Genomic DNA, 72089 nt, shown 5'->3' with positions numbered 1-72089 from the left:
TCATTTATCAGTATTATAAAATTATTATTCTTTAAACTTAAACGTTACTCTTTTTAAAAAAAATTCTTAACAATCTATTAAATGGTCCGCTTTATTATATAACCACTCATTTATAACTTTAATTCCCAACATTTTTTATTCTATTTTCTTTAATTTTCACCATTTTTTATTTTACTTTCTATAATTCTCATTTTAATGGTTATAGAAATTGTAATTAATATATAGTAATAATGGATAGAAATTAAAAAATTAGTATTAAATATGTTAAAAATTATTATATAAAATAAATTAAAAACAAATAGAATGAAGTAAAAGTGAAATGATTTTCTATTTTATAGAATTTCTTAATTAATAAAATATATTTTTAGTAGAGTTTTATTTTGAGAATATATAATACTCAATTTTATTTATTCATATTTTTTATAATTATAAATTGTTCAACTTTTTAAATTTTCAGTAAGAAAATTATTTTTTAATATTATTTTATAAATGGAAAATGTTAGATTATATAGCATTACATTACAATTAATTTTAAATAAAAAATAACATTTATTTAATATATATTTTATTTATATAAAAACTTTTTAAATTTCTCTCCAATTTTATATACTTTTTTTTAAATAATATATTTTCAATTGATATACATAAACTCAATTCTCCCACACCTATAAAATTCTACATAAATTCACATATTATTTACTCAATTCTTTGATATACATTTCACAAATTCAAAATTTTCTATGATTTTCACCATGATAACTTCAATATGTTTTTTGTTTTCTTTTTCTTTCTATGGTTTTTTAGATAAATTTATTTTATTATTAAATCTCATATTCAATTATTCGATTTTTATGTAAAATATATTGTATATTTTTTGTTGATCAGATGTGACTGAGTTCACAGTTGAAGTGAATCTAATTGAGAAGGTTACAATCAAGTATGTAAATATTGATATGATGTTTCGTTTAAGGAACGAAAGATGAATATTAAAGATCGTCATTATTCTTTCTTTTTTTTTGTTCTGTTAACACTCTTCATCCAACAAAGTTATATTGGAGACCAAAACATGGTTAAAGGAGCTTGAGATGACCTTGAATAAAGAAATTTCTATTATAATTTTATTTATTTTTAATGTTCTACATGTTTCTCTCATTGTGAGTTTAAATATGTAACTTTAGTTTTATATTTTCACTTTTTTAGTACTCTTCGAGATTGTAGAATAGTTTTTCTTCTATTTCTTACTTTATACACATGTTTAAAAGGACAATTTTAATACAAATGATAAAAAATTATTTAAGAAGTTAAAAGATTTAAATGTTTAAGAAACACTTAAATTAATATGGTAAGATATAATATGATTTTAAAAGAAAATATCTAGAAAATGTATGATTTAATTTTTTTTTAGATTTGACATTGAATAAAAAATTTATTAGATTTTCTAAATTATAGAGTAAACACTAAATGATTAATTAAAATTTAGATTGATATTCTCTTATATGTATTATGAATTTAATTTAATGATTAATCATAAATAATCTAAATAAATAATTTAATATAATATTTTTTTATAATATTGTATTATTCACGTAAATATGATATATTTCTTTCAAATTTAAAAACATAATTGAAATTTTTTTATACATAAATTATTAAAGATTATCATACTGTTAAATAATATTTTTTATATTTAATATGATTAAAACATGTTTAATCATATGATTATAATTTTTATATATATAAATTATTTAATTAAAATTTATAATCAAACCCGTGCAACGCACGGGCCATATATCTAGTTGACAATAAAGGTAATGATTATAGATGTGAATTTTGAATATGGATAGTCATCGTTGGAATACTGAAATGCATTCATTGCAATACATTAATTACAAAATAAAAAATGATTTCGTGCTTAATATTTATTATATGGAAGACATGCATACATTGCAATGATGACTCTAATTTAATGCATAATACTATATTTTAAAAATTAATTAGCAATTTATGACGAAATTACAAAAATCGTAATAATTAAAAAATCGCAATTATGATTATTCAACGTTTTAGATTTTCTAAGTTTTGGAAGAGAGAAATACAACAATTCTTCACTTATTGCAGTGATAAAAATAGTAAATAAAGAAGCAATGAATCATAATTAGAAAATTAAAGAAAATTATACCTAAACTATATCTAAACTATATTTCTCATTCTTATAATCACTAAAATATAGCTGCTAAAATTTAAAAAAGAAAATTAAAGAGAAATGATTATTCTGTAGAGATAATATTTTTAGGAATAGCCTTTGTATATCAATATCAAATGGAAAAACATGTAGAGGTAACAACCAATTTAGAGAAAACTATAAGGGAATGATTTTGCAAGGACATAACATAACTGAGAGATACATGTTGTCTAATCCCACTTGATTCACAAAAACCATGAACTGTTGATGCAACTCAATAGACCAAACAACTCACAACTTCTTCATTGTGGAACAATCATCTATCTCATCTACTTCATCTTCCTCAATAGACCAAATAATGAAGAACAATCATGCAGTCCTGTTTCAGCAGAAAAAATTTCAATTAACCACAAACATTAAAAATATTTTTCTTAAATCATAGAAAAAATTTCAATTAACCACAAACATTAAAAATATTTTTCTTAAATCATATTAAGCCATGTAAAATTGCAAAATTATATTACTGCAACTACATATCCAAATAACGATATAGTCGTGCCATACTGCCACTGTATTCTTTTATTGTCAAAAAACTATATACCAACACTTTTTGCATCCTCAACAATCTGTCAAGTGTAAATTAATAAAAGTAGCATCAAATCATGTTGAACCACAATATATATGCAAATCACGGGGAAAGCGAAGTAGCATCAAATTCATCACCTAACAGTAACAACAAATAGAAAAGTAACATAATTTGTTTTCAATTGCTTTGTCTTTTGATATAAGTCTACCCAATTCTCTCATGTCAATATACCCAAATTTCAAAAAAGTCATCACAGAATACCAACTACATTTTAGAATATTATGGGCGTATAAAACTTGGAGTGAGGATAAGACCCATGTTCTATTAGTAGCAATAGTCGATGACGCCTTTCCTCCGAGATATCTTCAATCTTTTTCCTGAACATACAAATTAAAATTAAGTGAGAGAAAAATCGATTTATTCAGATTTAAGAACAAAAAAAACAAAACCTTTTTACAACAACTAATCAAAAGATAACAACAGCTGAAGCATACCTGTTGACGACAACATCAACAATGACCTAAATTGGATTATGATCAGTGAGAAAATTGATAATCTCCATAGCATGCTTGATGATACCAACATGAGCTTCTTCTTATTGTTCCTCCTGTGCATTATGAGTGAGTTTGTCAGCCTCTCAACAATAGGACACTGGGATTTCCTAAACCTCTTCATAGAGTCACTCAACAAAACATCAGTGAGCTAACACACCAAAAACAACAAAGTAATCTAAAGTTCAGCTTTGGTTCATACAATTCAACGAACACTTTGTGGACAGACTAACAAAACAATCAATTTCAAAAACAATTGTTTCTCTCTGTAACAAAAACAAAAGCACGAAAAAGAAAAAACCTGTGTTAAACTCGTTTCAAAGACATAATGAATGTACGACGCCTTCAAGGTCTCTCTTTTATCAGCCGGTAAAAACAGTGAGTTAAGGGTAGTGTTATATGAAAGATAATACTCTATCAAAGCATATAAACAACTTCAGCACCCATAGATATATTTTTGCTTCCAATTGCAGCTGAAAGCTCCAATTGACGGGTTGGGTTCAAGCCAATACTAGAATCAATAGCTGCATGAGGATAAATATACTGCACATCCAATTGAAAGTTAACCCTTCAATTAGAAAATGCTAGGAAATAGATGATGAAAACAACCCTGGGATTTGGAGGGTTAAGGAGTAGCTCCGACACCAGCAGAAACACAATAACCCTTAAAAAAGTATCTTCTTTTCCAGATCTGCATCATGTTCTCAGTCAGAATCACCGCCGCAGATTAAATCCCACCCGCACCTCTCATAAACTTCGACGCCACCAAGAGCTTCTACCAAATCGCGCCACCCTTCATATTTGGATCAAACCGCGACTGATCCCCTACAACAGCAGCCACCGTGATCCTTGTTTCAACCATGTAAGCCACACAGACTGATGTTTGGATGAATAAAAAATGGGTCATACTAACGAGTGCCCCGGGGGCACTCTTTAAGCATTCTATTTAAAGAAAACATTCTTTAAAAAGTTAACTATTTCAATTTTCCATGCATTAATTACTTATATTCCCAAGAAAAACTTACTCTTTTAAGTTCTTAAAAAGTGCCCCTGGGGCACTTGTTAGCATTTCCCATAAAAAATTTAGGGTTTGGAATGTATGCATCCATCTTAATATCCTTCAACAGTAAATCAAACGTTGTAATCTTGGGAAAGGATGCTTTGGGTTGAAAATCGTGAAACGTGTTTGCAGTATCAATGTATCTGTTGTCTGCTCATATTTCAAAGCTAGTTTTAATGTTGATGGATTTTTATCGTGATAATAAATATAATTAAAGTTTAAAGGGATAATTGTGTAGTTGGGTAAATAAATCGTGCATATTTTTGTAGTGATGCCACGTCAGCAAAATTTGAATTACAATCAACCATGTTTCAGTATTTAACACAAAGACTAATGTGCCCTTAATGATTAGATTAGTTTAAGTTAAACTCAGTTTGGGCATACGTGGAAATTCCAGGTACTTTAACTTTTATATATTGTTAATAGATACTATCCATAATTTACAATGTACAGGTTCATAAACAGAGTATTCAAAGAGTAAATAATATCGCTACTGTACCATAATAAAACAATTCCAAGGAATAATATATATATATATATATATATATATATATATATATATATATATATATATATATATATATATATATATATATATATATATATATATATATATATATATATATATATATATATAGCCACATATCTACATAAGAGGGAGTATCGCTACAGTGCTGTTTTAAAGAAAAGAAATGATATCGCTACAGTATGCACTTGGAAACCAAAACAGACACAGCATTAGAACGCTGCAAATTTTCATTTTTGTCTCAAATTAAATCTTCTATTTTCTACACAATAACCTAATCATGTTAATTTACCCATTAATCCAATCATACAAACCCATAATAATAAGGATTCTCCCCCTTACCTTGAGTCAATATCCTTCTATCTTCTAGTTTCTCCCCAAATCCTCTTCTCTTCTCTTCTAGCCTCCTTTTTCTTCTTTTTCCCCCAAATGAGTTATAACTTCTAAAACCCTATTTTTCTTACTATCTATATTTTTAATGGGCTTAACCCACAATCAATTCCACTTCCTAACTAATTAGGCCCAATTGATGAAATAGAGTAGTCAAATAAATAATTATGCTCCAACAAATAATATCATTACCTTTAATAATACTTTCTGATTAATCCAATTAAATCCGACTTTATCTCAAATAAATAAAATCCAATAACAATATTAATTCTAATATTATTTCTCTACATATTTCACTTTATTAATTATTCGATTAACCGAATAAATTCTAACCCCACTTAATAATCCGAATGCGTTTCTCAATAACACCGACGATCCAATTAATTATCAAACTTCGTCCAAATTAAGTAACTAAATCCTTATTTAAATTAATTAGTCAAATAATAAAATTCGGGCTGTTACAACTCTCCCCCACTTAAAATATTTTCGTCCTCGAAAATTCAGTCGACACAACCATCTCAACACCAAAACCGCATCCTCTCTCTCTCTCAATTCATACTGATACAAAACGTTCTACACTTAAGACCACACAAAGCTTCAAAAGATGTCATTTCAATATCTGAAGAAAATACCATGCAAACACATAATCCTTTCGATGCACAACTTAGCAAGTATCTTCCTCGAATAATCCATCTTCATCGGAATAAAACGAGCACATTTCGTCGACTATCCACACTTACCCAACTCACTTCACAATCACTCGATGCCTCGACAACCTCGAAACAAAATCCATAGAGATACTATTTCATTTCCACTCGAAAATAGATAATTGTTGCACCAAGCGAAACGGTTCCTGCCAAATCCAACTCAAATACACAATTCCGATATATCCCTCATCATACTTTACCAATACACATTTCCTCAAATCTCGATACATCATTAACACCATGATTAATACTCAAATCATTACGATGTTCCTCATCCAAAATTCTCTTTGTCCGAATTCGAACCATCAGGAATACAAACTCGATCACAACATCTCATGACACCATTTTCGACAATCCAAAGTACTTTTTCCTTGATTAATCAATATCATCTTGTCAAACAATCACAAGTAGGCTTCAACATACCAACTTAACACACAAAGACCTCGCTTCACAACCAAACTCAATTCTCTAAATCGTTCCAACGATTTCCAATTCTTGAATTCTCAACATAACTTATAAAATTATTTCCTACTCAATGCATCGGCTACAACCTTCACTGTTCCAGGATGGTAATTCAAACCAAAGATTAAAATCCTTCAAAATTCTACTCGTCTTGTTTACCTCATATTCAACTCTTGTGATCACTCAACTCATCAAACCTTGATCCAAACAAAATGCCTCTTATGTTTCAAAATAACCCAACGGCGGATGACATCCATTCATACATCAAATAATTCCTCTCGTGAATTCTCAGATACCTTGAAGCATAAGCCACCACTTGTCGATTCCGCATCAATACACTTTAGCTCAAAATCACAAACCTAAAGAAACCCTCTTCCTTTAACCAAAGCTCACATTCAGAAAACTTCGCATTTAACCCCCTTCTATTTCAACACTGCTAACACAATCCTTAATGTTCAGCATGTTCCTTGTCACTCTTAGAATTAAAACATCCTTAAACATTACCTCATAAAACCTTATTTTTTTCTTACCCGAAAAAACATGCGCGACTTTATGACTATACACTCAGACAATAGAACCTCTTCTCATATAACTCCTCAACTTGACCCTTCAACTCCTTCCTAGCTGTTTTACACACTACCAAATAGTAAGACAAGTCTATCTCGTCCAATACGATCTCGTCTCCTATCAACAATAGATTAAGGGTGATCAAGTCCTCAATTTGTCAATAGACAATTGACAATCATAATGAAACATAAACCTCCATTACTAAACTATAATAGTGTTCCTTCAGAACTTGCACTCGAAATCACTTAAAACCCCAAGATCCAAAATCTCTCTTAAAGTTACAATTACTTGATTCAACTCCAACTAATTCACACTTCTCATCAACTTAGTCTAACGGAAAACAAATTACATCAATTCTCAAAATCTCTACCAAATATGCTCAACGGATAATTCAAACACGCAAAAGAAGTAGAAACAAAGCCACCGCAGTTGTATCAATAACTACACTTCTATGCATAACAAATAAATCAAGATCCAATATTATAGCACAATCCAAAGAATGAAATAATGCGTTGCACCATTATCAATAATAAAGCACGTACCTCAGATTAACTTACCCTTAGAAGTAGTCTCAGCACCAGACAACGCAAACACTTTTCCTTTAGCTTGCTCCTTCTTTGGCTTATCACATTTGGTAAGAATGTGACCTCGCTCACCATAGTTGTAACAGGTCACTCTCGCACCAGCTCTACAATTAGCAACTATGTGACCTGGCCTGCCACACTTGAAACAAGTAGTAACCTCTTTCTCACACTCAGAAACACGATGACCTTCAACACCACATCTGAAACACTTAAGTGGAGTAGGAGTCCCTCCCCCACTTAGCTTCTTGACAAAACCAGATTTTTCCTTCTTGTTATCATATGGTTTCCCACGGAACTGTCCTCCTTCTCGTTTCAACTGTAGAAACCTCACTTCTTTCTTTCCACGCACCTCTTCTGGAAAATAGTTTCCCAAAAATGCATCACGGAAAAGAGTCCAAGTAACTTCAATACCTTCTCTTTCAAATCTCCGCACAATATTACTCCACCAAACGTCAGCTTCTTTTGTCAACATGTGAGTACCAAACTGTACCTTATGTACATCAGTACAACTCACGACTTGAAAGATCTTCTCGATTTCTCTCATCCATGCATGCGCTTTGTCCGGTCCATACCCTCATTTAAAGATCGGCGGGTTGCACCTTTGAAAGTCTCCAAAAGCACGGAACTCATCCTTTCCTCCATAACCGACATTCTCTTGCGACGCTTGTCCAATCGCACCAGTCCACCTCATCACTGCCTCAACATTAATGTTACCATTCCTTCCTGCAGCCATCGTCCTAAACAACCAAACAACCTGACAAAACAATATCGATTGTGTCAGATACACGAATCAAATACAACAGGATAAAAGACATTAATAACCTTGACCAACTGGTCGACCAGGCTCTGATACCACTAATGTAACACCCCTTTTTACACCATAAAATAATAAGCATATAATCAGAGAATAAGCATGCATATAACTCAAAAGGGCGTCACATCGACGTTTTAAAAAAAACTAAAAAAAAGCTTTTAAACCGACAGCATTTATCCATAAAATACAATACACATGGTCATTTCAAATAACACCTGACATATAATCATAATTCATCCAGAATATGAATTAACAGTGGAAAGTAATACTCACGTGTTTCATATAAATGATACATGTCCCATACCATGATCATAATATTTGGCTTAAAGCCTCTCAACAACAAGTAACCAATTAAACAGGTTCACAAGTTATAACAAAATACATAAACAAATAGAACATGAGTTCAACATCTAAGCTACCCAGTGTTACATGACCAGAGCATTGACTCGCTACTTAATTACCAAGCAACTCGGAAGAAGCTCCGACTAGATCACACGCCAGCTACTAATCATCAAACCTGCATGTCGCCAAACGAGGGCAACATTAAAATAGAAGGGTGAGAATACGAACCATTATGAAGAAAGTATAATGAGATACAATGGTTAAATCAACAATTATAGGAATGAATTACACTTGCCTAATCATGAAATTAATGCTAATCATAATTCACATATATTAAGCATACACCAAGTCTAAGAGTATAATATCTCAATACTATATTCTCAATTATACACATAGCCATAATTATCACATATTCCCGCATTTAACCAATTACGTATTCAAACATCACCCATTCTCAATTATCAACTAATACAAATATCACTACAACACCAAGTGTACATAATCAATTACCAAACTCATACACATAGCATTACGACATCAATGCACATAATCAATTGTTCACTCGTACACTTATTGTAACACCCCAAATCTACCCCGCAATTATAAGCAAAGATCAGAGTGCATATAAAATTATTCATCAAACGATGGGATGTCACAATTCGACTTAACCAAACAAACATACTTATATTACACTTAATAAAGATACATAGCATTCGGAACAAAACTTCATTCACCACTTACAACTTAAACTTATAAACACCTTTCAATTCAACTTAACACAAATGTCATCATGGAATACAATAATCAAGTAATAACGACTAATCCCCCGAGTGCTACGTATCAGAGCAATGGACACCAACTCTACTTGCCATAAAGCAACATAAAGACTTCACATAGATAACCTCGGACATCCACGACTAATCTTGAGTACCTGCCCATTTCCCATGGTAGGCGAAATATCAGCAAAGGGGTGAGATATCTTACAATATAAAGGAATGCATGATAAATAATATAGGAGATATAGATCATACATAATTTCACCACTTCACATCACATAACATCTTACAACAAGTTTCACCGCAAAACAACTTATCAATATAATACAACTCTCAAAACGGCAACGAGGTCATTAATCACATATTCAAATATACAAGTATGATATCAAATACGTCACAACAAACATATCATTATCACGTCACAACAAACACCTCGTCATCTCAACAATCCAAACACAATTCAAATGCAATTCAAATGCGACTCGAATGTGACTCAAACTTATGCATATGCATGTGGTACCATTGGAGTAAAACTCCCGTCTCAAACAGTTTGCCATTGGGCCGTCTCAAACATTTGCCACAAGGGCCGTCTCAAACATTTGCCACAAGGGCCGTCTCAAACAATTGCCACAAGGGCCGTCTCAAACAATGCAATGGATGCGACGCAAATGATGCACATCCACAAACACAACTTAAACCACTTAATCAACTTAAACGACATAATCAACTTGAACGACATAATCAACTTAAACAACATAACCATATCAACTAAACAACATCAACTCAATGCCAAGGTTCTATGGCAATAACCGTATCATAGTAATTTACCACATCTCAATCACATCATCACATCATATTGACATACAACATCTATTCAACTTAATTCTTATCAACATAATACAATTTATCAATAGTGACCATAGGGTCTACAACAACAACGATAAGTTCATCATGTTATAGCAACAATAACAATTCAACATATTGCACAACAACAACAAACATCAATAAGTTACAACAACAACAACAACAACAATAATTCATCATGTTACAACAACAACAATTCATTATATTGCATAACAACAACAAACATCAACATGTTACAACAATAACAACGAATCATCATGTTACAACAACAACAATTCATTATATTGCACATCAACAACAAACATCAACAAATTCTTCATATTCCTTAATTCAAGTAATCATCATAACACGTTATATTCAACTTCCTAATAAAGACATATATATATTCTTAATTCATCACATGGCATCATCGTCGACTCATACATATCAAATACGCACAATTAATCACATATAGCATACAACATCTTTATCAATTATGCATATCTTCACATATCTCATTATATAATTATAAGGAAGGCACATATTATCATTTCAATAAAATTGTATCGTCATAAGGAAAACATACATCAAGATATACCGCAACATGGTTACATTGATTCATAGCAAAGAACATACTTCACATGTTAACACAACATAGTTCATCACTTATTCCTAATAAACATAATAGGAGAATGAATCCTATGAATCATTTTATTGCATCATGATATAGTTCATTGTGTTAGCTTTCTAACGCTTCGAACGGCGCCTAAAACGGAGTTACGGAACAAAAGTCACATCATTTCAAAGTTTGGAAAAAGTTCTGCAAAACAGGGTTTGCAGCGCCAACAGGGTTCGCGGCGCGAACTGAGCGAATTCAAAAATTCCTAACTTTCTGCAAGACAGTTCGCGGTGCGAACTGGCGATTTTCAGAAAACCTCAAACACAGAAAACAGCATACGAAACCCATCCAAAAACCCCCAAACTCAACCCAATCAAGCTGAAAACACCAACCATCATGAACAACAATGGAATACATGTTATAAACACAAATACAACACATATTATGGATCTTCTAACATCATAACAATCATCAAACATCAATTAAAACACATTTCAAATCATGAATTTACACATTTGTTCATAAACCCTAACATCTCTACACACAACTTCCATGGAGAATAACATACAATCTAACCCACCATATACATCATCATGCCAACCCTTAGAGAGTAAGAACCCCACCCTTACCTTATTAAAAGCTTCATCTTCATCAATGGAGTTCTTTCTCTTCATGCCATAGCTTTCCCTTTTCCTTCCCTTCTTTCTCTTCTTTCTCTTCTTTCTCTTTTTCACAAAATGAGTTATGAGGTTTAATCTCTAAAACCCTAACTCTTACTATCTTTTCTCACTAATGGGCTTAACCCACAATCCAATCTCTTGTGTCATATTTCTTCCACTTAGGCCCAATTCATAATATCTCTTTAATGACTCAATTAATCCAATTAACACACATAAATAATTAACCGCACAACATAACCGAATATTATTTCCAATAATATTCCACATTTACCATCGATCCCTAACTTTAACAATACTAACTCACAATTGTACTTCTCTAACTAATCCGACTAATTAATCTGACCATAACTTAACTGCTCAAATCAACATATTAATCCATTACGCCTTTAGAATAATACCGATAAATCCCAACTTCAACTAATTCCAACGAATAAATCCTTTATAATTTAATTAAATAATTAATTAAATTCGGGGCGTTACAACTCTCCCCCACTTAGAATATTTTCGTCCTCGAAAATCCATCCGACATAACCGTCCTCAACTTCGCTTCCAACTCTTCAATTCTCAGTTGCGTTTGACAACACTTCGACTACCAAAATAACTCAATCTGACTTAAATCTAGTGTCAATTATTCGACATCTCAACGACATACTCGTTAACAACTTACCGACCATTTCACGAACCTCCCGACTTACCAATACTTAAGGTATCAATAATAATAGCACGCTCAAATGTGGAGATACAATCTTACTTCATTAACTTAGCAACAGAGTCATCACTGCTCAACATTACCTTGACATATGATCCTTAAGGTAGTACCAACCATAACCTTCTCACACTTGGGTGTTCAACACCACACCATTATCGTAACAACATCATTCTCAACACCAGAACACACACGTACTTCGATTCTCATAATTATACATGTCAATCTTTAACCAACACCAACAACTCTCTCTCCGCCTCGTTGTATCACTCTTATAGTGACATCAACATAATTAGCATACTCAACTCAGTCATAGTGCGAAATATCACTTCTTACTTACAGAGTCCAACAACAATATCACGATAACAGAAACCAGAACATGTATAGCACCAACTTAACAAGATCACTCGACGAATACACCCAACATCACCATAAACTAACAAATCCAATATTATCCTTATAAACTCAACAAGTATTCACGAGAAAATATCATATCTCCGACACATCGTTCTTACCTCAACATCCACCAACTCAAACATGCAGATCAAGACATACCATTCTCCTAGGCTTCTGATACTTGATTTTCCATCTGTAACAAACACACATGCATGACAACTGCGCCACATTACACATCCGCTGCGCAACTCTGATAATCCATCTTAAGTCACCGTCCACGTTATATCTTTCCGTCAATCATATGGTTCACAAGTCTTAATCTAGTTCAGACTTCCTTAAACATCCATCACAAAATCGTGGCTCACTCGACATTCTCAATCCTTCACTTTGCGATGCTATCTCGCCTATAAACCAGCTTCTCTGACCTGTTCATTACTTCTCAACTATTCATGGATACTTTTCTGTTAATTCCCACCAACTAGAGAACAATTATCTTCACGACGTAACATTCATCCATTTATGCACTATCAAGCTAGAAAGATACGTCTATGCCATCCAATCACGATTTCGTCTACTATCAACAAGTGATTAAGGGTGATCAAGTCCTCAATTTGTCAATAGATAGCCGACAATCATAATGGAGTATAAACCATCATTACCAACATTAATAATATTATTTTCCAACTTGTACTCATGTCACTCAAAGCAATATGATTCCGTAATTCACTAATCTTCCAAAATCATCCGAAAAAAACTAACACCGGCGTCTTGCAGCTACTTCCTTAAGCACCTCTGACGATACATCAAAACAAAATTCAGGTACACCATTATCCGCACTTCTTATTATTGAAATCATACTCATCCCTTCGCACTTCCAGCTCTTACTCGCCCTTCAGAAAGTTTCAACAACTTCAACGGCTTCTACTACTGCCTCAATCACTTGCATCAATCTTACAGCAATACTTCTTTTAATCACTGATCCAACATCGACATCTTACGCAAGGTTGGTCAACCAACAACTTCGCAGTCCATCAGCAGCACTGGAACATCGCATTTTCTAAATTCCGTCTTCTAGAATTTACTCTTGTTACTTAAGAATTACCTTCAGAAACATCCGTAACTTGAACCTCACTTGCATACCAACAACCTTTACATAGCTCCTCATCCTTCAAGAAGTGAACATCAAAAATTCCTGCTCATCCTCTTCCTCAAGATGCTCCACCTAATTAGCAACAAAATCTTAAATCCAAATCATCTTCGATTCAGGAAACAACAAACTCCAACAACACTTGCACTGTCGCCCTCAGCAGCATACTACATCCTACAACTGAAACATAACCGAGAAGCATAGCTTCTCCCCCACTTAACTTCAAACCAACTCCTGCAGACAACCGATCAGAAGAACAACAAGTACCGACAGTGTTTCACACACTCGTCGTGTACACGGGAATAAACATCATTAGACAACATTGGCCGGACAGACCGACCAGGCTCTGATACCACTATTGTAACACCCCAAATCTACCCCACAATTATAAGCAAAGATCAGAGTGCATATAAAATTATTCATCAAACGATGGGATGTCACAATTCGACTTAACCAAACAAACATACTTATATTGCATTTAATAAAGATACATAGCATTCGGAACAAAACTTCATTCACCACTTACAACTTAAACTTATAAACACCTTTCAATTCAACTTAACACAAATGTCATCATGGAATACAATAATCAAGTAATAACGACTAATCCCCCGAGTGCTACGTATCAGAGCAATGGACACCAACTCTACTTGCCATAAAGCAACATAAAGACTTCACATAGATAACCTCGGACATCCACGACTAATCTTGAGTACCTGCCCATTTCCCATGGTAGGGGAAATATCAGCAAAGGGGTGAGATATCTTACAATATAAAGGAATGCATGATAAATAATACAGGAGATATAGATCATACATAATTTCACCACTTCGCATCACATAACATCTTACAACAAGTTTCACCGCAAAACAACTTATCAATATAATACAACTCTCAAAACGGCAACGAGGTCATTAATCACATATTCAAATATACAAGTATGATATCAAATACGTCACAATAAACATATCATTATCACGTCACAACAAACACCTCGTCATCTCAACAATCCAAACACAATTCAAATGCAATTCAAATGCGACTCGAATGTGACTCAAACTTATGCATATGCATGTGGTGCCATTGGAGTAAAACTCCCGTCTCAAACAGTTTGCCATTGGGCCGTCTCAAACATTTGCCACAAGGGCCATCTCAAACATTTGCCACAAGGGCCGTCTCAAACAATTGCCACAAGGTCCGTCTCAAACAATGCAATGGATGCGACTCAAATGATGCACATCCACAAACATAACTTAAACCACTTAATCAACTTAAACGACATAATCAACTTGAACGACATAATCAACTTAAACACCATAACCACATCAACTAAACAACATCAACTCAATGCCAAGGTTCTATGGGAATAACCGTATCATAGTAATTTACCACATCTCAATCACATCATCACATCATATCGACATACAACATCTATTCAACTTAATTCTTATCAACATAATACAACTTATCAATAGTGACCATAGGGTCTACAACAACAACGACAAGTTCATCATGTTATAACAACAATAACAATTCAACATATTGCACAACAACAACAAACATCAATAAGTTACAACAACAACAACAACAATAATTCATCATGTTACAACAACAACAATTCATTATATTGCATAACAACAACAAACATCAACATGTTACAACAATAACAACGAATCATCATGTTACAACAACAACAATTCATTATATTGCACATCAACAACAAACATCAACAAATTCTTCATATTCCTTAATTCAAGTAATCATCATAACACGTTACATTCAACTTCCTAATAAAGACATATATATTCTTAATTCATCACATGGCATCATCGTCGACTCATACATATCAAATACGCACAATTAATCACATATAGCATACAACATCTTTATCAATTATGCATATCTTCACATATCTCATTATATAATTATAAGGAAGGCACATATTATCATTTCAATAACTTTTTATCGTCATAAGGAAAACATACATCAAGATATACCGCAACATGGTTACATTGATTCATAGCAAAGAACATACTTCACATGTTAACACAACATAGTTCATCACTTATTCCTAATAAACATAATAGGAGAGTGAATCCTATGAATCATTTTATTGCATCATGATATAGTTCATTGTGTTAGCTTTCTAACGCTTCGAACGGCGCCTAAAACGGAGTTACGGAACAAAAGTTACATCATTTCAAAGTTTGGAAAAAGTTCTGCAAAACAGGGTTCGCGGCGCGAACTGAGCGAATTCAAAAATTCCTAACTTTCTGCCAGACAGTTCACGGCGCGAACTGGCGATTTTCAGAAAACCCCAAACACAGAAAACAGCATACGAAACCCATCCAAAAACCCCCAAACTCAACCCAATCAAGCTGAAAACACCAACCATCATGAACAACAATGGAATACATGTTATAAACACAAATACAACACATATTATGGATCTTCTAACATCATAACAATCATCAAACATCAATTAAAACACATTTCAAATCATGAATTTACACATTTGTTCATAAACCCTAACATCTCTACACACAACTTCCATGGAGAATAACATACAATCTAACCCACCATATACATCATCATGCCAACCCTTAGAGAGTAAGAACCCCACCCTTACCTTATTAAAAGCTTCATCTTCATCAATGGAGTTCTTTCTCTTCATGCCATAGCTTTCCCTCTTCCTTCCCTTCTTTCTCTTCTTTCTCTTTTCCACAAAATGAGTTATGAGGTTTAATCTCTAAAACCCTAACTCTTACTATCTTTTCTCACTAATGGGCTTAACCCACAATCCAATCTCTTGTGTCATATTTCTTCCACTTAGGCCCAATTCATAATATCTCTTTAATGACTCAATTAATCCAATTAACACACATAAATAATTAACCGCACAACATAACCGAATATTATTTCCAATAATATTCCACATTTACCATCGATCCCTAACTTTAACAATACTAACTCACAATTGTACTTCTCTAACTAATCCGACTAATTAATCTGACCATAACTTAACTGCTCAAATCAACATATTAATCCATTACGCCTTTAGAATAATACCGATAAATCCCAACTTCAACTAATTCCAACGAATAAATCCTTAATAATTTAATTAAATAATTAATTAAATTCGGGGCGTTACACTTATCACAACAACATAATGCACATAATCAATTATCACAATCATGCACATATCATGACAACATAATGCACATAGTCAACTATCACATAACTCTAATGTGACTCAATGAAACATGTGACACTATGCATGTGGTACCAATGTGAAATTCTAAGTTTCACCGGCCTCCGATTCATAACTCTAGAATCTAAGCCACACTTCCGATCCGGACAAGACCAAAGTCCACTAATTGTAAACATATAGTTTACGACTTCCGATTCACTCTAGAATCCACGCCCGCTTGTGTTTCAAAGCAAATCCACGTGTGTTTCAAGGCACACTATGATATGAATGTATGTACAATGTCACAAATATATGCAATTAAGATCATCTCTACCATCTTAACATTCTGCATATCACAATAATTCAACTCTATGAATTATCCACCAATTGTACACAACATTCACAACACACACATCATTCACATACAAGAGGCCAATTAATCAATTACGATTCACACAATCCAATTAACACTAGTAACCACACTATCTCATGTCAATTCACATTTACCACATATATATGAATGTACACATTATCAAAACAACAACATTCGCATAGCAATATATTATTCTCAACATAAATATTCAAGCCAAAATACAAATTCGGTCCATTTCACAAAATACCGCAATTTACCGTTAAATCGAATAATAGATCCAAGTCCGAACATAATCCAATCAAATCGGCTCAGTGCAATTAATACAACTATTAATCATCAATTAATATCACCTACTACCAACAAAACTATTTTTATTAAAAAGAATGTAACGCTTGCTTTCTAACGCTTCAAACGATACTCAAAACGGATTCACGGTTTGAAAGTTATGAATTTGTAAAGTTTCAACGAGAATGTAAACATGACATCCTAAATTGACAACTCTAGACATATAAGAATATCTCGTATGAATTTAATTGGCTAACGGTCTGACTCGAGTAATAATAAAACAACTCTAAAGAGTCAAATATTTTCAATGTTAATTTTATGATTTATCGGGTTTAACTTTGAACAATTTGAAAGTAACTCTTAAATGACAACTCTAATAGAAGTGAAAATAACTTAAGTAGACCAAATAATTCAATACTTAACTCTAACCCAAAACTCTTAAAACTTTTATATACTAATAATATTTATTATTATAAATTATTATAATGAAATGTGATATGCTAGTAACATATAGTTTTTTAATCTATGATAAGAATTTTGTAACTATATACTATCCATAATTTACAATGTACAAGTTCATAAACAGAGTATTCAAAGAGTAAATAATATCGCTACTGTACCATAATAAAACAATTCCAAGGAATAATAATATATATATATATATATATATATATATATATATATATATATATATATATATATATATATATATATATATATATATATATATATATATATATATATATATATAGCCACATATCTACATAAGAAGGAGTATTGCTACAGTGCTGTTTTAAAGAAAAGAAATGATATCGCTACAGTATGCACTTGAAAACCAATACAGACACAGCATTAGAACGCTGCAAATTTTCATATTTGTCTCAAATTAAATCTTCTATTTTCTACACAATAACCTAATCATGTTAATTTACCCATTAATCCAATCATACAAACCCATAATAATAAGGATTCTCCCCCTTACCTTGAATCAATCTCCTTCTATCTTCTAGTTTCTCCCCAAATCCTCTTCTCTTCTCTTCTAGCCTCCTTTTTCTTCTTTTTCCCCCAAATGAGTTATAACCTCTAAAACCCTATTTTTCTTACTATCTATATTTTTAATGGGCTTAACCCACAATCAATTCCACTTCCTAACTAATTAGGCCCAATTGATGAAATAGAGTAGTCAAATAAATAATTATGCTCCAACAAATAATATCATTACCTTTAATAATATTTTCTGATTAATCCAATTAAATCCGACTTTATCTCAAATAAATAAAATCCAATAATAATATTAATTCTAATATTATTTCTCTACATATTTCACTTTATTAATTATTCGATTAACCGAATAAATTCCAACCTCACTTAATAATCCGAACGCGTTTCTCAATAACACCGACGATCCAATTAATTATCAAACTTCGTCCAAATTAAGTAAATAAATCCTTATTTAAATTAATTAGTCAAATAATAAAATTCGGGTTGTTACACTTAGCTGGTCCGCTTAGCGGACCCCCTCCGCTCAGCGGACTCAAAATTGCATCCAGACTCTGATTTGCTCCGCTGGAGCTCTGTTCAGCGGACTGACAGCAAAAGTGAAATCTTGTTTTCGCCATAAGTTGAGAACCGTAACTCCGAATTGCGTCCGGTTCGTTGCGTTGGAAAGCTTATTCAATGCTCTATCCAATAATGAATGAATGGAAACCAAAATGATAATTTTTATCATCCTTATTTTGAGCTTTATCCTTTGATGAATTGGTGGAATTTGCATTCTTGAAGCTTAGCCTTTGGTCTTTATTACTCAATGCTCCAAAGATGCATGAATACCTATAAAATGAATGGAAAACTATTAATTGGTATAAAAATGAATAAAAAACACATGTATGCACATATTTACACAAAATTTATGATTTTATTACAAAAATCATAAGAATAGAATCGATAAGTGCCACAAATATATACTCAAAATATCAACATTTTGGCACTTATCAACAATAAAGCTTTGTTGAAAGCTCCAATGTGTTTGATACCAAGACCCCCTTCCGCCTTCAATTTACAGATATTGTCCCAGCTAACCCAGCTAATACATTTTTTGTCTTCATTTCCACATCATAGGAATCTACTCTGGATTTGAATAATCTCCTTGATAATTCTGACCGGCGCTCGATAGAAGGACATTGTATAAATAGGGATGCTTGATAAAACAGAGTTCAATAAAGTTACTCTTCCCCCTATAGATAAAAACCGCGCCTTCCAATTTGAAAGTTTACTTTTGAGAGAGCGAACCACCTGATTCCAAGAGTCACATCTTCTTGGATTGGAACCTACTGTGATGCCCAAGAATTTAAATGGAAGCTCATCCCTATAGCAACATAAAAATTGAGATGCTCCCTCCATGAATTCCTCCTTGATATTCACCCCAAAAATCTCACTCTTGAAGAAATTAACCTTCATTCCCGAAATTAATTCAAAGCTCCTCAATATGGATTTAATACTTCTTAAATTATCCCAACTGTTGCTCCCCCAAATAACCGTGTCGTCAGCGAATTACAGAATCTTAACATTCAAGTCTTCACTAACTTTATATCCTTCAAACCTCCCTAATGCCGCCGCTTTATTTACCAAACCTGCCAGGATTTCAGCCACCAAAGTGAAAAGGAAGGGTGACAGTGGATCACCTTGCCTGAGGCCTCTCTCCGCCCAAAAGCCTGGCGTTGGACATCCGTTGACAAGAATAGATATGGAGCTTTTGAAGATGCAAGCGTCCATCCAATCACACCATTTACTATCAAAACCGAACCTCACGAACAAAGTTCTCAGGAAATCCCAGTTCACGCAGTCATACGCCTGTTGGAAATCATCTTTGAAAATAAAACACTCTTTCTTCTCCTTCATTGCGTGATTGATAACTTCATTTAGAGCTAGCACCCCATCTAGGGTTTGTCTGCCAGGGACAAAAGCAGACTAGGAAGACGAGATAATCGAAGCCAAAACCTTTTTAATTCTGTTCTCCAGGATTTTAGAAAGGATCTTGTATAGACAACCCACTAGACATATTGGTCGGTATTCACCAAGGCGCTGAGGATTGAAGTTTTTAGGAATTAGAGATAGGAATGAGGCAGTAATGGCCTTAGGCAGAGTTGCTGTCTTGTGGAATTCCAAAGCAAACTTGATTATGTCTTCCTCGAGAAAATGCCAGCATTCTTGAATAAATCTGAAGTTAAAACCAACGGGTCTGGGGCTTTTCTCCCCATGTGAATCCCAAACCGCCGCCCTTACTTCCTCGCGAGAAAAAGCAGATACTAAATAGTTTTTATCGTCTTGAGAAATACACTTAACCTCCAACCCACATATTTTTGGTCTGATCTTTATAGGTTCCTCAAACCGGTTTTTAAAAGTTCTCAGGATCTCACCACGAATGCCCTCCACCTCTTCAACTCTAGAACCGTTCAGACATTGAAGCGAAACGATGTTATTTCTCCTTCTCCTATCTCTTATAACAGCATGAAAGAATTTTGTATTTTGATCTCCCTCATGTAGCCAATGCTGTCTAGATTTCTGTCTCAATAGATTCTCCTTAAGGCTAAGATGCTTCCAAAACTCCTCAGATGCCATCTTCCTACTCTCGAAGCGCCCTCTATTGTTAATCATATCATCATTGACTGGTATCAGCTATATGCTATTAAGATTCTTCACAGCCTCCTCTACTTTAAGATCCAACCACCCAAATGTTTCTCTGTTCCATGTTATCAAAATGCCCCTGAGCAATTTAAACTTCTCCTTCAGCACAAAAGCTTGTTTCCCTGCCACATTTAAATTTTTCCACTCTTTCTCCACAAAACTCAAGAACTCTTCATGCTCAAACCAACAACTATTCACTCTAAAGGGCTTTGGACCCCAATTTACCTCATAAGATTTTAACCAAATGGGTGAGTGATCCGAAATGTCCTTTTCTCCCACCACCTGCCCCACAACCTTCCAATTAACAATTAAATCATCAGACAAGACAAATCTATCCAACCTGCTTCTACTGCTGCCCTCTTTGTTAAACCAGGTGAATCTACCTCCCATTGAAGGAACATTAGTTACTTCCATGAGGTCAATGAATTCGTTAAAGTCCGTCATGTCAGAATTTCTATACTCCATAATATTCCCAATCCTTTCCTTCTTATCCCTTGTAGTGTTAAAGTCCCCACCTAAGCATCACCACCCCTCCCCAAATTTTCTTTTCAAAACCAGTAATTCAGACCACAACTTTCTCTTCAAGTCTAAGGAACAAGAAGAATAGACATTAACGAAATAGCATACCTGTCCCTTATAGCTTGCACACAGACCCAAATAACCTTCTATTTTGAAACTGAATAAAGGGAGAATAACATCCTTCTTCCACATAGTGAGAATCCCACCTGAAGCCCCATTGGAGTCTTTAGCCGTCCATTGCACTGTTTCGTTGCCCCATAAACTTGCTACAAACATATCATTTACATTCATTGTTTTTGTCTCCTGAATGAATACCATATCAGCTTGTCCTTGATTAATCATTTGTCTTAAACGCCTTCGTTTCATTGAAATTCCACACCCACGGATATTAAAAGACATAATATTCATAATGCCCCAGATTTCTTCGCCTTCCTCTCCTTCATGCCTTCTAAATCTCTTGATTCCATGTCCCTGATTGCTTTCTTAAACAATTCATCGTTACCTCCCCCAGCTATCCCGAGTTCTGATAGATCATACCATACCTTGTTCGTTGTATCCCTATCTGCCTCTCTCCTCTGCTTTCCTTGTGAAGAACTTGTTCCCAATTGAGTATTTCTACAAAGAGTAGAACCTGTTGAAGATTGAAATTGAGCTCCCGATGATTGTAATATACCCCCTGATGGAGAAGGCAATTCCATGCTCTCCCCTTTTCCAGAAACCCTAGCAACATTTCTTTTAGGTTTTTGCCTATTCAGCACCGTGAAATACGAATTTGCAATTATGAAATCACTAGATTTTGCTTCATCTCCTTTGTTTGCTACCGCCACTGAGCCATTGTTGTGGATATGATTTTGTGTCACTCTCCTTCCCTGGGCCACCGCTTCATCAAAAGAACCCGACCAACAGTGGGCCTTACATGCCTTGGACTGATGGGCTTTCTTCACTTTATTTTTACTCTTGGCCAAATAGTCTACATCCATATCTGAAAGCGCTTTTTTGTCCACCCCACACCTAGTAACAATATCCCACTCACCTATTTTGACTTCTCCAATATTTTCTTTAGTTAAACCTGCCAGCACATTGTTCTCATTGTTTACCTTGGGAACATTAAAGTCTATGTCTTGTTCCTTCTTTTCTGAAGTCTGCAATATCTTTCCCGTCGCTCTATTCTGCACCATAGCCTCCATGCTACTCCTTGCAATAAATGTTTCCTTAGCCTCCACACGTTTCCCATGTGCCGCCTCTGTGTGACCAGGTTGAGACTCTTGGACAAAAGACTCACTCCAAAACTCATCGGAGGGGTTCTCCTCCCAATCACTGCACTCCCCATCTAAAGTTTCCTTAGATTCGACAACCTTATCCCTCTTGTCGTTATTGGAGATCACCGAAATTCTCATTGGCCAGTGAACATCTTCAACCACCTTAATCACAAAAATATCATCATTTATAGAGATGTTGTACGTTTCATTCAGGACCAAACAATATGTAGTTCTAACTTGGATTCTAGCAACATCCAGGTTTTTGAGATTAGTTGTTTGTTCATCTACGCAAACAAAATTTCCAATCGGTTTTGACATAAAATTGAATATTTTTGGGTTCCATGCATGGCAAGGTAGTCCATACACTCTCATCCAAGTTAACCTTTCATTATCAACATCCTGAGGACGCCATGGCCTGATTTCTTGAAACCACTTATTGATCCAGTCTGGAACCTCCTTGATTAGAGCTGCTAATTCCCCCTCATCTCTTTCCTCTAGTAGACAAAGATTTGCTCCCATCGGAGTATCCTTGACACCAAAATAATCTTCCATATTAAAGTTGTCCTGCAAGTTGTATGTCACACCTGGGTTCTCCATGATGCCACAAAAGCTTTACGAAACCTTTCCAAATCTTCATCTTCCCTGTTGTATTCTAGGTGATCAAAAGGTATTTTCTTGGCGTGTTCCAAAGCGTCAACCTTAAAGTGCTCCTTACGATGATATGTTTAGTTACTTCTCACTGCCTGTGCGTAAGACAACGTCGGATGACCATATGCACGTTGATTCCTGCCCCCCTTCGTATCCACCATCATTGCATGGCCTTCATGTTCTTTACCTTTGGTCGTTTCACAACCAGAATCCCGTTGAAAGCATGGCGAATTCGCATGAATTTTCTTTGTTCCTATTATAATGTTATCCAACTTGATGGCCATCATTTTAGCGTCCACGACCCTGAAAAATCTCACAAATCCAAATCTTTTTCCTCTCTTATCTCTTTTTGGTGGGATAATGACTTCATCAATCTCCCCGCTTTCCTTGAATATCGCATACATTTCCTTTGCCCCGAAATCATCCAGAATTTCAATGATGAAGAAGGTTCTTGAGTTGATCTCCCCTACCTCCTCGCTCCTCCTACCTCTTCTGTCATTCCACAACTGGTTACCAATCTTCTGCTTCCTCTTATTGATGACTTGTTTCCATTCTGCTGCTTCTGGCCTTCGATTCTTGAACATGGTTGACATAAAACTTGTTGTGTTTTGGGTTTTGAGTTCTAAAAGGTGGATTTTGTTTTTTAGAGAAAAGTCAGACCTTCTCTCTCATTGTTTGTTGATGGATAAAAATCCTCTTCACTTGAAAGTTTCCCATACACTTTTCTGGTTGAATATATGATAAAATATGATCATATATTTTCTGGTTGAATATATGATAAAAACGTTTTTGCTTACATTCAAAACACCTAAATAAAGTTTTCTAATTTCGTCACAGTTTTTGCTTACATTCAAAATCCGAGGAAAATATGTTTACGATCAGAAGCTTTGGCGCTCCTCTCCGTTTCTACTCCCCTATGCATGGCGGACCTCTCAACGGTGGCACAAGATGGTCGGAGGAAAAAAAAGGGCATTTCAGAACCTGGCTCCGAAATGAGATTTGTATCCTATAGGGAGGGATTCGTTTGGAGGTAAGTCTTCTGAGATAACTTTGGTGTATTTTTTTGAGTTCCCAAGTAGGACAAAGGCTATCGACATTTTCCAGCTCTTTGGTTGTCATGGGGACATTGTAGAAGTTTCTATTTCACCAAAAAAAAATAAGGTTGGGAAGAGGGTTGGTTTTTCCAGATTCAGGGAGGTAGGGGATGCTAGCTTTTTAGCAGTCAAATTGGATAACATTTTAATAGATGGTTTCAAGATTCACACGAATCTTCCTAGATTTGTGAGGGACATTTTTCCGATGAAGGGAAAGGTGGAGGATTTTCGAAGGAAGGATGACGTAGAAGTTAGGAAGACATTTTTTCTCTTTTGCACTATAAGAGGAAGGGGAAAGCTCTCCTTAAACGAGTTCCTGCTTTTTCACAATCTACTCTACCTATTCCTTCTTCTATGGTTTTTTCATCGACCCCTACGGCGAACGACAATATCTCTATGTATCATGGAGAACATTCAAAATTTTATGATATTTGCATGAATAATGTTAGACAATGGAATTTTATTGATAATAGTATTAGTGGTAAACTTTGGGAAGTTATAGAAGCTCTTGGAGTGTTAGGGGCGGAAGGGAAAAACAACTATCTGAACAAAATTGATGAACGAGAAAAAGAAGTATGTGAGAATAGGAAGGATTTGAAGGAGTCCAATAATGCGTCTCAATAATTATCGGGTCCTTGAACATTATAGGGGGTGGTGGTATCTTGAAGAGGAGGAGAATTAGCTCTATAATTTAAAAAGGTAATGCCGACATTTTTGTTATCCAAGAAACGAAAATTGCTAGATGAAAGACTTTATCGCTAAAAGTTTGTGGAATATCGATGGTATTGGTTTCTCTTTCTCTGATTCGGTAGGCTTTTTAAGAGGGACTATTATTTTTTGGAAGGAAGAATTTGTTTTCGTCCAGACTACTTTCAAAAGGAAGGGTTTCTTGGGGATAAAGGGGGTATGGAAAAAATATCTACTATATCGCTAATATTTACTCGTCATGCGATTTTAACAAGAAAAAGTTGATGTGGAGAGCTTTATTGGAACTTAAAGAGAAATTTGTGGATGGGAAATGGTTCTTTTGTGGAGACTTTAATACTACCAAAAACAATAGGAAAAGAAGGGGTGGTCTATGTCAGTTTACAGGGGGGAGAACAACGCCTTCGCGGAGTTCATAGAAAAGAGTAAACTTGTTGATGTAACCTAGAAAGGTAAAAGCTTTACTTGGTACAGTGGCGATGGTAAATCAATGAGTAGATTAGATTGCTTCCTCCTTTTGGACACGATCATGGAGAAGTGCGGTGTGGTTGGCCAATTCATTGAACGACTGGATATTTCGGACCATTGTCCTGTTTGGTTGGTTAAAGACAAAGATGATTGGGGGCCTAAACCTTTTACGTTCAACAATGAGTGGTTTTCTTTCAAGTCTTTTATTCCTTTTGTTGAATATGAATGGAAGAAGATTGTAGTGGAAGAAAGGTGTGATTTTGTTCTGAAGGAGAAGTTTAGGCTTCTCAAAGAGAGGCTTAAATGGTGGAACACAGAGGTTTTTGGAAGGATAGAATTGTGGGTAAAGGACGAGGTGAGGTATGTGAGTGAAGGGGACGAGTTTCTTGAGGACGATTCTGTAGGAGAGAGGAACTCTATTGTGTTTAATAGGAAAAAGGCTTCAAGTTGTTTTTAGTTAAACCTAAGGCTTAAGGAGAATATGATTATCCAAAAGTCTAGATTGAAATGTCTTAGCGACGGAGATTCTAACACCAGTTTTTTTCATAAGGTCGTGAAAGAGATGAGAAGATATAATCATATCGGTTATATTAATTCAAGGGGTGTCTTGGGGGATTCGTTTTCAGACATTAAGGAGGAAGTTCAGTCACATTTCTCTCTTAAATTTGGTGACTTGGATCGGATTAGACCCTCTCTAGATGGTATTTCTTTCAATAAGATCAAAGAGACAACCACTTTCTTGAATCTCCTTTCGGAGAAGACGATATTAAAGAAGCTATTTGGGGTTGTGGGGGTTCTAAAAGTCCGGGTCCAGATGGCTATTCGTTTTTTCTTCATTAGGAAATCTTGGTTCTTTCTTAACGAATATTTTATTCGCTTCTTCAATGTTTTTCATTCCGCTGGTGTTATCTCTAAGGCGGTCATCTCATCTTTCTTGAATTTTGTGCCTAAATCGCCTAATCTGCTAGGATTGGACGACTATAGACCGATTTGCTTAATTGGCTGAATTTATAAAGCTATCTCCAAGCTTTTGGCGAGTAGACTCAAAAGTGTCTTAAAATCGATTATTTCTCTGTGCCAAAGTGCTTTTGTTCCGGAAAGACAACTTCTTGATGGAGTCATGGTAGTTAACGAAGTGGTCGATTATGCGAATAAGGAGGGTAGGAGTTATTTTCTTTTCAAGGTGGATTTCGAAAAAGCTTACAATAAAGTGAATTGGAATTTCCTTAGTTCAATGTTGAAGAAAATGGAATTCGGGGCTTTATGGATGAAATGGATAGATTTATTGATTTTTCAAAGTAAGATATCGATTCTTGTGAATGAGAGTCCGACTAAGGAGCTCAAAGTTGAGAGAGGTTTGAGGTAAGGTGATCTGCTTTCGCTGTTTCTTTTCACTTTAGTGGCGGAAGGGCTTACAGGCTTGGTGACTAAGGCTATTTATATTGGAGAATTCGAAGGTTTCCTTTTTAATGGTAAGTGCAAAGTAGACATTCTTCAATTCACGGATGATACTTTGTTGATAGGGGAGGGAATTCGGAAACAAGTTTGGGCTATCAAGACGGTCTTGAAAGCTTTTGAAATGGTCTCGGGTTTTGGTATCAATTATCACAAAAGTAAACTTATTGGCATCAATGTGAGTAGTAATCTTTTGGAAGCCGCTTCATCTCTTTTATCTTGTACAGTGGAAGGAAAGGTGTTCTTTTTTCTTGGCATATCGGTCGGGTCTAATCCAAGGGGGATTTCGTCGTGGACTCCGCTTTTGGAGAAATTAAGGAAACGCCTTTCGGGTTGGAAGAATAGATTTCTCAACTTAGGATGGAGGATCACGCTTTTAAAATCTGTCTTGTGCTCTCTTTCCTTCTTCACTATGTCTTTTTATATATTATCGACGACGATCGTTAAAGAGATTACTAAGATTAAAAATAGTTTCTTATGGGGAGGTTTGAAGGAGAAAAGGAAGATCCATTAGGTGGGGTGGAACGACTTTTGTCTTCCGTATGAAAAGGGAGGTCTCGGTTTGAAGAGAATCGACGATTTCAACGTCGCTCTTCTCAACAAATGGAGATGGAGTTTTCTTTAAGGGTCGGAGTCTATCTGGTTCAATTTATTACTAGCCCGGTATGGTGATATTTGCTTGTAGGTCCTTAACGGAGAAGTTCTTAACATCGTTCCATCTTTCTCTTCTTCTTGGTGGAAGGACATTCTTTCTCTAGGGAAAAATTCACATCATGACGTTATGATTAATAGCTGCACTTTCAATATTGATAGAGGTTTTACAACTTCTTTTTGGCACTCTGTGTGTATTTCGGATTTGCCTTTAAAAGATTGTTTCCCTTCTCTCTATTATGTTTCGAAATTGGAGCGCATTTTGGTGGCCGGAATGGGGGTTGGAGGGAGGATGTTTGGTGTTGGGGGTACTTTGGCATTGTTTTTGTTCCCGTGTTGAGGATGCGCTGCAAACAGTTCTAGCAACAGATTTTTGCAGCCCCACGGGCAGTGACACTGTCAAATGGAAGATAGAAAACAATGGTTTCTTGCAGGTTTTCGTTCGCCATACGATCCTTTCAACAAGTTTGACTGTGCCTTAAATCTTATATGGAAAATGGATATACCGTTCAAAATCAAAGCGTTCGGGTGGAGGCTTCTCATTAACAGAATCGCGACTAAGGATCTCTTTAGAATTAGAGGTATTATTTTCCCTAATGATTCTCTTTCTTGTGTTTTTTATAGGGTTGTTCTGGAATCGGTAGGTCACTCTTTTTTAAGTGCTCTATTGTCAAGTTGATTTGGAAGGAAATAGCGGAGTGGATTGGTATGTCGGATGTAAAGGTTGAGGACCCTAAAGGGAGTTTCATGTATTGGTATAATTCTTGCAAGCACATGAAAATGAAGGAGGGTAAACTTAGTTGCATTTGGTTAGCTTCAACTTGGAACATATGGCTTCTTAGGAATGACATCCTTTTTCGGAAAGATCCTTGAAATATTCTAAATACGCTTTGGAATGTTAAGTCTTTGATTTGGAGGTGATCTTTCTTAGGGGATATTACTCACTCCAATTGTAACTTTTACGAGTTTAGCAAAGATCTGTTGTTACTCCTTTCATAAGGATCAATTAATTTATAATTTCATTTTTTTTTGGTCAAATTTAACTCGTCTCTTGTGTATCAAATTTCAAGAACCCTTAGTTCTCTGATTAATATATCTTAAAAAAAAACATTCAAAATCCGAGGAATTGCTTATACTTTCTTTCTTACATACTTCAATATTTTTATTTAAAGAATCATATTTGTTGATAGAAATTAGGGTAAACAAAACACTAGATAGCTATAGATGTGTTAAGTTATAGCTAGGTGTATCAGCATACTATATGTTTTCTTTGGGGTATAAATAAATAACACAACAAGTATATTAACCAAAGACAGATATGTGAGGAGCACAAGAAGCCACACACCATGATGTTGACATATAGTTTCAAGGCCTTCTCCAATCCAAGTATTTTATCAGCTAGACTTGGTGTCCTGTACACTAGTACTACTAAGTGGAGTGGTAGAAGAACCAATAGCGTCTTTTTAGGGACAGAAGAAAAAAAATGATTCGTGAAGTTGATAATAGTTTGATTTGTTCTATGTATTCCAATTGGAATATTATTATGCTTCTTTATGACTTACAACACATGTAAAAAGAAAGCAAACTTTTGAGGTATGCATATTTTCTTTTTATAGAAGTCATAGATAAAAAAAATGAAAAATATATTAAATAATGAGATAATGTTATTATTATATGAAAAATAAACAATTAATCTAACTAAATAGCTTCAATAATGCATAATTACATAATCAATAAGAAGATATAATCCAAAAATAATTCAAATACTCCCACTCTTTTTTAGTATAACTATATATATATATATATATATATATATATATATATATATATATATATATATATATATATATATATATATATATATATATATAAAATTAAAATTCAGTTTTATAAAATCAATAAAATATTAATATAATTTTTTATATATTTAAATATTTATTATTCTCTCTTTTTTCTATTGTATAAATTTTCTTTCGTATTCATTTAGACTCTGTATGGTAAGGCATAATTTTGAGTTTAAGTCTTATAGCTTATGCTTATAAGTTTATATGACAATTTAGACCCGTTTTGTAACAGTCTTTTCATCTCTAGTTTATAGCTTACTAGTTTATAGCTTATTTTTTAGACGTTATTTCAAATAGCGTTTTAGCTTATAGCTTATAGCTTATCATTTTTTCTTCATTTTTTATCCTTATTATTTTTACATAAACTCATTTTTATCCTTTATAATTTATTTTAATTTTAAATTAAATAATTATATATTAAATATCTTTTATGTCACTTTACATTTATAAGTTAGTTGAACCGTTAATTTTACCAAACACTTCAATTAGCTTACCAGTTATCAGTCTCAACCATCAGCCATAAGCTATAAGCTATCAGTCATCAGTTATAAGCTATCTGCTAGCTTATCAGCTAACCGCTATTTACCAAACAGACTACTAAATTTGAATGATTGTATTCCCATGAAATTTCATTTATTTTTTTAAAATAATATAATTACTAAATTTTCTAAAAACATTAAAATTATATATCAAATAATTTTTATAAAAAATTCAAGAATTGAATTTTATATTTTTATTCTCAAATAACTTATTCATGAAAATCATTAATGCATTTTTAAAATAAAATTCCTATTAAATTTTGTCATTTGAGTTAGTTTGTGATTTGAGTACAATTTTTTGCTTTATTTTAATAAAAATCGTGTCGACACTATGAGTTAATTCTTACCCAAAAAAACAGTAAAACATCAATCAATTGGTCACCCTAACATAAATTTGAGTAAAGAATAAAATGAAGACTATAAAACTAGAAAACCTAGGGACTAAAATCTCTTAGAAAAAATCAGAGACTAACTTGTAATATTTGAAGGCAAAAAGTTGATTTAAGGAAAAATAGTAATTAGACAAGAAAACTTTATTAAAGCTACAAAGGTTTAATCACATGATTAAGCTAAAGGTATGGTGGATTTGTTTTTCTTTGAATAGACTACATTTTTAGCTAAATATTGTCAAAATCAATATTCAATTGTGGCCATAACCGAAAAAAGTTTAAAAGATTATGGATTTCCTTGTCTTATTTTCTTTACAAAAGTGCTACTTATTACTAAAAAAGATACTTGTTTTTATCATGCAAGACTCATGAATGTGTGCACAAATTTATGTTAGTAGTGTTATTTAGTTTTCTCAACTCATATTCTTTAGTTTTTTATTCAAATTAACTAATTCTTACAAAAACTAGTCTTTATAAGTTTACTATATGTTTTATCTATGTGATATTTGAAATTTTTTAATGTAACTCTCGTTTTTAAAATAAACAAATATTTTTTTTAAATAATCAAAATTTTCAATTTTAATTCTAAACTAACCGATCTTTCTTCTAATTTTTAATATAACTACGTTTCAAACATTAAAAAAGAATTAAAGAGTAGGCGATAATTAAATTGGCATCTTTAATTTTTTTTTATAAATTTTTTAGTTACCGGTGAATCTTTCTGCAGATTTGATATTATCTATGGATCTACTTATGAATTTACTTGTAGATAACAAACTAAAAAATCCGTAAATTCACAAATAAATTTATAGGTAAAGTCAAATCAACAGAAAATTTATCAATAGCTATAAAAAATTAAAAAATATATAGGAAATCAATTCAATAAATATCTTCTTTTTAATTTTTATTTATTCGAAATATGGTTATATTAGAAATTATGGGAAAAGATGGTTAGTTTAGTATTGAAATTTGATTATTTAAAAAAAAAGTCATTTTTAAAAATTATTTTACTTCTTACTTTTACCTAAATGTGCAACATGGATTTTACCAAAAACATATATGCATAGTGCCTATATTCATTTTATATGCTTAGTAAGCAACTTACTATATATGCATCACACTCCCACATGGCTAGCGAATAACATTTTGTGGTTTAGGATTCACACCAAAAGATAAGTCAAATATTCTGAAACCTTTGGAGTCAAAAAGATAATAATCTAAATGTCAGCATGTTTAATCAATCTTTAGTTGTTTAATTTGTTTGTAGGTAAATACTCCGTCCTTCATTTGATATTAGAATAGCGTGACATCATATTCTTTTTGGTGCAATGTTTTCTTATAGGCAAATAAGATGGACTCAATAGGAGGACCAGGGTCCTCAATCCAAATTAAAAAGAATAGCAAACAAACAAAGAGAAAAACACTTATAGAGGACAACACAACTCTGCGGCTTATAACACATTCCTTGCTAGCTAAATTAATGACAACAAAAACTATTCTCAAGTCACAAATTTAATCATTCCAAATAATTTGAAAATTTTCAAAATCTTCCATGAAAAAAAAAACACTATTTCTACTAAACTAAATAGTCCAACAGACAGCTAAACTAAAAAAAACAAATTTAGATCAATATGAAACTTGTTAAAAGATAAGATTTGGACCTGAGACTCAAAAAGAGAGAAGGAAATGATCATACTTAATCTTGCAAATCCACTTCGAGCCATCCGCTCACATCTTTCCAAACCTGCAAACTAACAGTACAATCAAAAAACAAGTGGGTCACATCCTCCTCGCCATTAAAACAAAGCGAACAAGCTGCATTTTTGAAATCGGCCACAACTCCTTTTTTAATCAATTCACTCCTAGTTGGTAATTATTTAGAATAAAGCTCCAACCTAAAATAAGATATTTTCTAGGGGATTTAGTCTTCCAAACAATAGAACAATGTCGAGTCTTCTCTTTATCTAATACATGCCTTAAGCTAGACAAAGAATTGAGCCACACATAACTGTCTCAAATGGAGAAAACGCCACTATTACGTACCAAATAAATCTGTCCACGACACCAATATCAGGCCGAAACAAAAGTACAGAATTCAACAACGTAGATAGTTGTGCCATCTCCTCAATCAACAAGTCAGAATTGCTCAAACCAAAATTTCAATTCCATCTTTCGTCGCTCTAAGAACCCGATTCATACACGTGGAAAAACGGTTTTTTTCTTACTTTTGAACCGTGGCTGGACTGCCAGTGAAGATCCATTTTAGTCCTTTACAAAAAAGGGAGAGTCTAAATTTGTCCCTGAGAAAAAAATCTCTATTTAATCCCTTACAAAATTTAATTGATTCATGCTAGTCCCTATTTTAATATTGTGTTTCAAACGATTGTTTCTATTTTTAAATCGTGACTGGACTCGTGTTTTACTACTGTTGATTTGAAATTATTTGTGAAGGTATTGTAGATAAATCATCGCGATACCATATTAATGTTTTTTGTGTTGGGTTTATTATCAGGCTTATGGGTGAGTAACTACGATTTTTCTTGTTATGTATTCTTGTGTATTATGTGTTGTTATTGTTTTAGTTGTTAATGATCTTTTTAGGAAGTTTAGTTTTACTACTAGGATAATTTAAGCTAATTTCTTACTTTTGTAAACAATACTGGGGAGAAAATAATACACATGATATGTTGGAAGAAAATTGGTTTATATACTATATTCCTTAGATTTTGATGAAAACAGAGTATTCAATGAACAATTAGGTATACTAGATAACGCAGTTTCTGGTGGAAATTCATATTTTGAAGACCATGTGCAAAGATATTTAACTTCTAACATGTACTCAATAGGGACTAACATAGCTCAGTCAAATTTTGTAAGGGATTAAATATGGATTTTTTCTTATGGACTAATTTGTACTCTCTTTTTTGTGACAAAAGTGAGTCTTCATTAGCAGTCAAGTCACGGTTCAAAAATAAGAAAAAAACCAGTTTGAAAAAAATATTAGTGAGGGATTAACATGACTCGATTAAATTTTATAAGAGACTAACATGACATGTAAATAAATTACAGTACGGATTTACTACTATTTTTTTTAAAATTTTATTATTATTTTTTGGATAATTCATATTTTTTTTTAGTGATGTATAAAGTAAAAGCAAATCAAACCTTTTTTTCCCTATAAAAGGATGTTAAGTAAAGACAGTCAGTACACAACTAGCTCACATATTATTCTCAATAGTCTAAAATATTTGAGCTATATCCAAAAACTTTTCTAGTTGCAATATTGCAAGATGGAGAAGATGAATCCAGAAGATGATGATATGAAATGGGTTCATGATTCTTCTGTTGATCATAAGGGAAGAGTTCCACTTCGAGCTTCAACTGGTTCTTGGAAAGCTGCTTTTTTCATTATTGGTAAGAAATATTTGTTTTCAATCTAATTATGCTCCTAAATCTTGTCTTTCTATAAAGTGCATAAAACTCCTTTTCCTCAAACTTTCACCTATTAATTAGTATTCGTCTACCACTTTTGAAGTACTCCAATCATGCATCTACTTTTATCAAATTTCATTTAGCTTTTAGCATAAGTTCAAATTTTCAATTAATTAGCAAAAACCCTATTCTTGATTCCTAGTTTATTATTTTTCATTAACACTTAAGAAGTGTGTTGAACTTGAATGAGTATTTAGCCTCTTTTTACAAACCAACTTCATTGTTATTTTGAAGCACATTTTATTAACCATTAAAACCTAAAGAGGAAGTTAATATTCTTCATCTCCATTCTAATAATAAGTTCATCTTACAATTCAGTTTTAGAAGATTAAGTTAAATTCAACCTACATTTTTAAAATGTCTGAGTTTAGTATAACTATCCGATTTTTATTATCAGACCACTCATCTTTTATATTTACGCACCAAACCAATAATATTGGACGTAGATTAATAATCAGACCACTCATCTTTTATATTTACGCACCAAACCAATAATATTGGACGTAGATTAATAAGTGAAGGCAACCCTCTCTAAAATTCACAATAATAATCCAAGTGATGATTTGATAACTTTACTTTATGATTGAATAAAAAGATTGAAAAGTTTATGAGATATGTACCTCATTTGGAAAGTTATAATCTGATAGTACAAGACTAGATTGTGGATAGGACCACTATGCGCACATTAATCGGTTTGTATTGGTTTAAGTAGTTTAAGATAATCATCTACTTTATATATCTTCAGGTGCTCATTTTCATTTTTAGAGTTGAATTCCCACAACCACTAATATTGCGGAATGATAAAACCATACAAACCACACAAAGAAAACTAATCTTAAAGCATCATTTTCCTTTTCAAGATGCTTCTTGCTTTAAACCAATTATTACAAATCAATCAGGTTTTCCTTGCAAATTTTAGGATGTCAATCAGATGGAGTTGGTGCGAGGAGATGCATCCTCATACCATGCCCTCAAGTTTATTCTCCATTTTCATCTCAAATTTACGTCGTTGGAAAATTCTATCTCATATCTATTCATGCGAACTCCATGGATTCTCATTTTCATTGTTTTCGTGTTCCCTGGAGATCTATAAACATTAACCAAATATATTCATATTTTTTAACCAAATTTAAAATTTGAAATTAAAAAATTAAGAATTAACTATCTAAAATAAATATATTGTTTTATATATATATATATATATATATATATATATAAACATTATAAAATAAATTATATAAAATAATAAATAATATTATATAAAAATTTAAAATTATTAATTAATTAAAAAATTTATTATAGTTTATTTGAGATGAAAATATGTTCTCCATCCTCATTCTTAAATGGGTCAATCTCCGCAAATATCTTAACTAATATATACAAATTGACATTCATATACATATAAAAAAAAAAGCACTGATAAAACATGTTAAAATATCTCTTTCAATAGTATTAAATCTTATAAGAAAAATTTTAAATTCGACACTTTTTTTTCCGCACAAATATTTACTTCAGTAAAAATTCGTCATTAGATGAGTAGTAAACTTAAGATAAAAAAATAATTATCATCCTTTTGTGTTATATTTTATTTTTTTAATAAAATAATTTTACTTTAATTGTGCTGCTCTATATTCCTAGTCATTTTTTTAGTATATACTAGATCAGATACTGCAAAATAACATATTATTATGCTTTGTTTTATGATAATCCATCTACCACAAAATTTATTAATCATGTTCATTGAATATAATTAAGCAAATTGATTCATGACCCACATCTTCCACTAGTTTATAAAATTCCTCATGCATTATACTAGTGACAAATCATCTTCAAACTGCGATGACTGCAATCAATATTGCAATATTTGTATCGATTAAAATGGCAAAAATCTTTATGACTACAAGATTGCAATATCTATACCGATTGAAATGACGAAAGTTTGATTGTGTTCTTTATTTAAATCCTTTGTTACATTATTATTTTACTTGAATTTGCTACAATAATTAACTATAATAGAATGATTAATCTCTTAATACTTGTTTTCAGCAATTGAGTTTAGTGAGAGATTAAGCTATTTTGGAATAGCAACAAGCTTAGTCCTTTACCTCACAAAGGTTATGCATCAAGACCTAAAAACAGCAGCAAGGAATGTTAACTATTGGACAGGTGTCACAACTCTAATGCCATTGTTTGGTGGATTCATAGCTGATGCATATTTGGGTCGTTACTCCACTGTGTTTGCATCATCCATTGCTTATCTTATGGTAATTAACCTCAATTATTATGTCATTAAAACTTAATTAGGACTTCATAGACCCCAGGAGTTAGTCTAGTGGTAAAGGCTTCGTTCTTGAGACTGTGCTCCTCTCAAGATTTCGGATTCGAATCTGCTGGATGCAAACAACTCCTGTATTAGGTCAAGTCCATATAAAAGTTTGCTACTAAAATAATAACTTTAACAAATTCTTGATCACAGGGTTTGGTACTACTTACACTATCATGGTTCTTACCAAGCTTAAAGCCATGTGATCACACTATGACATGCAATGAACCAAGAAAAATTCATGAAGTGGTTTTCTTTGTGGCTATATACTCAATATCTATAGGAACTGGAGGACATAAGCCCTCTTTGGAGAGCTTTGGAGCTGATCAATTTGATGAGGATCATGTTGAAGAAAGGAAGCAAAAAATGTCATTTTTCAATTGGTGGAATTGTGCTTTGTGTAGTGGACTTATTCTAGGAGTGACCTTGATTGTTTATATACAAGATAATTTAAATTGGGGTGCTGCTGATATTATTTTTACTGGAGTTATGGCGATTTCACTTGTTGTATTTGTTGTTGGAAGGCCTTTTTATAGGTATAGGATACCTTGTGGGAGTCCTTTGACTCCAATGTTGCAAGTTCTTGTTGCTGCTATCTCTAAGAGGAAGCTTCCATATCCTTCTAGTACTGATCAATTGTATGAGGTTGCTAAGTCTCCTGGCAACAAAAAGAAGTTTCTTTGTCACACTAAAAAACTCAGGTATGTGTCTTGCCTCTTTCGATCATACATTGATATTTGTCAGACACCAAACACACAATTGAACAAAATGGTCGGTACTACAAAATTTTGTACTATGTATCACTCACATTTTATATTATTGAAGCGTGTTTGATCTATGTAGCACTGATACTTTATATTGTGTTTGTGTTTGATGATCAACCTTCATAATATAGTTGAAAATTTTGTCCTTGTTGTAATCCTTCTCTAATCGCCTTATTATGGGATTTCACTTGCCTTTCTTGTAGTCTCCCACACCTTCATTGAGTTAAGTTTTTCTAACGGGCCATCTATCTTTTATGCTTATGCTCTTAATGTCTAATCATGTGCGTACGAGTGTGGGTTATGAGTCTTACATCAACCAATAACTAATTTGATAAAATGTTTATAACTAGGGAAAATCTTGATCTTATAAGCCGTTTTATAGGGATAAGTTAAGTCTAACTCACAATTCTAAAATGGTATTAAGGGGTGTATTGGAAATTCTGTCTTTTTTGTGGTCCGCCTTAGTCGCGTAATTGTGGAATTTGAGTTGCTTTCATTGTAGTTTCCAACAACTTCATTGAGTTGAGTCACATTACATAGAGATAGATATGACATGTGTTGTGTTTATAAGTGGGGGACAATCTCCATCTTACAAATCGATTTTGTGGATATGAGTTAGGTTGAACCCTACAAATATTAAGAAATATATAGTTTAGAAGACACTTTTCCTCAATATCTCAAAACTTATAATTCATGATTTGACTATTTGTTTTCAGATTTCTTGACAAGGCAGCTATAATTGAAAACGATGGAAACTTAGTTGAAAAACAAAGTCCATGGAAGCTAGTAAATGTAACAACAGTTGAAGAAATGAAACTTCTAATAAACATGATTCCAATTTGGATATTCACTATCCCATTTGGAGTAAGTGTGGCACAAACATCAACATTCTTCATCAAACAAAGTGCAACAATGAACAGAAAAATAGGCAAAACCTTTGAACTTCCACCAGCTTCAATTTTCACAGTTGCAGCCTTAGGAATGATAATTTCAGTAGCCATCTATGACAAAATCCTAGTACCTATGCTAAGAAAAATAAACCAAAATGAGAGAGGAATCAACATCCTTCAAAGAATTGGTTTTGGAATGTTATTCACTATTATTACAATGATAGTAGCAGCTATAGTTGAGCAGAAAAGATTAGAAGCTATTAAAAAGGAATCACTTATGAGTGTTTTTTGGCTGGTTCCACAGTTTCTAATAATTGGTTTTGGTGATGGATTTACACTTGTGGGATTACAAGAATATTTCTATGACCAGGTTCCTGATTCAATGAGAAGCTTAGGAATAGCTTTTTATTTAAGTGTGATTGGAGCAGCAAATTTCATTAGTAGTATGTTGATAACTTTGGTTGATCACATGACAATGAAGAATGGGAAGAGTTGGATTGGTAAGGATTTGAATAGTAGTAGATTGGACAAATTTTATTGGCTATTGGCAGGTATGACTACTGTGAATTTGTTCTTGTTTGTGTTCTTTGCTAGAAGATATTCATACAAAAATGTGCAAAAGGTTGCGGTTGTGGTTGATAGTTATGAAGGGAAAAGTGATTATGGAAGGGGAGAAAATGAGGTTTGAGTTTGTTCTTGAGGTGCATTAAACAAAATAGGCAAATGTTTGAGTATAGTAATTTTATCAAGTGTCTATTTAGATTGGAAATTTGTATTTATGTTGTATACAAGTCTATGTTATAGTTTTGTTGGAAAAGAAGAAAGTTATATTGAGATTTTGTGATGAATTGATGAGGAGAGAATATTTGAGAGAAGAAGAATTTCTATATTTTGACTTACATATTTACTCCTCTTCCATTTTATAAGTTTTAAAAGAGAGTTCTAAGAGCGTCCACATCTAAAAGAGAGCTCTAAGAGCATAAATATCGTCTACAAGAGTAACGTTTCTACGGAACTTTTAAAACCATTTGTTATAAACTATCGATAATTGAGGCAAAATACCGTTCGTATACTAAAGCACGTTCTTTAATTCAACAACGTTTCTACAAATGTCGGCTATGATTTTATATATTTATTTAAGTGGGAATAAATATGAAAGCTGAATATAAAATTATAGATGAGATTTTTGAGAGATTTTGTGGGATTCATTTTAGAATTTTTAATGAGTTAGATGGATATTTGAAAAATGTAATTGAGTTGTTAAAATAATTTAAAAGTATGATATAATATAAAAAAAAAAAAATGGGATCCATTTAAAGAATCCAAATGAATATGATGGATGTGGATGCTCTAAATGAATCAATAGATTAATCCAGAAATTTTAATTGATAAAGAGTTCTACACACCTATTTCTACTACACACACTTAGTAAAGTTAGAAATATGTCTCTACCAATCTACTTACATTTCTCTAGAATTATGTTCGGAGTATATCACTTTATTAGTTAATTTGGCCTAACTCTTTACTAATCTAATGGATCAAATTAAATTTATAATCAAACACCTTCTTGTTGGAAAATGTTTGTGTAATTTCTCTCCTTTGTGAATTCTAAATTAGCACTAAGCGAAAGCAAAAATTGAGAGAATATAGTAGAAAAATCTCTGAATTTTTACATCGAAAATCCTCTATATGTTAAAGAGAAAAAAACTAGACCTACACCAGAAAAATATCTACTTAATAAAAAAGTAGGATTACAAGCTCTCTTGATACACGTGAATATCTCTCAATCTCACTTGACAAGGATGATGTACAAAATCTCTCAACATTCATCAAACATTGATGGAAACAAGACTCTAGGCTAGAACTTTATTTCTCACCATCACTCTTGAATTTTCTTACTTTAATGAAATAATGAAACTCTTCAACCTTCTTAATTTGTATAGATTTTGTCATTATATCAGACTAATTGAGATTTGTATGGATTTTTGTCAACTTCAATAGTTGACAATACACACCTTCAATGGTTTATTGCCAAGAAACAACTCCCTATAAAAATTAATTAGATATCCTAATGTAGACTTTCTTGAATCTACACAACTTTTCATATATGCATCTATATAAACGATGAGCATTACATATCTATTACGAAAACACAAGCACTTTCTAGCAGTTTCTTTCATATACCTCAATATCATGGGTTCGATAGAAATTTACTAGTAACTCCAACAACATATGCAATTTTTGGTCTAGCGCAGACCATTGTGTACATAAGACTACTGACAACAAAAAAAGAAGGAACCTTTCTCATTTCTTCTTTTACTTGGTCATTGTTTGGACATAATTTCTTGCTAAGTTTTAAAAGACAAGGTAGTATAACATACACATGTTTGGAATTATGCATATTGAACAATATCTAATGATTTGCATTCTAAGAATTTACTTCATTACACCCAAATCTTTCATAGCAAAAGATTTTCTTAAAACTTTATTGAATTCATTTAACTTTTATTTTTATTTTTTGCAACAATAAGCATATCACCCATATACAACCAAAGTATAATTGACTCGCCATTATCATAATCTTCACAAACACACAATGATTATTGTCATTTTTTGAACTTGTGTTGAGTCATGAAGAGATCCAACTTATTATACCATTTTTCTTGGAGCTTGTTTAAGACCATAAAGACAGTTTCTTCAGAAGAACATGCAAGGTGTTCTTTTCCTAATTTAACGAGACCTTCTAATTGCTCCATATACATTTATTCATCTAGGTCTACAAATAAAAACATTGTTTTCACATCAAGTTTCTCTATCTCTAAGTTTAGTTTTTCAACTTTACCAAGGATAATGATTTAATTTGCATTCTAAGAATTTACTTCACTACGTTCTAAGTTTAGTTTTTCAACTTCTTCATCGGTACAAATATTTCTTCAAAATCTATGCCTTTCTTTTAATGGTGTACCTTCATGAAAATTTGTGCTTTTTACTTAAGGCTCGGGTTGTTCTCTTTGAACTTGATTTCTTTGAAGGATTTAATTTTATGAACATGATTAAGTTTTTGTTTGAATGTTTTAGATCTTTTTTCCTCATGCACTTATTGTAATGTCTCACAAATAGTCTCATCTCTTTGTCTTTTTAGGAATCATCACTCAAGTCATGTTCACAGTCCTCTACCTTGGCTTTTAAAACTTAATGCCTTCAAGGAGATTTTTTTCTTCTCATGTTTATCCTTATCTTTACGCTTTGCAATACTTTCACTCGCCTCAAATCTCTTTAACTCATGCTCATGTTAAGTGAGCTTCCCAGAGAGACTTAACATATCTAAAGTTTTTATATCATGTGATTCTTTAATAGTATTTACTTTAGACTGTCATACTTTACACATAGATCTCAAAATTTTGTTAGCACAATCCTTATTAATGTGGTTTTTCTTAAATTCTCTAGTTGTTTGATAATATGTGAAAACCTCATATGCATGGAGGCCACAGTTTCACCGGGTTCCATACGAAAGACGGTTGTTTTCTTCTGTCAAAGTGTTGATCTTAGATTTCTTGATGTCATCATTTCTTTCATGGAGAACCTGAAGAGTGTCCCGCATTCGCTTAATTGTCTTACAATGTGATATTGAGAAATACACATTCTCAATCAGAGAAAAGATGAGAATATTTGTCGCTTTCAAATCATAAGACGCCTTCCTAATCTTGATTTCATTTCATTCATTTGGTGGTTTCTTGACGGATTTGACATCAATGATCTTTTAAGGAATAAATGGTCCTTCTTCTATGGATACTCATAATTGTAACTGCAAACATAAGGTACATGCTCATGCAATCCTTCAAATATGTATAATTTTCACCAATGAAAATGGGGAGTTCTATTATACGACCCCTTGGATCAATTTACATCATATTCAATAAATTTTGAAGTTGTTAAATCATATCAAAGGAACCAGGTCTTGATGCTAATTGATGGTTTAAATATAGGGTTAATTGTCTAGAAGGGAGTAATAGACAACAAAATTCATTCTTATATTTTTCAAAAATGAGAGAAACACACAAAAGCTTTTACACAATTCGAAGGTTAATTGTAAAAACACACACACACCAATGATATGGATTACATGAGAACAATATGATAATTGATCTTTAAGAGGTAAAATAAATAATTTGATAGAATTAATGATTAATCAATATTAAGCAATCTTTAATCATAATTTTAACAATATAATCAGTAATAAGATTGTTTGAAAAACCCAATCTAGTTAGACCTAAGCTTACATAATTAATCCCTATGAAAACTAGTGTAATACCTGTGTGTTCGCACGGGTACCCGTTGTTTTCGCACATTTGAATTGGGAAAAATAAAAGGTATTAGTAAAAGATTAAATTTGAGTTAAAATAGAAAAAGTTATAAAATTACTAATATTAAAAAAATTGAATATTGAAAATAAAAAGTAATTAAGAAAATAAGGTTTATATTAGTATGCAATAAAAATTGGAAAGATCAATTATTTAGCTTAAATTAGTACTGTTTTACCAACAGTAGAACAAAATGTGACATGCATGAAGAATAGACAACAGAATATCGATTGTCTAATACAATAAACTTATTCACATTTACTTTCAACATACTAACATCGCTTTCTGTTAATATTGAATATTTTAATTAATAACTTCATGTTCCCGTTAATATACAATATTTTGATCAGTAACTTAATGTTTTTGTTAATATTCAATATTTTGATCAGTAACTTCATGTTTTCATTAATATTCAATATTTTGATCTGTAACTTCATGTTCCCGTTATTATTCAATATTTTGATCAGTAATTAGATGTTCTCGTTAATATTAATATTTTGATCAGTAACTTCATGTTCCTGTTATTAGTAAATTCATGTTTCCGTTGTTATTCAATATTTTCATCAGTAACTCAATGTTCCTGTTAATATTCAATATTTTGAACTGTAACTTCATGTTCCCTTTTATTATTCAATATTTTGATCAGTAATTTCATGTTCCCGTTGTTGCACCCCAATTTTTGACCACTGAGATCCCACCATAGTCTAAACATTAGGATCATCATTGTTATCATAATCATCATGCATTTATCATTCATTAACCCAAAAATACAAACAAATTGTTGTTTGTTGCTTGTGTCCCAAGACAGGAGATTGATCCAGAAGAAATTGAGCAAACTAGGGTTTTGAGGCTCACAAAGAAATTCAACATTCTTGTATGATTCAAGGGACTCTCTAATCAATACCAAGGTCCAAGGATGGGTCAATGCAAGATCAATCACCTTCAAGATCATCAGAAGCTCAAATTAGGGTTTTTGACATAATTTCACTAGAGGGTTGACTTTTAATCATGAGATGGTTCCAAGAATCAAAATATGATTCAAGGGCATCCAAATCAACATTATATTCCATCCATATCATTCATTTTAAGAGGAGTGCTTGATTCATTTGGAAATCACAAAGCTGCAGTTCATTTGGAAAAAGTCAACTGTGCAAGTCAACCTTTGACTTTTGAGAAAAATAGTCAACTATGGACTTTTAAGGATCCAAATAATCATCATATGAATATTGAAGACATTTGATCAAATAAAATTCAAATAATTCATCAAGAATCAAAAAGTCAACAAAAAGTCAAATTAGGGTTTTTAAGTGTATTTTGACCTAATTCATGGATATCCAAATTTTGCTTACACACTCAAAAATCTCCCAACGTGAAAGTTGTAGATCTTGGAAAAACAAACAACTTATCACATTGGAACTTTTTGCAAAAAATGATTATTTTGAGAGATATGGAATTAAGAAGATCATTTTCAAAAGACTTATAGTGTGTTTGGATGAGGTAATTGAAAATTTTAAAGGAATTTATAATTCAAAGCAATTTAAATGATTCAATTGAAATCCATTCATTTTAAATTATTTTGTTTGGATGGAGTATTAAGGTAATTCATTGTTAGATTTTTTGGGTCATTTTTTATAAAATATAATTTTTTTGGACCAAATTAAAAAATTGAAAAGTAGGGACCAAATTGCAATTTTTAAAAATTTGAAGGACCAAATTGTAAAATTTAAAAATTATTAAGGACCAATTTGTAATTTTTTAAATATTTTTGAGGTCAATTTTATAATTTTGAAAAATATGAGGACCAATTTGTAAATTTTGAAGAAATAATAATAAAAAATACATTCTATGGAACATGAGAGGAATTTCAAATTCTTTGGTTTTTGGTGTCATTTCAAAATGATTAAATTTAACTTAGATGAAATACTCTATAAATTTCTATCATTTTAACAATTCTTCATTTTTGTATCCAAACAATGGATTTTGGTCAAATCATTTTAAATTCCCTCAAAACATTACTTTCCCTCATTAAAATGCTTCGTCCAAACACACTCTTAGAGTGTGTTTGGATGAAGCATTTTAATGAGGTAATGTAATGTTTTGAGGGAATTTAAAATGATTTGCACAAAATTTATTGTTTGGATACAAAAATGAAGAATTGTTAAAATGATGGACTTTTATGGAGTATTTTATCTAAGTTAAATTTAATCATTTTGAAATGACACCAAAAACTAAATAATTTGAAATTCCTCTCATACTTCATAGAATGTATTTGTTACTATTTTTTCTTCAAATTTTGCAAATTGGTCCTCATATTTTTCAAAATTATAAAATTGACCCCAAAAATTTTCAAAAAATTGCAACTTGGTCCTTAATAATTTTGAAATTTTACAATTTGGTTCTCCAAATTTTTAAAAATTGCAAATTGGTCCTTACTTTTCAATTTTTTAATTTGGTCCAAAAATTTTAATTTTATAAAAAAATCCAAAAATCTATCAATGAATTATCTTAATACTTCATCCAAACAAAACATTTTTAAAATGAATGGATTTCAATTGAATAATTTGAATTGCTTTGAATTTTAAATTCCTTTAAAATTTTCAATTATCTCATCCAAACACACTCTTAGAGAAATTTTCAAGTGTTTTACTTGGATTTTTTCTTAACTTTATGGCCATTTTTCTCAATGATCCAAAAAGAGTTTGAGGAAACTTTCAACAAGTGAATTGAAGTATGTAGCAAGGGCTTTCCAAAGAGCTAAGTAGCATGAAAATCTATGGCTCCATTCATGAGATATGATTTTGTGAAGAAGGCACAATGAACACTTGAATTCAAGAATGAAGATGAAGAAGTTATGAAGCAAAATCATTTTTAAATGAAAGGTTCGTTTCTTGCAGCTCCTATAACTTGTTCAAGACACAAAATTCAGAAGATTGCACTTGCTTTTGAGCTATGGACCAAGTGGTTCGAGTCTTAACCAATGCATAATGCCATTTCAAGCATCGAGCCATGACTTCCATTTTGGAAAAGTGACTTTAATCACAAAGTCCACTCTCCTTGAGCTTCCAACTTGTTTCTTCTGCACCAAAAGTAATTCAAATCCCACAAGCAAGCCTCTAAGATCATATCAAAGTCCTTGCAAGCATGCTTAAAGTTTGTACCATCCATTGAAACCATAACTTTCTTATTTCTTCACAAACAAGCAAGATAGTACAAGATCAAATGTGAGCTCCAAACTTCTGAGTTTCTTCCCTCCACAAACCCTAAATCTTGCCTATAAATAGAGAGTATCATTCCCTTGATCAATTACACCAGAATTCTCCAATTGACCTATGAACTTGAAATTCTCTCTTTCTTATCTTTGCATTTTAAGAGTCATTTTTAGTGCCACAAGTTATGGGTGTCAAACAAGAGTTTGAACAACTTCTAAATATCGTTTAGAAGCTGTCCATACCTTCCTTAACCTACCAAAAGGCCTATAACCAAAAATCACCATTTTTACCCCATTTTCAAAGCTTTTAAGCTCATCACTAGCCAAAACTCAAACCAAACACTTACCTACCAAATTAACCATTCAAATAGATTCTATTTATTATTTGGAATCTATCCATAACATCTAAACACGTACCAAAGGCCTTGAACCAGAAATCACATTTCAAAAACTCCATTAAAGCACCTTTTGAACCGAAGTTGTCAAAACCAAATTCAATCGTGCGTTTTCAGGCCTTTTGTGTTAGATAGCTTCCATATCACATATAGAAGCTATCCAAACACCTGTTTTAATTCTGTAACACCTGGGAATAGGTGTTCCATCCATAACTTTTTCTTGTTGTAGGTGAAATCGTGTTTGAAGTTGTAGGGGTTATCAAAGCATTGTGAGCATTCTAAAAGCTTCCTTGAAGGTCCCTGAAGGTGTCCAGGTAGTTGCTACATTTCCAGAATCACTCCAAGTAGGAGTTTGATCTCCATTTTCAGAGGTACAATTCTTGATTTCGTGCATACATGTTTTAGCATCATTTTAATCAGTTCTTGTTTCCATTCTGCTTAGAATCATGTAGGGATTAATAGCCCTAAGGTTTTAGGGCTTGATTGATTAATTCCAGAGTTTAATTTTGAAAATCAATTTTAGGGTTCATACACATTTCTGGAAAATTGTTAAGTTTGGTTGTGTTTAAAGGAATGTTATTAGCATGGTTAGATTCGTGGTTAAATTCTGAGCATGTTAGTGTCTTAAATTTTTGAAATTGGTGCACATTTGAGAAAGTTGGAAAATCCAGCCATGGTGTTTTGTTGTTGTTCACGCGAAGAAGATGAAGCTGCTGGAAAATTAGAATTCCATTTAGCGCACGGTTTTAAAATATAATGTTTTAGAGTGTGAAGTCTTAAGACTACATCGTTACAATTCAATTGGAAAAAGCGTGTGCTATATGAGTGACCCTCAGGTCTGGGGTTCGAATCCCCCTCTCCCCAGACTTTTTTGCTATTTTATTTTTTTGTGTTTTCACAACTTATTACATGTTGTATTAAATTGGATGCACTCCTTTGACACCACACGCGTGCAATTTAGTTGGTCATGGTTTTGTGCACTGAATGCTAAGGTCCTGAGTTCAAGCCTTGGTAACCACAAAGTATTTATTTTTATCACTAGTTTATTTCACTTTTTTATTAAACTTTGAAAAATCATTTAAAATAGAAAAATAGGTCTTTTTAACCCCTTCTTTTTTTGTGTGTTTTATTTACTTTATGTACTTTAGTTCCATGTTAAAAAATCCCAAAAATATTTATTTTATCATCATTTTAAAATTAATCAAAAAACATGTCTTTTATGTTTAAAATCAATTAAAAATTGTTTTGTTTTTGATTATTTCTTTAATTGAACTTTGTGTATTTTCGTTTAGGGTTAGAATAGGATGTCTTTGACTTTTTTCATGTACCCTTAGACCATTTCTCTTAAAGAAAATGGTATTCAACAATTAAAATTAATTAGGTTTAGGTGTTAATGTTTAACCCTAATTTAAAAAAAAAAACTTAGGTTTAAAATCCTAACCAAAAAATTTGCAACATGTTGATCTTTGCTTATCCATGTCTATTTTTACATACTTGTTGATTTCTTTTAGTTCATGCTTTGTACTTAATTATCATTTAATTATCATCTCTTATATGTTTTGTTTATCTAACCCCATGTTCATGCATCATACTAATCATTCATCATTCATACATGAGTTTGAATCCAAGGTTTTAGATACATCCATCTCTCTTACTTATTGATTATCATACTCACTTGTCTGTTCTTGTGCCACATGATATCACACACACACTTGAGGTGTTTATTGTTAATTGCTTGAGTTTGTTGTTTTGTCCAAAAGGATGAGAATGTTATTGACTAAATTGTCAAAGGTACTCAAACTCTTTTCTAATCTCTTTTACTTTTGTGTTAAGTATTTTTAAAGCTTTTCACTTGTTTATGGTTTTGTATTGTTAAAGCTTGACCAAACTCTTTGTTTTTAAACCTTGGTACTAAGAGTAGAATTATTCCCGGTGAAACTATTCTTAGGTTAAAGCTAGGTCTTTTTGTTTTAAAACCTTGGCGTTAAGAGAAGAATTATTCTCGGTGAAACTTCTCCTAACCCATTGACCTTGTATTTTAAAGTTTGGTCTTTTTTATTTGTTTTAAAATTTGTTAAGTATTTTAAAGCTTAACCTTTTAAAGCATATTAGGTATTTTAAAGCCTAATCTCTTTTTAACTTGTTAAGTATTTTAAAACTTAACCCTCTTTTAAAAACTTGTGAGTATTTTAAAGCTCACACCCAAAAAGATTTTGGCCACTTTGGCCCCCTTTTCCTTTTTTTTAAAGAGGAACTATAGAAGCTCTTACTTCCCTATTGCACTTAAGGGGTATGTAGGCCTAAGATGCGATATCTAATCGAGCTCACTTTCAAAAACTTCTCTTCCCATCCCCACCCTCTATTTCAAACAAGTTTTTCACATAGGTTTTTTTCACAAAAAAAAAGGTATTTATAAACAAAAGACAATAACATAAAAACAAAGAGGTTCCCATGGAGTACCATATGGATATGATGGGTGCTTAAAACCTTTCCCTTGTATAACAAACCCTCTGTAGCCAAATCTCTGATGAGTTTATTAGTTTTCATTTTAAAAACTTCTGTGGGTTTTATTCTCTCTTTCACCTATTCCTTTTTGGAAACAATAAAGCGCGGTGGCGACTCTGTTTAAAATGAGCTAAGTCTTTCCCATGACTCTAGTCTCACCAATTTCACCGCTACACCCGTTAATATTAATATTTTGATCAGTAACTTCATGTTCCTGTTAATATTCAATATTTTTATCAGTAACTTTATGTTCCCGTTAATATTCAATATTTTTATTAGTAACTTCATGTTCCCGTTATTAGTAAATTCATGTTTCCGTTATTATTCAATATTTTCATCAGTAACTTCATGTTCCCGTTAATATTCAGTAACCCCAAATTCTAAACTAATTATTTTAGCGTGATGCTTAGCTGTATTGATGAATTTCGGTGTATTTTAGAATAATTAGAATAATAAGTGGAATTATTTTAATTAGTAGAATAAAATAATATCAGTGTTAGATATATTAAGGGAAAGAGTGGTCAATTGTGAATAGTAATTGAGGGCAATATGGGAAGACCATATTAGGGGTCTTAGGGATAAAAAGAGAAAAGAGGGAATCATTCTGCACGATTAAAGTTTTGAGAAGAGGCAGAAGGAGAGAGCTAGGGCACGAAGAACATCGAGGAATACGTATAGAGAACGCAAAGAGAAATAGAATCCAACCATGAATCGAGGTAAGGGGGGACTCTTCTGGTTAATTTCTATTATGCGATTGTAGGTAATAGAATAGATTGATATGTGATTCGATTCGATTGAGTATATTGGGATTGGGATTGTTGGATTTGGGGAGATTGATGATATTGCATGAAATTATGATTGGAAAATGTGTTTTAATGATGCTTGATGATGTGTGATAATGTCTACTATGTTTTTATACCTTTATATGATGTTGGGAATGCATTTGGGGTGAAAGGAGTGCGAAATCGCAGGTGTGTCGCAGAATAGCGAATTGCTAAAATCGCAGGTCCGCTGAGCGGAGGGGGTCCACTGAGCGGAGGTCCCAACATAGTTCGCTTCTGCCTGGTCCCGCTGGTGCTCCGCTGAGCGGACCCTGCTGGGCAGAAAATTTTCCAAACTTAGAAATTGCGTATCTTTTGATCCGTGTATCATTTCTTGGTGTCATTTTGGGCGTTGTAAAGCTAATTAAATATTTTATATGAGGAATGGGTGATTGAGCGGTGGCTCGACTTATTTTTAAAATTGATTTAATTGTTTGTGAAATGAAATATTGTGCATATGTGGAATTGTGTGAATATGACATTATTTCGGGTGATGGTGGAAGAATTGTAATTATTATTACTGGGATGATTGTTTTAATAATTTAATGATTGTGCATGATTTGGTTAATGTAACAATGTGGTTGGGTTGTAATTATATAACGGTGATTTTGACGTTATATGTGATGTGAATTATATTGATATAATTGTATATGGTGTTGAAACCGAATATATCATTCGGTGTTGTTTTGGTGAGTTATCGGTGATGACGTTGTTCATTTTGATCATGTGGTGATTGTTTTGATCGTATGATGATGATTGATTTGTTTTGAATGATGCATGATACATGTACATACTTGTTGGTGATAACTATGTGAGTTATGGTGAGACGATGCGGTGCGTCGGATCGGTGATGTTTTAAGTATGTTATATGTGTGCATTCATTCATGTGCATTTGATGATGGATCCCGGGGATGTTTGGATCGTTGGTGGACATATTTCCCATTGTGTGGAAATTGTGTCGGTGGGCCGTATCTCGATGAGACGTAGATCGGTTAGGTGGATTGATTCCACGGATTATTGGTACCACATGCATAGTGTCAGTCGGTCATATGCATCTTTGTCATGACATGATTAAGTTGATTTTTGTGTTATGTTTGGTGTTGTATTTGTTGTGATAGATGAATGATAATTGAATATCTTGATATATGTCAAATTCGGTGACTGATATGTTATGATGTTTTATTGCTTATGATTGCATAACATTGATTAATTGAGAATGAGACTCACCCTTACTTGTTGACATTTTTCAGATTTGAGAAGTAGCGGCATTAGTGCTCGGTGAGGATGACTCGTAGAGTTTATCCGTTTATGTTGGGTCGTGTCGGTCATGCTCTGATCTTGTAACCCTGGGGAACGATAGTTATAGAGTTTTATGAGATTACTCTATTTTATTTGGTGTTGAATTATAATTCTATTGGTTGTATTAACGATGTTCTGTATTCCGCTGTGAAACATGATTATGTTTTTGGTAAATCGTTTTCCTAATGAAGCATGACTTTGACCTTAGTTGGTTTATCTGTTTTAAATAATTGTGGCACCCTTGTGTATATGTTTTTACTCTGATTATTTATTTAATTTCTGCGGGGTTTAGAAGGGTGTTACAATAGTGGTATCAGAGCAGGTCGGTCCGTCCGACCAATTGTCGAGTCAGTTGAGTTGCACGACAGTTGAATACTGTCGGCGTATTATCCCTTGGTACGCGACAGGTGAGTGAATCACTGTCGGTACTTGTTTGTTTGTTGCGGGAGTTGGTTTGAAACAAGTGGGGGAGAAGCTTCGCTTCTCGGTTATGTTTCAGTTGTAAGATGATTGATTCAGTAGGCTGTTGTTGGCAACAGTGCAAGCGTTGTTGGAGTTGTTGTTTATTTTTTTGAATTGAAGGTGACTTGAAATTAGGAAGTTACAATGTATCAGCTCTGCTGATGGGCTGCGAAGTTGTCAATTGAGTAGCCTTGCGTCTCAGAAGAGGTTCAGCTGCAAGTTTGCAAAGAGGATTGATGTCGTAATGTTTCAGAAATCGCACTTCGGCGATGGAATGTGTTGCTCAAGTTATAAGAATTTTTGAAAGTGAAGAGATATGATAAGGGGCTGTTTGGAATGTGATCGAGTTGAAGAGAATGAGTTTTGGAGTGAGATTTTCGTAAGCAAAACGCATGAAAATTGCTGAATAGCTGCAGAGTTTCGAAAATTCATAACTGGAGTTCTGGACATCCGATTTGAGTTCCGTTTGAAGCGTCGGAAAGCTAATGAGATGAACTTTGTTATAAAAATGGTTGCAGCAGCTGTAACATATTTAATTGTGACAGGATATTGTTGGAAAGAGGTGAAGTTGCGGTTACACTTGTTCTTAGAACTAGACTTGTTTGTTGGTACTGCACGGGTTGTTAGTGTCAGAGTTGAACGAATGGAAGAAATAATCGAAAGGTTTGTCTCTTGGACGTGTTGTTAGTATGTAGAAGTTGGTTCAAGGTGATCTTAATGGTAAGAGTGCAAACGTTATTGAAGCAATGTTGTTGCGAACCGGTGAGAGTATGGACTCATGAATTTGTATCAGTCGAGTTTGAGATGTGCGTAGATTATGGACGGTGAATTGATTGAGAATGAGGAATTATTCCAATGTAAATGATAGTGGATGGATTAATTATGTAGATGGTATGTCTTGAGTATAGTTGGATTATAGTCGGGTGATTTTCGTAGTTGGATGAAAAGAAAGGATGTTGGTAGATCTTGGGAGCAAGCGAGAGAGATGGAACTTATATTCATCAATCTCAAATTCTGATTTTTGCAATTATGGAGCAGCTGTCAGTAAAAGGGGCATAACTTTTTACTTGTGATTCAGATTGAAGCGATTCTGGACTTTTTGGAAATCTTACAAAATTTCCTACAGGTTGCATATAAGATTGGTTATTAGGAAGTTTGTAAAGAGGGAGAAAAGTGCGTTTTAACATTTGGGTATGATGCTTACTTTTTCGAAAATTCTGCATATGAGAATTATGAACCAGTCCCATTGAAAGGATGATAACTTTTTGCTCGTAACTCGTATTTGAGCGATTCTTGATGTTCTGGAATCTACACGAATTTTCCTACATTTGGGAATATAATTTTGTACTTAGGAGGTCTATATTGGAAGAGAAAATTGTGTTTGAAGTTGGGTGATTCTTGCTGAAAATTGAAAAGGTGAAGAAGAATGTAAAATATTGATAAGTAATGAAACATTGGTATTTGTAAGAATGCGACGGTATAGAGAAATGCATAGAGATGTAATTTATGTATAATGAGAATGATTATAGCAGCGATGTTATGAGATGGTAATGTTGAGAGGAGAAGGAACTCAAGAGAGATCGCGATAATAATGTTGAGTTATGAATTGAATGAGGCCAAGTGTGAAACTAGGTGGATTATAAAGGTTCTGAGAATAAAAGAAAGACAATTGGTTGGTTAGTGTGGTTGAAATTCTTAACTTGGATGAAAGTTGCAATTGGAGCGAACCGAATCGGATGGTACTTGATGTAGTAATGATTCCCGATGTTAGAAGGATGTTTAATTGATAATTGTGTGGTGCTACGAGCGTGTATAAGAATGTGTATTGGATTTTGAATGTTTTTGTATCATTGGCGAGGTTGGAATTGAGGAAACTAAGAAGACTTTGGTAGGCCTTAGAGAATTGGCAGAACATTATGCATATGGACTTTGGGCAAAAGTTGAAGTACGCTATTGTCGTTGGGTAATGATTATTTATGCCACTGTTATGGTTATCGGCTGTCTATTGGCAAATTGAGGAACTGATCACCCTTAATCTATTGTTGATAGTAGACGGAATCATAATTGATGGATAGATGTGTCATGAAAACTAGTATAGTATGTACGTTGAATTGGTTGAAGTCAAGCCGAGCGCTTGAGTATTATTTGATTTGTCAATGGTCGTTTTTAAAGAATTATGTGCGTTGTTATACGATGTGTTAGGGGGAGCCTTACGGAGTGAATCCTAGATTGTGGAATCCACTGTGAATTGTGGCCTTTTGGCAAATAAATGCATTGTCTAAATTAAAGGTGAATGCATGTTAATTGTGAATGAGTTCGTTGCAGTTTGGCGTAACTAGTGGGAATGTATGTGGATTATATGTGATAGTATGAGATGAATGCATGAATATATTGTGAATATGTATGCATTTCAAGAGTGTCTTGAGTTATTTTTGCACGTGAAGCATCATGATGTACATTCTTGTGTTGTGTGATTCTAATGAGAATTCGTCGTAACATCGTGTGCCCATGTGGGGTGTGAGCGATGATTACAAACGATTGTGTGCCTATGTGAGGTGTGAGCAATCGGATTGTGTGCCTATGTGAGGTGTGAGCAATCCATAAACATTGTGTGCCCGTGTGGGGTGTGAGCAATGGGTGAACATCGTATGGTCGACGGTGAGTTACATTAAGTAACAAACGATGATTCCAAGAAGTTCCTGAGTGAACTTGAGATGATTGAGTCGGTATCGCATTGCATGTGCATAGAGTCGTGAGTCTGTCTCTATGATTTGCATTTATCATCTCTGTATTTGTGCATTGATGAATGAACACGAGTATGTATGTTTATGTCGAATGTTCCGAGGTGTTGTCTTACGGATCTAAGTTTGAAGTATTCGGTAACTTCGAGAGCGTAGAATACCTGTTGGAACAGAACTTTCAAAAAGATAAGTCAAAAATCTTTATTATGTCGGTTTTGGTGATTGAAAGTTGGAGTAAACTTGGCGGAGTGGATACTTTACAAGTATTCAGAGTGCGCAGCGAATGCATGGTGTAGTGCAGTTGTTCATACGTGAGTAAAAGTGATGTTGGTAGGTTGGTTACGTTGATGTCGTGTTTAAGTTGTGTGTTCTTATGTTGTTGTGTTCTATATCTTAAACCGGAGAATTCCTAAGTTGGTTACTCTTTTTGTTGTGATGTTAAGTTATAAAATGTGTTACTTGAGTGGCATGTGTGTTGTTTTCGCCATTGATGTTATGAATTGTTATATCATACATGGGCTGCCTTTCGGGGATGATAGTTGATTAGTCGGATGGAATAAGTAGTTGGAGTAGTTGAATCGGATAAATTTTCGAGGACGAAAATATTCTAAGTGGGGGAGAGTTGTAACACCCCAAATTCTAAACTAATTATTTCAGCGTGATGCTTAGCTGTATTGATGAATTTCGGTGTATTTTAGAATAATTAGAATAATAAGTGGAATTATTTTAATTAGTAGAATAAAACAATATCAGTGTTAGATATATTAAGGGCAAGAGTGGTCAATTGTGAATAGTAATTGAGGGCAATATGGGAAGACCATATTAGGGGTCTTAGGGGTAAAAAGAGAAAAGAGGGAATCATTCTGCACGATTAAAGTTTTGAGAAGAGGCAGAAGGAGAGAGCTAGGGCACGAAGAACATGGAGGAATACGTATAGAGAACGCGAAGAGAAATAGAATCCAACCATGAATCGAGGTAAGGGGGGACTCTTCTGGTTAATTTCTATTATGCGATTGTAGGTAATAGAATAGATTGATATGTGATTCGATTCGATTGAGTATATTGGGATTGGGATTGTTGGATTTGGGGAGATTGATGATATTGCATGAAATTATGAATGGAAAATGTGTTTTAATGATGCTTTATGATGTGTGATAATGTCTACTATGTTTTTATACCTTTATATGATGTTGGGAATGCATTTGGGGTGAAAGGAGTGCGAAATCGCAGGTCTGTCGCAGAATAGCGAATTGCTAAAATCGCAGGTCCGCTGAGCGGAGGGGGTCCGCTGAGCGGAGGTCCCAACATAGTTCGCTTCTGCCTGGTCCCGCTGGTGCTCCGCTGAGCGGACCCTGCTGGGCAGAAAATTTTCCAAACTTAGAAATTGCGTATCTTTTGATCTGTGTATCATTTCTTGGTGCCGTTTTGGGCGTTGTAAAGCTAATTAAATATTTTATATGAGGAATGGGTGATTGAGCGGTGGCTCAACTTATTTTTAAAATTGATTTAATTGTTTGTGAAATGAAATATTGTGCATATGTGGAATTGTGTGAATATGACATTATTTCGGGTGATGGTGGAAGAATTGTAATTATTATTACTGGGATGATTGTTTTAATAATTTAATGATTGTGCATGATTTGGTTAATGTAACAATGTGGTTGGGTTGTAATTATATAACGGTGATTTTGACGTTATATGTGATGTGAATTATATTGATATAATTGTATATGGTGTTGAAACCGAATATATCATTCGGTGTTGTTTTGGTGAGTTATCGGTGATGACGTTGTTCATTTTGATCATGTGGTGATTGTTTTGATCGTATGATGATGATTGATTTGTTTTGAATGATGCATGATACATGTACATACTTGTTGGTGATAACTATGTGAGTTATGGTGAGACGATGCGGTGCATCGGATCGGTGATGTTTTAAGTATGTTATATGTGTGCATTCATTCATGTGCATTTGATGATGGATCCCGGTGATGTTTGGATCGTTGGTGGACATATTTCCCATTGTGTGGAAATTGTGTCGGTGGGCCGTATCTCGATGAGACGTAGATCGGTTAGGTGGATTGATTCCACGGATTATTGGTACCACATGCATAGTGTCAGTCGGTCATATGCATCTTTGTCATGACATGATTAAGTTGATTTTTGTGTTATGTTTGGTGTTGTATTTGTTGTGATAGATGAATGATAATTGAATATCTTAATATATGTCAAATTCGGTGAATGATATGTTATGATGTTTTATTGCTTATGATTGCATAACATTGATTAATTGAGAATGAGACTCACCCTTACTTGTTGACATTTTTCAGATTTGAGAAGTAGCAGCATTAGTGCTCGGTGAGGATGACTCGTAGAGTTTATCCGTTTATGTTGGGTCGTGTCGGTCATGCTCTGATCTTGTAACCCTGGGGAACGATAGTTATAGAGTTTTATGAGATTACTCTATTTTATTTGGTGTTGAATTATAATTCTATTGGTTGTATTAACGATGTTCTGTATTCCGCTGTGAAACATGATTATGTTTTTGGTAAATCGTTTTCCTAATGAAGCATGACTTTGACCTTAGTTGGTTTATCTGTTTTAAATAATTGTGGCACCCTTGTGTATATGTTTTTACTCTGATTATTTATTTAATTTCTGCGGGGTTTAGAAGGGTGTTACATTCCCGTTATTATAAATTCATGTTTCCGTTATTATTCAATATTTTCATCAGTAACTTCATGTTCCCGTTAATATTCAATAGTTTGATCAATAATTTCACGTTCCCGTTAATATACAATATCTCAGTCAAATTTACTTTCAATATTCGTTTCCCGCTAATATTTAATATTTTAATTATGGGTTAAATTGCTTTCACCCCCTTGCAATAGTTGCGTGTTTTTATTTTCCCCCTATTAAAAATTTTTTTGTCTCCCTTAACAAAAAATATTATGTTTTCAGACACCCCCTATTCCATGTTTGGCTGACTGGGCGTGGAGAATCTTGCTGATTGGGCACATGACGTGGTTGTCTTTGGAAAGTTTGGAAAAATTGCAAATTAATATTGAAATTTTGGTATTAATGTAGCAGAGGCAGAGTAGAGAGATCCCCCATTTATTAATTACTCCTAAACAGAAGTCAATGAGACCTGGGATCACACATGTTCAGTAGACATTGTAAGTAAAAGCTTACACTCACCAAGGAGAGTTTTTGACTCATGGCAAACAAATACAAAAGCACAAGTGTATGACTCAAGGAAAAGCAAGCTTTGTCCATCTTTGCATCTGTTAGGTCGACCTAGTTCATCATCAGGTCGACCCAAACTGAAGCAAATAAAGGATATCTCTGCTAGGTCGACCTAGCCCACAATCAGGTCGACTCAAACTGAAGAAAAAACAACATTCCTCTGTTAGGTCAACTCATTCACGTTCCCAGGTCGACCTAAACTGAAGAAAAGTCTCAAGAATGGATTCTAACTGATTTTAGGTCGACCTAGACTCCCAACAGGTCGACCCAACTGGCAACAAATTCAAACTTGCTTAATATACTCCATTTAGGTCGACCTAATCAATTAAGTAGGTCAACCTATCTGCTCAAAATTACGTGCCAAATTTAATGTTTGCTCAGCACCAACATACCAGCTCCTTATATATCATCTTATGTTAATTATTTTCTGATGAACACCAACAACTGAAAGAAACACAAAGGCTTCTCATCTTCGATCTTCGTCACAACTCCAACACAACTACACACAATCATTTTTGCGTTAAGGGTTTACATTCAAGATCGATAACGTCCATGGAACGGAATTGAAGATTCCTAGTGGGTGAAGATTTGTGGGGTTTTTGGTGAATAAAATCTGCGGATTTTGTCCTCCAAGAATGGTGAATTTTGGGGGTTTTTATCAAGAGGCTTTGTCAAAGATTCAGCTGAGTGTGAAGATTGAAGTACAAGGGTTCAAGCAATTCAATACACTGCAGCAAGGAAATCAAAGTGAAGCTCTTGGAAGATACTTGATCTGGCTCAAGATCAAGGGGAAGAAGATTCAAAGGATCAACATATTCGGTTTATCGTTATCGCTTTGTTATCTTCTTTGTATAAACTGTTTTCAATCATAATGAAAGACATCCCAATTCCCATTTGGAATTGGGGGCAGATGTAGTCGTAGCGAGGACGATCAACGAACTGCTTGAACAAATATCGTGTTCTTATCGCTTTTATCTTTTCGTTTATATTTCGCTTTATTCTGGTTATAATTGCAAATTGATCAAAGGTTCAAGCGTTAAACTTGTGTGTTAAAATCTAACACAAACATCACAAGTCACCACACATTGAATCATAATCAATTTGGCTATTATCACCAAGTGTTTGATATATTGCTTCAAATATTATCAAGTCATTGCAAACAAGTTAATCAAGCGAGTAGTTTAATCGATTTGCATTAGTGTAACTATTTGATTCTCTAAGCGATCTCTTCATCAATAATCCTTAACTATTTTGTGGTTTTATCACATATCCGATTCTTTCAATAGAGGTTCGGAATAGATGCAAGTCGATCCCGATACGCTTTCGCCTAAGTTTGAAATAATTCCGAAAAATTCTGAGGCATCTACTCACCCCCCTCTAGATTATAACTTTTAGATGGTTCTGTTTAGGAACAACTAACACTTCTGAACTTGATGTTATAAACAATGTCATAACATTCATAACTAAACAAACAATGTAGAAGATAAATAACACAGTTAATTGTTAACCCAGTTCGATCTAACTACCTACTCTGGGGGATACCAAGCCAGGAAGAAGATTTCACTATCAGTAGTACTATTTTATGTAAACAACCTCAAGTTTACAGATAAACAACCTCTGGTTTACCTAGTCACTACCCAATGCAACCTTTATCTCAAAACTCCATCCAAGACAAGAGAACCTCTGCTCACTCCCTAGTGATACCTAATTGTTACAACCCTGCAACAGCTATTTACACAATTAACAATACACAATAACTTGATCTTGCTTCACAACTTCGATCAAGAACACAATACTCAACTCTTACCTACAGGTTTCGAGTGAGGACAATCACTTCTCTAACCTACAGGTTTCGAGAAGGACATGGCAGCCATCCCACAACCTGGGTGGTCTACCTATAGAAACCCTAATGACTACATCGTTTCTAAACAAGGTTTTCTATATCAAACTAAGTTACAAAGTTTCCTATTTATAATCTGATCCCAATTGGACTTGGGCTTACAAATCGCAGCACTCCTTGCTGTTACAAATATGCAGAAATATTCTGCTACAAATAAGGTCATTTAATCATGAGTTTCCTAATTTATCTCCTAAATTAGAAACTGCTGAATCTTCAATCTTCTGATCTGATTCTTCCTGAATCTTCAATCTTCTGATCTGATTCTTCAATTATTCTCTTGACCTTTAAACATGCGCCATATAGGATTACAAAATATTCTGCGAATATCCTGTATCTGTTAAGTAAAAACTGAATCTTCTTTCCAGTTCTGCAGGCGCGATGTCATAAGTTGATGTCATGACATTCCTTCTAACATCTTGCTTGTACCTGTTTTGTTCTTTTTAAACTTGCAAGATTCACACTGATGTTATGTTTTACTGCTATTATGTTTTAGCCAAACATAGATGCCAATCAGCCAATAAAAGCACTAACAATCTCCCCCTTTGGCATATTTTGGCTAAAACTTAAACATTCTTTAAAAGTGAAGCAAAATATAACTACTTCAACTTTTAAGACACCAAGGAAGAACAGAATTTTACATTCTCAGAATTGGGTTTTTTCCTTCTGTTCTTCAGAACTTGAACCACATCATAACATCGTCAGTCTGCTACAAAATCCTTTGTTTCTTTTTACAGTAGCAAAATCAGAAGATGGTATTCTCTCCCCCTTTTTAGACACAATATGACAAAGAATGGACCGATGTCATAATATGCAGTGGAACACCTTCATGCAACACTGATGTTCCCGAGGAAGATGATGGGAGAAGCCCTGCGTGTTGGAGGACCAATGGTGGCATAAGAGACCCCTTCCTCAGTCTTGTACCAGAAACCGAATCCTAGCATAGACCTAGAGAGAGGACTTGAGTGAAAACTGTCCACCAGTCCTAGTAACTCAGAACACAAATCACAATTGTGTTCATAACTCAGATCACAAATCACAACGAAAATGATTCCTATACTAAAGGTTGTATAAAGTGGAACATCTTTGTTGTTATTGCAGAAAAACCCATGGTAGAGACCATCAGAAAAACCCCAGCCCGTGTTTTTCTTTTTTTGAAGAGGTTTTGGTACAACAACCCATCGCAATACCAAACCCAGACTCGACTCACAAGAACGCACACGAACGACATTTTGAGAGAGTTTGATTTCTGCAATTCATGGAGATGCTATTATATAGCCATTGGAGATTATAGGAAATAACGATGGTCTTTGGTCTTGTTCAATGGTCAAACGGTTAATTAGGAAACAGTTCCAAAAGTAATTACTCTTTCCAAAGTAGTTTTTGACTGTTTTTCTGATAGGAGTTATCTTGAATTACCAGTGCATGCATAGTCATTGATTGTACTTTACACCGACCACTGATGCGTAGATAAACTTCAAGTCAGATTTCCTTGTTTGACTTAAAAGATTCAATGTCTTTAGACATGTCATGGCATCGTGTCAGACATCGTCACTTTTCTTCCCTTTAAGCACATAGCTCAAGATTTCGTAAAAGATTAAGACAGAGCATCTTTTGGACCAATTAACAGACTCCCTACTTACCCACTAGTCATAGACTTAGACTTCTGTTGTTCTGAACACCTTGAGACTGTTAGACACACAACTACCTCATTAGTGTTGAGAAGGAATCGTGGTTACCAGTTGCACATGGTTAGCTTGAACCATTCACAAATAATTGACAAAAGTATCACATTTTCTTCATGATGTTTAAAGTATTTTTAACCAAGAAATTTTTCTTGACAAAAGAAGTTACTCCCCCTATCTACGATAGTATGAGCTTCCCCAATGGAATAAGCTTGAAATGATGAATGGAAAATATAAGACACCTCTTCATATCTTCAAGAGCCGCACCCTCTGTTCAACAGTCCTGCTGAACACACTCACTATAGCAAATTTGTTCCTTACAATAAATACTTACACCAGAAGTAGAATGTCATAACATTGTGTCTGACAATTGTACTACCAGTATTTTCCACAAGTTTCATCTCTTTCTTCAATAGACCATTGCCTAATAACTTATCTCCTTCAGAAACGATCAACAGATGACCTCTTGATACTAGAAGCACACACAGAGAGGTTGCCACAATCTCAACAAACAGAACTGCCACTCCTTGAATTTTGTTGAGCATAACCTTACCATGTTTGAATCAGATCATGGTCTGGTTAAGACAATTCGAAATCCTTCTTGATATGGTGTTTTTCAATCTCACACATTGATTAACATGCTCCTTGAACAGAAGAGATTCTCCTTTATCCTTAGTTGTGTTGATCCGATCATAGAACTTTTGTCTTCATAGTCATCTTCACTAAATGAAGTCTTCATCATGAAAGTAATCATGTATTGCCAGAACACATTACTTACATCCAGACCAGAACCTGCCCATTCTAATCCATATTATGCCTCAAGTGCCACTTTAAACATTAATGTTGCTTTTTCAAACTTCTAGTGTATATTCTTAGTCCTTCTTCCAGGAAATACGTACCTTGTGATGTTGGTATCACTTAAGACACAAGTTCATATGAACTCAAATAGACTCTGACTATCCATAGAGATAACACTTTCACTATAGAGGACTTGGAACACACGAAACAATTTGTGTTCACGACTCGAAACAAGACTCTTTATTCTTTACCAAACAGTTGTAAAGAATGACATTAGACATAACAATGTCTGAACACTACCCTTAAACCCTATGATTGACTCAAATAGACAATCATAACCTAGACTCTAGACACTTCTCATATCCGAAAGAAGAACATGAGGGGCTCAAACAAGACTCAAACAAAACGAAAAGACTATATACACCTGAGCAATTTAAACAACATACCTGGACTTTAACCAAAGTCTTCATCAAGAAATGTTATTTGAGAACGAACTACACCAGGTGGACTTTTGCATAGGTTGGATCATGCACTTAGATCAGAACAAGTGATACACACCATCAGTTCATGTCGTCAGATGATAATGCAAAGAATATTCTTTGCTGGTCTTTTGAGAATAAACATGATTTGAGTTATGCTCTGAATTTTTGTGTGACTTTGTTCTTCTTTCTTCAAGATTAGTCTTTGAAAAGACTTTGCAAATGGATAAAAGTAGAAAAACATTGTCTTTACTGATCTTCATACTCATTTACTCCCCCTGAGATATACAACTTTAGGACATCTTTGATGTTCGTCCTTGAAGTTCCCTTCATTTGGAATTTGCCACAGTTTCCATGTTTAGAAACCTCAGTTTGCTAGCTACACAAGATTCAGATTGCCATACTCTGTAACTTGAAATAGAATAAACTATGATTGTATAACCATAAATTGATCTTTAATATACACGTCTGAGTTGTTTTATACAGACCTTATAAATATCCAGCTCCCATCAAAATATTTAATAGAATCAGTATGCCACATCAGAGATTTTTGCCTTCTTCTTTGATGTGTGAAGATAATTGAGAACTCATGGCTAGAAGAACTTCTTCTCAGTCCAACATCCAGGTTCTAAACCTAATAAGTACTAAGTCTCCCGTCAAAGTACTTACTAGCTTTTCAGTTAGAATTTTCTACTCACACTAGGTCATTCTGACTGATTACCTCTTCACATTTATACTTTCTTTTCTTGGCAAATAAACAAAATAACTGAATATCTTGAGATGATGTTGTAACATCAGATATGACAACACTCGGGGTAATAGCAGAATAATCCAATTATCAGCAATATCCAGACATATCAGGGGATAAAGTAGCCAGCATCTCAATAAGCTTTTCTTCAGACTCTCATTCTGATTTTGAGATGATGGATGCCATAGTCTGTACCTATAGAGAAGATTCCCTCAGCTAGGTTTCTGGAACGGACTTAAGTATAGCATGACACTGAATTAGTCAGATTCATCTGACTTCCTTGATTTCAAACAACACTACCCTTTCTGGATATAGGCATTTCATAAGTACAACACAATGCTTACTTTAAGTGTTAGTAGTAAGTATGACAACTACAGATTGATTACTTCAAGGGACCATACAATATGAATATTCTTTGTTCAAACGATCTTCTACCTTTACCACAACAGACAGGATGCCTGCTCTGATATCACTCCTTGCTGTTACAAATATGGCATTCCTTCTAACATCTTGCTTGTACTTGTTTTGTTCTTTTTAGCCAAACATAGATGTCAATCAGCCAATAAAAGCACTAACAATTAATATGTTGCAAAACCTGGGTTTCGAACCCAGGTCACAAGGGCTACAGCGTTGCAAGCAAACCAACAAATCATGCATGTTTAGTTGTATATAATTGCAAAGGAGTTCTATATATTAATGCTCCATTCTTTTTCAATAATATATATATATATATATATATATATATATATATATATATATATATATATATATATATATATATGTGTGTGTGTGTGTGTATATATATATATATATATATATATATATATATATATATTAAACCTATATATATGTTTAATTTTATTAATGTATTATTTAAAAATTAATTAAATAAATAATTTGTTAAAATATTATTAATCTATTAAAATGTTTAATAATATATATATTTAATAATTTATTACATAAATAATCTATTAAAATGTTATTTAATAATATATTTTATAATATATTATTAAATAATTACATAAATGTAAAATAATTATTTAAAAATTTTAAACTATACATTTTATAAATATACATTTTTAAATTATACATTTTATAAATAACATTTTAATAGATTATTTATTTAATAAATTATTAAACATTTTAATAGATTTTTTAATAGAATATTAATAGATTATTAAATATATATTTAATAGATTATTTATTTAATAAATTATTAAATATATATAAATTATTAGACATTTTAATAGATTTTTTAATAGATTATTAATAGATTATTAAATATATAATTAATAGATTATTTATTTAATAAATTATTAAATATATATAAATTATTAAACATTTTAATTGATTAATAAGATTTTAATAAATTATTTATTTAATAAATTATTAAATAATACATTAATAAAATTAAAAAAACACACACACACACACACACATATATATATATATATATATATATATATATATATATATATATATTATTGAAAAAGAATGGAGCATTAATATATATAATTCCTTTGCAAATATATACAACTAAACATGCATGGTTTGGTGGTAAGCTGGCATCGATATTGCCCTTGTGACCTGGGTTTGAAACTGAGGTTTTTGCAACTTATTAATTTGCATTTTTCCATGCTTTCCAAAGACAACCACGTCATGCGCCCAGTCAGCAAGATTCTCCACGCCCAGTCAGCCAAACATGGAGAATCTTTTTTGTTAAGGGGCCAAGACAAAAAAAAATTAATAGGGGGGAAATCAAAATACGCTACTATTGCAGGGGGTGAAAGCTATTTAACCCTTTAATTAATAACTTTATGTTCCCATTAATATTCAATAGTTTGATAAATAATTTTATGTTCCCGGTAATATACAATAACTTCGTGTTCTCTTTAATATTCAATATTTTATTAATAGTTTCGTGTTCCCGTTAATATTAAAAATTTGTTCCTGTTAATATTTAAAAGTTGGATCAGTAACTTAATGTTTCCGATAATACTCGAAGTTTCTTTAAGTAAGTTCGTACTCCCGTTAATATTCAATATTTTAATCAATAACTCCTTGTTGGCGTTAATATTCAATATTTTGAATATTAACGGGATACTCGTGCATCGCACGAGTACCAGTGTGGTACGCTCATTTGTTTTAAATGGTTTATTTTACTTAGAAATTTAAATAGGATAGTTAAATAAAAATTATATGACAAAATAGATATGAAGAGTCAATAGGAAAATTGATATCAAAAAATTAAAATAAATGTTATATTATTTATTGACTAATTAAACTATTTTGTTAAAAAAAGATTTAGATAACTACGAGTCTGAACTAAAATAGCTTTTCCAAGTAAATTCATAAAATGCGCGTTCGCACGGGTACCTGTCGTTTTCACATATTTGGATTGAAGAAAATAAAAGGTATTAGTAAAAGACCAAATTTTGGTTAAAATGAGTAAAGTTATAAAAATACTATTATTAAAAAAATTGAATATTGAAAATAGAAAGTAATTTAGAAAATAAAGTTTATATTGTTTTAGATTGAATAATACATCTAAGGATGTATTTAAGAAATGTAGAGGATCCATTGAGAAATAATATGGGTAAACAAAATGTATGAATTATAATTCATAAAATGAATGGGCTATTTATTGAAAGACCCATATAACCGAAGTTCCAATAACAACAGGACAAAACATGAGTTCATTTTGTTTTGTTGCCAATTTTCTATTTTTTGGTGAGTACGACAATGGAGGGAGGAGTTCAACAGTGTCATGGTCAATTTTCCCAACGTCATGTTTCTTTCAATAGTTTAATCAATAACTTCATGTTCCCGTAAATATAGAATATTTTGATTGATAACTTCATGTTTTCGTTAATATTCAAAATTTTGATCAATAACTTTATGTTCCCGTTAATATACAATATTTTGATCAGTAACTTCATGTTTTTGTTAATATTGTAACTTCATGTTCCTGTTAATATTCATATTCTTATCAGTAACTTCATGTTCCCGTTAATATTGAATATTTTGATTAGTAACTTCATGTTTTCGCTAATATTAATATTTTGATCAGCAACTTCATGTTCCTGTTAATATTCAATTTTTTTATCAGTAACTTCATATTCCCGTTATTAGTAAATTCATGTTTTCGTTATTATTCAATATTTTTATCAGTAACTTCATTTCCCGTTATTAGTAAATTCATGTTTTCGTTATTATTCAATATTTAGATCAGTAACTTCATGTTCCCGTTAATATTCAATATTTTGATCAGTAATTTAATATTCCCGTTAGTATTAACTATTTTGATCACTAACTTCATGTTCCCGTTAATATTAATTGATTAAAATCAATTTACAAATCAAATATATTATTTCATATAAATCGAATAACTATTCCTATATATGAATAATTTTGTTTTGAAATATAATAAAAATGTAAAAAAAAATAGTTCATAAACGCAAAGGTACCCTTCGTTTTCGTGCATTTGGTTTGAAAAAAATAAAAAGGTATTAGTAAAAGACTAAATTTTTGTTAAAATGGATAAAGTTATAAAATTTTAATATTAAAAAAATTAAATATTGAAAATAAAAAGTAATTAATAAAATAAATTAGTCCCATTGATCCAAAACAAATGATCACCCGCAGTTTGAAAAATCTCCATACTTGAGCCCATATCTACGTGATCACCCGCAGTTTGAGTCTGTTTTCGTGCCCTATAGGTACCTAAGTACTCATACCCATACCCGTTTACCCGCATTTCTAATAAAAATTCATTATCAATTATAATTTATCATGTGATTTGAAGTTTTTTAACAACATTAATAAAATAATTAAAGATGTTATTGTTGACTTAAGAATTTAAAAACTTGTTCCATTTACAAAAGAAAAATTAAGAGTTACTAATTAATTTTAAAATAATATTTATCATTAATAACATATATTAGTAAAATGATTACATCAATAATATATAATCATTTTTTCATATATTATTTTAAAAAATATTGTATCTTAAATTAAAAAATGATTTTAAAATAAAATTATTAGTACCATAAACAATTAAAAAACAATAATTATTCCCGTGTTTGAATTTATATATTATTTTAAATATATTTACATTTTTTTATTGTACAAAAAATGTAATAACCCGTATGTTCGCATAGATTATGGTTTGAATATCTGTACATTTGTCCGGGTACTGATGTTATACGTGCATTTATTTTTAAAATGTAATAATAATAATAATGAAAAATTAAAAAGAGAAAATAAAACTTATAAAGTAATTTAGACATGCAAAATAATTTTGTTCTCATTTCAATATTATCAATGTAGGACAATGAGTTGTTGCTTAGGTAATTGAATTAAAAACCTTCAATATTAGATGCATAGGAAGCTAAAAAAAATTATCTATTTTTTTATGAAAAAAAACGGTTAGAAACTTGAGTATTATGGGGTGTCCAATCCCAAATCAAGAAGTATGGAAAGCTCGGTTGAGTATCTAAGTGGCTTAGTTCTTCCCCCTTGATAACTACAAGTAGCTTTTAAGGAAGGGGCCCCCCAAGTGCTTAATACTTAACGGATACACATCAAAAAAATTGGAGGAAATTTATATTATCATTAGTTCTTTACCTCCTCACAACTATCCAAGACAATGAAGTCATTTCTTCAATCTTTCATTTATAAAATAATTTAAGCATATAATAAGCATCATAGCATGCACTTTCTTACAATGGGACTAATTGGTGTGAAAGTGTCCTGGCCTTTTGTAAGAGTCCATGAAAGACCTGCAGACTAACAACAAAAGAGAAAAAGAAACCACACCAAGTATTAGATTATAAAAATATCAGGTTTAAATCACCTGAATAAAGAGTAAGCAGAAAAACATGATACATGGCCAAAGCAAAAGGGAACTACTCCGTCCGTCCGTCCCACAATAAATGATCCAGCACACCATTTCACACAGTTTAAGAAAAGTGTATAAAAGTAAGAGAGAGAATGTTGGTTTTACCATAATACTCTTATTATGTATTGGAAATGGTGAAAAATTTATTAATTAGAGGGTAGAATTGGAAAAAGTGCATTGGAAACTGAAATGGATCATTCATTTTGGGACATCATTTTATTCTAAATGGGTCACTCATTGTGGGACGGAGGGAGTATTACATAAACCATTTCATAAAGGTGTTTTTCTAATCAGATGTTCTTTAGTTACTAATTACTAACACACCAACACACCTAGTTAGTGCATAATCTCTGAAGCCTTTGAAAACAGGAGAGTGAAATTGCACTGCCAAAGACGAAATCATCTTTTCCTTCGAAGAGACACTGGTAGAAATAGTGAGTTCCCGTGTTGTCCAAAAGAGCCTCTTGTGTTTCTTTAATATTAACTCTATAGAACATTTCTTTATCACTGTCTACTCTCAGTGCCGCTGCCGGCATTCCTTTTCCACCTGCCGATGCAACCACAGTATTCTGCAACCATCGCACATAGATCATCAAATGAAGGATTGCAGTGTAACCGTAATTGCAACCACTGACGATTAACACAGTTTATAAGCATAGCAAAAATTGTGTCCTTACCTCAAAAGTGACAGCAGTTGCACAGAAAAAATCTGACTCAACCGCGATAGTCGATGAACCGTAGGTTCCCAATGTCTGACCATTTGGGCCTCTGTCCAAAGATTTATTGTTCCAAGTAATTACAGGACCTGTAGTTAGATTCTTCCACCAATAAATGATACATAAGGCTTCTTAATCGGCACAAACACTCTTTCTCTGCACAAACTTCATACAAACCATTAGAACAAAGAAAAAAAATCAAATCATGTTTCTGCCTTAACAGCACATACACTTTCAATCATATATGTAACATGCCTTCGTTAGTGTCCAATCTGACACAGATGTCAACGTGTTAGTGTCAGTGTCTTGTGATCAAATACTTGATATGTGTTCGTTAGTGTCCAATCTGACACTGATTTCCACTGACGAACATTTATGTCGACGTGTCAGTGTCGTGTACCAGATGATAAAACAACGATTAAGTAAATTGCAAACCTGTAAATTCCTGGAAAATATAGAATTTGAATTTATGTTTGTTCCAATTAGGAACCAAATCAACTGCACCTTGAACAGTTTTGGAATGTCCATTTCCATTCTGATCAACAATAATAACTCTAACCTCATTATGATTATAAACGTTACTCTTTCTCAAAACAAATCTTTGTTCACCAACCATCAAATCTTCCCAACTAATATAACTCCTAACATCATCATCGCCTTTGCATTCTACTAAATCCACCTCACAAAAAGTTAATAATTAAAAGTTTGAAAATAATATTACGAAAATTACGGCATCAATTCATAATTGAAAAAGACACTGTAATATATAATTTTGGCCTACCATTATACCGAGAATCATTGCTAAAGTATATAGAACTTTCCTAATCGGCAGTAAAACCTATTATTTATACTCATGAATGATTTCACCTTGTGAATCACATAGAGTTATCAAGAAAGGATAATTGAACTTATCTTTCAATGGAAAGGAATAATTGTCAGCAAGTTTGAACAAATACCAATGAAGAGACTTCCTTGATTTGAGGATTATGCAGGCTGACAAACATCAGTCCAGAATCTACTTTTTTTTTTATACTTATTTTGCTGTTCAATTGGTTTATTTGATTTCTATTGTTGTCATTTGTTGATGCTGATTTGTTGGTTTGTTGTTTTAGGTTATGATTGATAGTACTAATTTTTGTCATTGATTTACAGCAGATTTGAAGATGAAAACATTATCGATGTGCGATACTGATATTGAAACTAATCTGTTGCTGAACTTAGTCTAGTCTTTCATGGCTAACCATTGAAAATATAAGGTATTCCAGTATATGATTTAAGTCTAATTGATGGTAAAAACAATTTTAATGAAATAAACGAGATAAACTTCATGAACTAAGCTATCATCCTTGCTTATTGATTGAAACTTGTCTACAACTACCTACCACAACTTCCACCTTTGATCTTCAACTCGATCTTGATCACAAACATTTGATGGACTTGAATCTTGACACCACAATGATCTTCACTTAATTCTCGATAAACATAACCCCCACAAAATAACTACAAAATGTGTTGTCCGAATTAAAAACTAAAAACAAAATAATAATAATAATAATAATAATAATAATAATAATAATAATAATAATAATAATAATAATAATAATAATAATAATAATAATAATAATAATAATAATAATAATAATAATAATAGTAATAGAGTTAAAAGGTAGTGCACTGACAGTGTAAAATAATTTTACACTGTCATCCAATAGAAAATTATAAATGTTCCATGTCATTAAGTTTTTTTTTAATAAAAAAATGGTTTAAATGGATACATGGGTGGTGATTGGTTGACAGTGTAAAAATATTTTACACTGTCAGTGCATCACCCCTTTTCTCATAATAATAATAATAATAATAATAATAATAATAATAATAATAAACAATGATAAAAAGATTTGGCCCGCGCAAAATTATTAAGGTATCTCATCCTATATAACGCCAACTTTAAGCTAGCGTTACATTTCACAGAATGTGCTTTTAGGGATTGTTTGGTTGTAAGGAGAAATGGAGAAGAGAGAAAGAGGTTGAGAGAGAATGTGAGAAGAGAGAAAGAGGTGAGAAACAGAATAGATTTAATGTAATGTTTAGTATAAAAGAGAAAGAAGAGAAATAGGAAAGAGAGAGTAATAATGATTTAAAGAATTGACAATAAAGCCCTTAACTTAAAAAAACCATTTTCATTATAATTAATATTAATTTAATAAACTGCTTAGATTTTATTTTTAATCAATATTTATTTTATATTAACTCTTACAAATAATTTTTATTAATAAATTAAATTTATTAGTTTAATTCGTTCCTAAATTTCAACCGGTTATTTTGGACAAAATAATAGTAGTTCAATTTTTTTATTTGAACGTAGTTTACATAATTTTTCATCTTATACTATAATTTTTAAAGAGAATTTCTTTAAAGACCCCCCTCTCTTCTTGGTTACCCTTGCTGAAATTCCCCAAATGCCCCCTTTAATTCGGAAATGCATTTCTGAAGTTGGAAAAAAGAGTGATTTCAGAAGTACATTTCCGAAATCACTTTTTTATAACGTAAAAAAAATATTTTGGAAATGCATTTCCGAAATAATGTATGTTTGGCTGTTTAAACAAAACAGCCTCCCCCATTTCTATTTACCCTAAATCTTTCAAACATTCCAAATTTCTTCTCAACCATTTGCATAACCATCAAAGGCAACTTCAAAGACCATCAAAGGCTACTCCAAAGGCTCTTAAACTACTTCTAAAGCACCTCCAACAACATCTCAAATTTGTAAGTTTTCAAAACTTTCAATTTAGAATTTAAATTGATATTAGGGGTGTTGGAAATTAGTATAATGTAGTACATTATAGTTATTATATGTCACTGGATGTGTTAGGGGTGTTAGAAAGTAGTAGAAATTTCATTTTGATGCATTAGGGCAAGGATTTGAAGTTCTGCAAAAATGGAGTTCGCAGGGGGGTTTCGGAAGTGCATTTCCGAAAACACCTCCCTGACTAGTTTCGGAAGTGCACTTCCAAATTTTACCCTGAGTTGTTTTTTTTCTTGAGTGTTTCGCATTCTAATGGCTTTCAATTTTTTCAGGAAAATTGCAGGCAACCCAGCTAGACTCAGACAGGGGAGAGAGACACAGACAACGTCGGCTAGACGCGAGCGGGCGGCGCAGCTGGCATCGACGCAGGGACGGGGTAGAGTACGAGTACCCGTGCAGATGGACGAGACTGGTTCCTCATCTGGACCGAGGAGTCGGTTGGCTCGGGTGTCTTCTTCCCGACAGAAGGAGGTACGGGAGGAGGAGGAGGTGAGATACCAGGAGGCGGAGGA

The 72089-nt window shown here is 32.9% G+C and overlaps 2 protein-coding genes and 1 pseudogene across 2 annotated transcripts; 2 read left to right on the top strand and 1 right to left on the bottom strand.

Moving 5' to 3' along the window:
• Positions 1–27283: 27283 nt before the first annotated feature.
• LOC131614125 (uncharacterized) lies at positions 27284–29142 on the top strand. The gene is made up of 4 exons (XM_058885752.1): positions 27284–27518; positions 27564–27856; positions 28304–28585; positions 28894–29142. The coding sequence occupies exons 1-4, from the start codon at positions 27284–27286 to the stop codon at positions 29140–29142; spliced, it is 1059 nt and encodes a 352-aa protein (XP_058741735.1).
• A 5096-nt stretch (positions 29143–34238) lies between these two features.
• On the top strand, positions 34239–39410 carry LOC131609302 (protein NRT1/ PTR FAMILY 5.6-like). Its single transcript, XM_058880993.1, has 4 exons — positions 34239–34455; positions 36580–36797; positions 37010–37557; positions 38337–39410. The coding sequence occupies exons 1-4, from the start codon at positions 34332–34334 to the stop codon at positions 39196–39198; spliced, it is 1752 nt and encodes a 583-aa protein (XP_058736976.1). The 5' UTR covers positions 34239–34331; the 3' UTR covers positions 39199–39410.
• Positions 39411–68387: 28977 nt separating this feature from the next.
• On the bottom strand, positions 68388–69465 carry LOC131614124 (pectinesterase QRT1-like; annotated as a pseudogene).
• Between the last annotated feature and the right edge of the window lie 2624 nt (positions 69466–72089).

The sequence above is a fragment of the Vicia villosa genome, linkage group LG6 (genome assembly GCF_029867415.1).
Source record: "Vicia villosa cultivar HV-30 ecotype Madison, WI linkage group LG6, Vvil1.0, whole genome shotgun sequence".
In the NCBI taxonomy this organism is placed as follows: Eukaryota; Viridiplantae; Streptophyta; class Magnoliopsida; order Fabales; family Fabaceae; genus Vicia; species Vicia villosa.
The sequence above is the reverse complement of the archived record's forward strand: the minus strand, read 5'-3'. Positions and strand labels throughout refer to the sequence as shown.

Coding starts and splice junctions, on each gene's coding strand:
- LOC131614125 (XM_058885752.1), top strand. CDS start 27,284: ATGGTAGTTAACGAAGTGGTCGATTATGCGAATAAGGAGGGTAGGAGT. Junction 27,519..27,563: donor GGAGCTCAAAGTTGAGAGAG/GTTTGAGGTAAG, acceptor TTTTCACTTTAG/TGGCGGAAGGGCTTACAGGC. Junction 27,857..28,303: donor CTTGTACAGTGGAAGGAAAG/GTGTTCTTTTTT, acceptor ATTTGCTTGTAG/GTCCTTAACGGAGAAGTTCT.
- LOC131609302 (XM_058880993.1), top strand. CDS start 34,332: ATGGAGAAGATGAATCCAGAAGATGATGATATGAAATGGGTTCATGAT. Junction 36,798..37,009: donor CATCCATTGCTTATCTTATG/GTAATTAACCTC, acceptor TCTTGATCACAG/GGTTTGGTACTACTTACACT. Junction 37,558..38,336: donor TGTCACACTAAAAAACTCAG/GTATGTGTCTTG, acceptor ATTTGTTTTCAG/ATTTCTTGACAAGGCAGCTA.